The following is a 72,089-nucleotide window of genomic DNA, read 5'->3' on the forward strand; positions in this document are numbered from 1 at the left end:
GAATGAGGAAGTAGCAGATGGGGCGGAGTTGTTTATGTTGTTAGCGACTCTGGAGGCTAAAGATAAACTGGTGATTTGTGATCTAGCTGTGGTGTGTGATTTTCCTGATGTGTTTCCTGAAGAAGTGAATGAATTGCCGCCAGAGCGTGAAGTTGAGTTCTCGATTGATTTGGTACCTGGTACTAGGCCGATATCGATGGCTCCGTACCGTATGTCTGCTGTTGAGTTAACTGAATTGAAGAGTCAGTTGGAAGATCTGTTGGATAAGAAATTTATTCGTCCGAGTGTGTCACCGTGGGGTGCACCAGTGTTGTTGGTTAAGAAGAAAGAAGGTACTATGAGGTTGTGTGTGGACTACAGGCAACTGAATAAAGTGACGATCAAGAATCGGTATCCTTTGCCGAGGATTGATGATTTGATGGATCAATTGGTTGGTGCGAGTGTGTTCAGCAAGATAGATTTGAGATCTGGGTATCATCAGATACGTGTGAAAACTGAGGATATTCAGAAGACTGCTTTCAGAACAAGGTATGGACATTATGAGTATTCTGTAATGCCTTTTGGTGTGACTAATGCGCCTGGAGTATTCATGGAGTATATGAATAGGATTTTCCATCCGTACCTAGACCAGTTTGTTGTGGTGTTTATTGATGACATTTTGGTGTATTCGAAATCTGAAGAAGAGCATGCTGAGCATTTGAGAGTGGTTTTAGAAGTTCTACGAGAAAAGAAGTTATTTGCTAAACCTCTCTAAATGTGAATTTTGGTTAGAAGAGGTTAGTTTTCTTGGTCATGTGATTTCAAGAGGTGGTGTTGCTGTTGATCCTTCTAAGATTGAAGCGGTGTCTAAGTGGGAAGCTCCGAAGTCTGTTGCTGAGATTCGAAGTTTCCTTGGTTTGGCTGGTTATTATAGGAAGTTCATTGAGGGATTTTCTAAGTTGGCGTTACCATTGACGATGTTGACTAGAAAGGGACAAGCGTTTGTTTGGGACTCGAAATGTGAAGAAGGTTTCCAAGAGTTAAAGAGAAGGTTGACTACTGCTCCTATTCTGATATTACCGAGTTCGTCGGAACCATTTGAGGTTTACTGTGATGCTTCATTGTTGGGTTTGGGTGGTGTGTTGATGCAGAATAAGCAGGTTATAGCTTATGCTTCGAGACAGCTGAGGGTTCATGAGAGGAACTATCCGACGCACGATTTAGAGTTGGCAGCTGTGGTATTTGTTCTGAAGTTATGGAGACATTATTTGTACGGGTCGAGATTTGAGGTTTTCAGTGACCATAATAGTTTAAAGTATTTGTTTGATCAGAAAGAACTGAATATGAGACAGAGGAGATGGTTAGAATTTCTGAAGGATTATGACTTTGGTTTGAATTACCATCCGGGTAAAGCAAATGTAGTAGCTGATGCGCTGAGCCGGAAATCGTTACATATGTCTATGTTAATGGTTAAGGAATTGGATTTGATTGAGCAGTTTAGAGACTTGAGTTTGGTGTGTGAGAGTACTCACAATAGTGTTAAATTGGGAATGTTGAAGTTAACAAGTGGTATTCTGGATGAGATCAGAGAGGGTCAGAAATCCGATGTGTTTTTGGTTGATAAGTTGACTTTAGTGAATCAAGGCCAAGGTGGTGAATTCAGAGTTGATGAGAATGGTGTTTTGAAATTTGGTAATCGGGTGTGTATTCCGGATGTTACCGAACTTAAGAAGAGTATTCTGGAGGAAGGACATCGTAGTGGCTTGAGTATTCATCCTGGAGCTACAAAGATGTATCATGATTTGAAGAAGTTATTTTGGTGGCCGGGAATGAAAAGAGAAATTGCGAGTTTTGTTTATTCCTGTTTGACTTGTCAGAAGTCAAAGATTGAGCATCAGAAGCCGTCTGGGCTAATGCAACCGTTGGCTATTCCAGAGTGGAAGTGGGATAGTATCAGTATGGATTTTGTTTCTGGTTTGCCGAGGACAAGTAAGAATTTTGAAGCTATTTGGGTGATTGTGGATAGATTGACGAAGTCGGCTCATTTCATTCCGATCAGAATGGACTATCCGTTAGAGAGATTAGCCGAGTTGTATATTGAGAAGATTGTAAGTTTGCATGGTATTCCGTCAAGTATTGTTTCGGACAGAGATCCTAGATTTACATCGAAGTTCTGGGAAGGTTTGCAGAGGGCTTTGGGAACTAAGCTGAGATTGAGTTCTGCATATCATCCGCAGACTGATGGTCAGACTGAGAGGACGATTCAGTCATTAGAGGATCTTTTGAGAGCTTGTGTTTTGGAAAAGGGAGGTGCTTGGGATTGTTATTTACCTTTGATTGAGTTTACCTACAACAATAGTTTTCATTCGAGCATTGGTATGGCACCGTTTGAAGCTTTGTATGGTAGGAGATGTCGGACACCTTTATGTTGGTATGAGTCCGGTGAGAGTGCTGTGGTTGGACCAGAGATTGTTCAACAAACTACGGAAAAGATTAAGATGATTCAGGAGAAGATGAGAATTGCTCAGAGTCGTCAGAAGAGTTATCATGATAAGAGGAGGAAGTCACTTGAGTTCCAAGAGGGAGATCATGTGTTTCTTCGTGTTACTCCGATAATTGGTGTTGGTCGAGCTTTGAAGTCGAAGAAGTTGACACCTCGATTTATTGGTCCTTATCAGATTTTGGAAAGGATAGGGGAGGTAGCCTATCGTGTCGCTTTACCGCCGTCGCTTGCGAATTTGCATGAGGTTTTTCATGTGTCTCAGTTGAGGAGGTACATTCATGATCCGTCGCATGTAGTCCAAGTAGATGATGTACAGGTGAGAGATAACCTGACTGTTGAAACATCGCCTATGAGGATTGAGGATCGAGAGTTGAAGCAGTTGCGGGGTAAAGAGATTGCCTTGGTGAAGGTAGCTTGGGGAGAACCAGCAGGTGGCAATGTGACTTGGGAACTGGAGAGTAAGATGAAGGAGTCTTACCCAGAGTTGTTCGCTTGAGGTATGTTTTCGAGGACGAAAACTCTTTTAGTGGGGGAGAGTTGTAACACCCCGATAATAATAAAATAATTATTTAAATTGAGTTAATAATATATTTATTAATTTAATTAAATAATTGGAAATTTTATTATTATTATTGGAAAATATATATAAGTTGGAAATAAAGAAAAGAGCCATTTTTTGAGTAAAAAGGTTTTACGTGAAAAACAGAGAAGCGATTGAGAAAGAGGAGAAAGGGCAAAGAGACAGAGCAAGGGCTGAAGGTTGAAGAGAGAAAAGCTTGGAGCTCAAAGATTCGCCGAATTAACTCAGGTAAGGGGGGTTTATCGTCGATTAATGGGTATTATGGGATAATATGTGATGGGTAGTGATAAGCCGTTAATCTGACCCTAATTGGGATTGTTGATGCTGAAGAATTATGTTGGATAAATTGTATTTAGACTGTAATTGGATCTGTGTTTGGGTTAGTTGTGAAATTCCGAACGTATAGCTTCTTACGGGATCGGAATCGGAGGTCCGGAAGTCCTCCAACGGCGGAAAATGCGGAGAATTCTGCATTCTGCCTTGTGTTAGCGCAGGAACTGCTGTTTTGTCTGCGTTAACCGGTTAACCCAGGGTGTTAACCGGTTAACACTGTTTTGAATTGTGAAAATGTACTGTTTTGCCTGCGTTAACCGGTTAACCCAGGGCGTTAACCGGTTAACACTGTTGCGTTTTGCCAGAAAATGTGTTTTTGCCTGCGTTAACTGGTTAACCCAGGGCGTTAACCGGTTAACACTGTTGCAGTATGGAAAAATTGTTAATTTAATGTGGTGTACATAATTGAGAGTTGGCCTATGTTGGCATGTGATGTAATAGGGATTATATCCCGCTGTTTTGAGCAGTATAGGTATTAGTAGAGTGTGCTAATACTGTGTTTAATTGCTTTACATGATAATGATGTGTTGATACATGTGTTGATGATGGATGATGGCATGCATAATGATGTGAATGTATATATTATGCCTGTATTTGTGAATGGATTGTTGTATGACTTAAAGTGTGAGCATATGTCCATTGTGAATTGTTGTTGATGCTGCATTGCTAGATGATTAGCGTGCATAGCATAGCCTTTGGGGCTGTAGCTAATTCCCATGGTGAGGAATTAGTGAGTGAACCATTGTGGCTTTGTTGTTGATGTTTGCATGCTAGATGATTAGTGTGCATAGTCTAGCCTTCGGGGCTGTAGCTAATTCCCATGGTGAGGAATTAGTGAGTGAGTCACTAGGTCTCAAATGAGTGGGACTAGTGAGCTTAGTAGCCGTATCTGGAGGGATCGGTGAGCTTGAACTATATGTTCAAGAATAGTCGGTACCGCATGTGTGGAGTCTCATTGCATAATGTATGTATGGCGTATAATATGAATGGATGTATTCCAATATTATACGTGTGTTTGTGTTGTTATGGAGTATGATTTGAGATTATACTTGTGCTTTATATTGGTGTTGAGTATGATGTTGAGCTGATGTGCTGTTACTGATTGTATGTTGCGATTAGGGTGATTAATGTGTTAAATTACTTAACATGACATTATATTCTATAATGCTTATTATATTGATTGAGGAACTCACCCTTACAACTATTTTTCAGGTAACGAGAAATGAGTTGAGTAGAAGCGAATGCTTGGAGTCTAGTGTAGTCTCCTTAGTGGGTCGTGCTCTGATAGATGTAACATCGGGATGGGATGTTTTATGTTGTTGAATAATTTACATGTGAATGTTACATGTTTTACATGATTGAGGAGATCTCTATCCGCTGCGTTTTATGCAAATGTTTATGTTTTGAATTAATAAAAGAGCATGACCGTTATATGCTTGAATGGTGTGAAAATTATGTGTGACACCCTTGAATGGCATAATTACTCTGAATTGTTATATGTTTATTATTTTTAATTAAATATTTGGGGTATTTTAGAAGGGTGTTACAATTAGGACCTTACCCATGCTTAAAGGAGTTTAAGAGCAACTAGGCCTCATGCCTTTAGAATGCTAAACTTGTTAAAGAGCAACTAGGCCCCATGCCTTTAGAATGTTAAATCTTAAAAGTTGACTTCAATGGACCCCTAATCTAAACTCATTCTTTGTCCATTTATCTTATTTTGTTGTGAACCTTTTGATTGTTTGTTCTTGTGTGATAAAGATTCCAAACTTGAGATAGTAAGAAGGACCATTGTCATGAATAGCCAAGTTAAGAGAGACAAGCCAAATGGAGATTCTAGGAGCTTGAATATAATATTTGTTTTGATTATTTGAGTTGAATGCTAAGTCCAAAGGAAAGGAGCATCTCGAATTATCTTTATGATCTCAAGAAAGGGAACTCCAAGGGTTTTATCTCTTCTCTCATATTTGCATGTTTAGGACTAGCCCTTCTCTTCTTCTCTCCACTCTAACCCAAGCCAAACTCATTTTGTGCAAACATTGACATTGTTTTCAAATTAGAAACCTAGGCCTTATGCCTTTGATTTTTTCAAACTCTTTTCATTAATACCCATCATGAATGAACCTTAAGTCAACTTTGACCTCATTTTGTGAATAATTCTAACTTGTAAATACAACTCACTCAAGTTGTTTTTGTGGTTCCAATGGACACCTTTGTTAAAATCTTTTTTTCATAATCATTAGCCATAGGTTGAGTTATCATAGTGGTTGATGTAAACCTCACCTTATCCTTAGTGATTGGACTATAAGTCTTCCATACTTATTATAGGGTGGATCCCCTCACTAGTATGTTGAAGCTATCCTCACATGGTGGATTGTTGGTTTAGGTTAAGTTTTCTCCCTTTGATAACAAAAGACCTTAAGGCTTTTGATCAAATCAATTCACCAATATATCTTTGTGGTTTTTACCCCGAACTACGAGGTTTTGATCCTACCCTTGTGATGGTACGTAGGCAATGGGTTTATCCATTCAAACAACAAAATTGTAAATATAATGTATATTCTTTTCTCATCTCCCCATTCTTGTTTGCACAAATCTTTTCACAAATACCAACTTATAATACACACTTGCAAAAAGGGCTCCCTTAGAGTACTAAGGATGTTTTGGGTGCTTAAAACCTTCACATTGCATAACCAACCCCCTTACCCCAGATCTCTGACATTTTTATTAGTTTTTGATTTGATAAAACTTCTTACTTGGTTTTTGTTCGCTTTCTAACCTTTCCTTTGGATAAATAGAAGTGCGGTGGCAACTCGAATTGTATGTTTACTTTTGATTTAGTCAATAAATCATAAGGTAACGATTACCCCGCTACAAGGCGGTGCTTTGATTCTTACAACTATGGATGGTGAAGAGTTCACTCGCCTTGTAAATGTCGATGCAGTCAAGAAATACTTCGCCTAAAAAGAAAATAACAGCTTGCTAAGTTGAAAACCCAAAAGGGCGGCTTAGGAAAAAATAAGCGTCTTGGTGGATTGAAAACTTGAAAGGGCGATCCAGGAAAAAGTTAGAGACATAATACAGAAATTTATCTCGCTAGATTGAGTATCCCGCCTTGGGGCAATCTAGGCAAAAATTAGGGATTATGGCAAATAACTGCATTCATTTGGTCCTGATGATGGGAGAAATTTTTTGAGCAAGTCATTCATTTCTGATTCGCCATTCTCGAGCAAAACCAAGAGCACATCGGATATTGAAGTCGGGTAGGAAGAGTAGTGATCATTGTATTCAATGTAGCCCTTTTCCATGTAAATTACCATTTTCAACTTTGTAAAGATCCATGGAGTCTTGTCATTTACGGACTACCATTCTATTAAATAAAGTCGAGTTTTTTATCCAATTGTTTCTACTCTTATTTATTTCAGCTAATTAAAATTGATTTTTTGTGATGATAATATTGAAAAGAATTAATAAATTAAAATCATTTTTTAAGAATATGAAAGCAATCACTTTAAAAGCAATTGATTTCAGTAAGGAATATCAACAACAATCCAAGAATAGGTAAGTCTTGAAATGCGGAGCCTTGGTGGTCTCCCTCAAGCAGTTGGTTGGGCGATAATTCCTAAAGAACTCATCGTTTATCCCCAGTAGAGTTGAACTGGTGATCAATCCCTTTTGCAAATTTTTCCAACTGAGTTGAAGGCTCACATCCTCAGCAAATTAGCTCAAACCCCATGTAGAGTTATATCTCCTACATTCCCTGGCTGAGTCCATCTTTAGATATCGAAGATCTCTGATTCCCGACATTTTTTAGTCTTGAGAAATGTTTGATTTGGTCCCCTACGAGGTTGTCCCCCATTTGATATGGCGTTGACCTAAAATTCCCCGTAGAGTTGACAACTTGGATCCTCAGCGGATCTTATTCTCCTTTCCCCAGCTAGGGTTGAGTTATTCAGAGCCAGATTATTGGTGTTTATCCCCATCATTTTTTTCTAGTTGATGATCCTATCTTGTAGAGATTAGCTGAGTGTTACAGTGGTGATTCAAATTTGTAATATTTGTATCCTTTGTGATAAGTTTTGTCAGCATAATCATCAAACATATACATATTCATGCATAAAATACAACATCAGATATTTCATTATGCATTTGTTATTGCATTTGATTTTTATTATTCTGATTCTCTGCTATGGTGACATTATTCCCCATACAGTTTTAGTGTGTCTGTCCTCCTTCAATGGTAGAGTGTCAGCCCATTAAGCTGAAAGAATTCAACATTTCTCTTTTCCCCACTGAGTTATTTCCTCTTGGATGATTATTGTTTTAGTTTCCTCCCTAGTTAATTATTTGGATGGAACCACTCCCCTTGAGTTATATCCTCATTTGGGTCGAGTCCTTGTCTGACCGTTTATTTCTAGCTTTTACCTAGATATATACTTTTGGGTCTCTGGAGAATCTATTACCTAGTAACTGGTAATATTCTTCTCGATTTTTGAGTACATTACTTTTGCCCAATACCCGATAAAATATAATCTACTTCCTTTTCTTTCCCCAGCAGATTCATTTTCACAGGCAGTATATCCTTGATATGTTCATCCTAAACGATGACGAATATTCACCCTTCGCGGTTTTCTACCAAGTAAAAAGGTAGTTATAATCCCTATTTCATTCCCCAGAGGGTTAATCCTTGATATGTTCATCTTAACCGATGATGGATTTTCCCCTCTTTGCGGTCTTCTACCCAGTAAAAAGGTAGTTGTAATCCCTATTTCATTCCCTAAAGGGTCAATCCTTGATATGTTCATCCTAACCGATGACGGATATTCTTCCTTTTTGAGTCTATCCTTGATATGTTCACTTTAACCTGTGACGAATATTCTCTCTTTGGTATTCTATCTAGTAACGGATATATATAATTCCTATTTTTCCCCGACAGTCTATCCTTGATATGTTCATCCTAACCGATGACAGATATTCTTCCTTTTTGAGTTTATCATTGATATGATCACTATAACCGGTGACGGATATTCTCTCTTTGGTCTTCTGTCCGGTAGTTATAAACCCTATTTGATATTTTTCCTCAGCAGGCTATTCTTACCCAGTAACCGGTATCGAATGCACCTCCTGTTTCTCAGCAAGTCATCCTTGATATGTTTACCCTAATTGGTAACGAATGTCTCTCTGTCAGAATATATTATCTTCCTACCCAGTAACTAGTAATAGATAATATACTTCTGGTACTCCTGCGTTGAAGTTCATTCTTCCCCAGTTGAGTTTGGATTTGTATTTCCTTAGTGAATTCGCCAATCCCCTCTTTGGTTCGAGTATTTCAATTTTGTTCTAATTTACCCGTTTCTCCTGCATATTTTCCCTTATCCCCAATCAAGTCTTTCCATTGATTTATTTTCATGGAATTCTTCTCGTGTCTCTAGTAGTTTTTAAGTTGTAGCCTAGCCTATGCATAACACTTTTATCATCCATAGTCTCTGTATCCCCAGCGAGTGTTCCTTATCGAATGCATTTTGCTCCTGTGGACTTTCAGTCTCTCCGGATTCTTTTCCTTTGTGGCAATATGTTCCCCACAGAGAATTATTTTAACATTCATGTCATATGCATCATAAGGTCTCTTAGGGACCAAAATTTGTCTCTATGTTGTTATTTAATTCCATTATATTGAGTTGATACGAATATTTTAACTTTCACATCCTCAGTTCGATTGTCCTTAAATAGGGGCAGCTGTAAGACCCCAATTTTAATCCTAAGATCCCTCATGCTATCTTAATCATATGCATTGGCTTATGGATCATACCTTGGCATCCACCTTAGCCCTCATTCATTGGGTTCGCATTGGGAGAGATCACCAAGCACATTTTGATTGTATCATACTTTGTTTTTCATTATTTACTAACCAAAATACCAAAAATATGTCAATGTATAGTTTGTTGCTTTTGTAGGTAGTAGGTGTAATCACCCATGCTCCATCAAGCTCATATCTAGGGTTTAAGACCCTCAATGCAAAGAGATCAATCAAGATATGGTTTATATTAGCTCTATACATCATATATGGATCCCCATGGTCTTCACATATCATTTTGATCAAGAAACCATCAAGAGTTTGAATCTTGTTTGCCTTGGAAGCCCTAATTCATCTAGGTATCTTATGTGACTTCCTCGGTAAGTTTCTTCAGCATTTGATCAAATATTTCAAGGGATACTACACTATACATCATATTAAGCATATATGATCCTCCATGAGTCCCAAATATCAAGAGAATGTCATGTTTGCAAGATGGTTCATGGTGGTTGACCAGAGAAAGTCAACTAGTCAAAATTGGGGTTCCCTAGACCCTATCTCCTACAACTTTTGTCATATTTGATAACATGAAACTATATCACAATTTTAGATTTGATTTAATTATATTATATTGTTATTTGATTCAATTTATTTTATATTATTCGATATTACTTGGTATTTTCTTATTATTTATTTCAGGTATCATTATTTAAAGCACATGTGAAAAAGAAAGAAAAGGGGTGCAAAAAGAAGATTTTCTAGAAAAAGCAGCAAGCTGAAGCACCAAAGCCCAGCCCACGTTTGGAAAAAAGAAAATTTCTGTCACGACCGTCACAAGCACGTGGCGATCGCCACGTCCTAATACCTTGTGTTACGATCGTAACACATAGTGTGACGGACGTCACACATTCCACTCCTATATTTTGGCCTTTACGTGCGTAACGGAGTGGACGTGTTCCCCTAAATTTTCTCATGCACGCTTTGAACCAGACTGAAGACCCATTCTAGGAAACGGTTATTTTGGGAGGTGAATATAAATACACCTCACAAAAGCCAATGGAAGCTCTCTCTTCGCCATACAATTTTTCCAGCAATATTTTTCCAGCATTCTAAATTTCCAAGCAATTTATTTCCTTTTTTTTCTAATTTAATTTCCGAAGCATACAGTTTATTTTCTCGCGATAGTTTCTACACCGGAAATTATTGTGTAATTTTATTGGATCTAACCTTACGTTAGATCATAGTATTTTATTTCCTTGTTTTTACTTTCCTATCTGATTGAGAAATGTGAAGAACAAATCCAACCGACTTGTGGTAGAGTGTTCAAGCACCGAAGCTAGGAGATAAAATCCAGAATTCTAGTATTTTTCCAGGTTCATTCATTAATTAATTTATTGTCTTAATTTACATATGCTTTGTTCCGTTATTTATATATATTGTTTGTTTGATATGGCCGTATTTATGCATGATTATTGTTTGTGCATGTTTATCATGTCTGGCTAATTAATTTAGATCTCGGTATGTAAAGTAAGCGGAATAAAGGAATTCAAATTGAGTTGGTTTTAAATTTATTTCAAAATATAGTCACTCTTTTTCTGGTCTCAATTTACAGAGTTAATACCAAGGTTTTTGTACGAGAGTAAAAGACATAAAGAAGTTAAAATCAATAGAACGACGGTTTGAGTTTTTAACTGGACAGTGTAAATTGAACATTAACTTTAAATTAAGGCGAAAGCAATTTTTAAGGTTAATTAAATTCTAATCATTTTCAAAAATTATTTTTAAAAGTTAAATGTGAGGACGAGAGTTAAGCATTTAAGTTTAATCATATAATCTAAGTCAACAGAGCGAGAGTTAGAGACGAGGGTGTTTAAACGGTTAGTATTTTCTCAAAAGGAGTTTCTATAGATTCTATTATTTTCAAAAAGTGATTTTAGATTTAACGAAATAGTGAGAGCGTATGTTAAAATATAAAGTCATAGTCTAATTCAACAGAGCGAGAGTTTGAGGAAAAGACTTTTAATTAATAGTGTCTACTGAAAAGACTTATTTTAAAATTAAGAAAAAGACTAACGAAGATTTGATTCCCCAATTACGACAAACTACATACTGATATCCATATTATTTGATATTTTATCTAGATCCAAATTTAGTTTTACTTTTCACCCTAATCATTAAAGTATCATCCGCCTTAGCTTTACGCAGTAAACCTAGACAAACAGTAGATCGATTCATTAAGTCCCTGTGGGATCGATATCTTTTAAAACTACGCGATTCGACTGTGCACTTGCAGTTAGTACCCCGATAGACTCATAAAGTCGCGATCAAGTTTTTGGCGCCGTTGTCGGGGACTTTTATTTAGTCGATATCGTAACTCTCCTGTTACGCTGTAGAGACTAAGGCATTTTTATTTTTTCCCTTTTTCGTTGATTTGTATGCCACACACTCGCTCACAAGGCGAGTCGTACTACTTACGAATCAACGACGTTGAACGATATCTCCGATTATTACGACGAATTCGGTAGTATCGTGCTAGATACAATCTTCCTCCAATCGAAATTCCTGATCTCAAAAATCTCCTTCCTTTAACGATACCAGCGATGGCCGAACCAGCTCGTGCTCTTCGAGATTACGCCGCTCCATCGCAGGATGAGTCGCATTCGAGTATTGCTCCACCCGCAATCGAAGCGAACAACTTCGAACTTAAACCTTCGTTGTTGCAGGCAGTGCAACAGAATCAATTTTCTGGAAATCCTACCGAGGATCCAAACCTCCATTTATCCGTATTTGTCCAATACGCTGACACTGTTAAAGCTAATGGTGTCACTTCAGAGGCAATTCGACTTCGTCTCTTTCCTTTCTCGTTAAGAGATAAAGCTAGAAGATGGCTTCAATCTCTTCCTTCCAACTCAGTCACCACATGGAATGAGTTGAAGAAAGTCTTTCTTGCCCGATATTTTCCTCCAAGCAAAACAGCTATCTTGAGAGCCCAGATAAATGGATTTAAGCAAAAAGATAACGAATCTTTTTTCGAAGCATGGGAAAGATACAAGGACATGATGAGACTTTGTCCACACCATGGTTTAGAGGACTGGTTAGTAATTCACACCTTCTACAATGGTCTCTTGTACAACACCAGGTTAAAAATAGACGTCGCCGCCGGTGGTGCGCTTATGGATAAACCTTACACCGACGCTTATCAACTTATCGAGAGCATGGCCCAAAATCATTATCAGTGGGGAAGCGACTGAACAGTGGTAGAAAAACCTCAAACGAAAGGTGGCATGTACGAGATAAGTAGCCTTGATCATGTTAATGCAAAAGTGGATGCTCTTGCCCAGAAAATTGAAAGTTTCAATGTATCACCTCCAGCCACCGTGGTTGCCGTAACTCAAAATTGCGAAGTATGTGGAATTCAAGGTCACACGCCTACAAATTGCCAACTCCTAACAAGAATTCAAACAGATCAGGTGAACTATGTTCAAGGAAATCCTTACTCCCATACCTATAACTCAAACTGGAAGAACTGTCCTAATTTTTCATATAAAAGTAACAACGCTTTATACGCACCAGGTCAAGCTCCCAGACAAGCTCCAGTTGTACCACCTGGATATCAAAAGCTGACCCCATCTACACCTAACAATAATGTTCCTAGGAAGTCCAACTTGGAAATCATGATGGAGAACTTCATAGCTTCTCAACAGCAAACCAATAAAGAATTCTTAAACCAGAATGTACACACTAGCGAACAGATTAAACAACTAGCAAGTAAAGTAGATGCCCTGGCTACCCATAACAAAATGCTTGAAACGCAATTCTCGCAAGTAGCTCAATAACAAGCGCCTACTGCTGCCCCAACTGGTGCATTTCCTGGACAACCACAACCTAATCCGAAAGGCCACGCTCATGCAATTATATTACGAAGTGGTACAGAGGTAGAAGGACCATCTGACCCAAGGATTGAGAGCCAAAACTCTAAAAAGTCAACTGAGGAGGAAAGTAAACCTAAAGAAAAGGAAGAGTGTAATAAGGAAACCGTAGAAAAAAAAGAACCTTATGTACCTCCACCGCCTTACAAACCACCTATCCCTTATCCTCAAAGGCTAATTAAAACAAAAGACGCGGGCCAATTTAAAAAATTTGTTGACCTACTGAAACAATTAAACGTCACAATTCCTTTTACAGAAGCTATTACGCAAATGCCCTCATATGCTAAGTTCTTAAAAGAAATTTTATCTAATAAAAGGAAACTTGAAGATAACGAAACTGTTACACTCACTGCTGAGTGTAGCGCAATAATCCAAAATATGCCTCCTAAACTTAAAGATCCTGGTAGTTTTTCTATACCCTGTCATATAGGAAAATTTGTCATAAACAAAGCTTTATGCGATTTAGGAGCCGGTATCAGTGTCATGCCCTTGTCCATATGCAAGAAACTTGAAATGGGAGAATTAAGACCAACTAAAATGTTCGTGCAATTAGCAGATCGTTCCATTAGATATCCCGTAGGAATTCTTGAAAACGTTCCCGTGCGCATAGGTCAATTCTACATTCCCACCGATTTTATAATTATGAACATAAGAGAAGATGAAGTCACCCCCATTATATTGGGAAGACCCTTCTTAGCAACTGCCGGTGCTATCATAGATGTAAAACGAGGACGACTCACTTTCGAAGTAGGAAAAGAGAAAATTGAGTTTATTCTTTCCAAATTTTTGAAAGCACCTGCAATAGAAGACACATGTTACTTCATGGATATCATCGATGAATGCATAAAAGAAATAGAATTCGAAAATGACGATTTATCCGACTATAGTGTAGAAGACAGACTGAACCAATGTTTAGCAATAACATCAGACCCTACGCAATGCCTTAAGAAACCAACCCTCGACCTGAAAACACTTCCCAAAAATCTGAGATATGAATTCCTAGACTTAGAACTTGAACGACCAATAATAGTCAATGCAGAACTAGGAAAACTTGAAACCGAAAAACTCCTACATATCTTAAGAAAATATCCAACCGCATTAGGATACAACATCACCGATCTTAAAGGGATAAGTCCTTCTATTTGTATGCACCGCATCATGCTAGAAGAAGACTGTAAGACTTCTAGGGAACATCAGAGGAGACTAAACCCGATCATGAGTGAGGTAGTGAAGAAGGAAGTAACAAAGTTATTAGAGGCAGGTATCATATATCCTATATCCGATAGCAAATGGGTTAGTCCTGTACACGTAGTACCAAAGAAAGGAGGTATAACAGTGATCGAAAATGAAAAAGGAGAAACTATAACCAAACGAATTGAATCGGGTTGGAGAATGTGCATTGATTATACAAAGCTAAATAAAGCAACCCGAAAAGATCATTTTCCTTTACCATTCATAGACCAGATGTTAGAACGACTAGCCAAGCATTCTCATTTCTGCTATCTGGACGGTTACTCAGGTTTCTTTCAAATACCGATTCATCCTGATGACCAAGAAAAGACAATGTTCACATGTCCTTTTGGTACCTTCGCTTATCGACGAATGTCGTTTGGCTTGTGCAATGCTCCTGCAACTTTCCAAAGGTGCATGATGGCAATATTCGCCGATTTTCTCGAAAGCATCATGGAAGTCTTCATGGATGACTTTTCCGTATGCGGGAAAAGTTTCGAAGAATGTCTTGAAAACCTAGAAAGAGTTCTAGAACGATGTGTAAAAGTAAACCTAGTACTTAATTGGGAAAAATGTCACTTTATGGTACAAGAAGGAATTGTTTTAGGACACATCATATCAAATAGAGGAATTGAAGTAGACAAAGCCAAAATAGAAGTAATCGAAAACCTTCAACCTCCGAAAACTGTGAGGGAAATACGAAGCTTCTTAGGACATGTCGGTTTTTATCGACGATTCATTAAAGATTTCTCTAAAATAACTAAACCTTTAACCGAATTATTAATGAAAGACACTGAATTCATCTTCGACAATAAATGTTTAGAAGCATTTTAAACACTTAAATAAGCATTGATCTCCGCGCCCATAATGCAGAACCCGGATTGGAATGAACCTTTCGAAATAATGTGTGACGCAAGTGACTACGCCGTAGGCGCTGTTCTAGGACAACGAAAGGATAAAAAACTTCACGTCATATATTATGCGGGTAGAACTCTAGATGAAGCGAAAATGAATTACACCACGACCGAGAAAGAACTTTTAGCAGTAGTATTTGCACTGGATAAATTTCGTTCCTACTTGGTCGGAGCTAAAATAATCGTTTACACTGATCGCGCTACCATTAAGTACCTCTTAACAAAAAAGGACGCTAAACCTAGACTCCTAAGGTGGATCTTGTTGCTACAAGAATTTGATTTGGAAATCAAAGATAAAAAAGGAACAGAAAACGTAGTAGCAGATCACCTCTCTAGACTTGAAAACCTGGAACCGGAAAGAACATCGATCAACGATGATTTCTCGTACGATAAACTTATAGCTAATTTGGAAGAAAATAGAGCTGACAAACAGGTAGAAACCACCTTGGTTGTATGCGTTACACCATAGTACGCTGATTTTGTCAATTATTTAGCCGCCGGAGTGGTTCCACTTGATTTATCCTACCAACAAAAGAAACGATTCTTCCATGACATAAAACATTATTACTGGGACGACCCTTTACTTTTCAAAAGAGGCTCTGATGGTATTTTTCGTCGCTGTATACCTGAAGAAGAGGTAGAAAGTATAATCCAACATTGTCATTCCGCTCCTTATGGTGGACATGCAAGTACATCCAAAACCTGCTCTAAAATCCTACTAGCCGGTCTTTATTGGCCAAACATATGGAAGGATGTACATACCGCTGTCAAGAAATGCGATAGGTGTCAACGCACAGGAAACATATCTAGACGTGATGAAATGCCACAAAAAGGCATTTTGGAAGTAGAAATTTTCGATGTGTGGGGAATAGATTTCATGGGACCTTTTCCACCTTCTTTTGGTAACAAGTACATACTCGTAGCGGTTGACTACGTCTCAAAATGGATTGAGGCTATAGCTTCTCCAACAAACGACACACGAGTAGTAATTAAACTCTTTAAGAATATAATCTTTCCAAGATTTGGTGTCCCAAGAATAGTCGTCAGTGACGGTGGATCTCATTTCATATCTAAGATACTCGAAAAATTGTTGTTTAAGTATGGTTTAAAACATCGAGTAGCAACACCTTACCATCCTCAAACTAATGGACAAGTGGAAGTGTCTAATAGAGAAATTAAACAGATATTGGAAAAAACTGTCGCTACATCGAGGAAAGACTGGTCATCCAAATTACCCGAAGCTCTATGGGCATATCGAACCGCCTACAAAACTCTCATAGGAACAACCCCATTTAAGCTTATTTATGGTAAATCGTGTCACCTCCCAGTGGAGCTAGAACATAAGGCCTATTGGGCTATTAAAAATTTAAATTTAAACTATAAGGCCGCCGGTGAAAAGCGAATTCTAGATATAAATGAATTAGAGGAACTTAGACAAGATGCATACGAAAATGCCAAAATCTACAAGGAAAGAACGAAAAATGGCATGATAAACGTATATCAAGGAAAACTTTCAAACAAGGCGATGTAGTCCTATTGTTTAACTCTAGACTTAAGTTATTCCCAGGAAAACTACGCTCTAGGTGGTCTGGCCCTTTCAAAGTCACTAATGTCTTTTCTAGTGGGGCTGTAGAAATTAAAGGAAAATCTATTGAATCATTTATCGTAAACGGGCAGCGTCTAAAACATTATCATTATGCTAAAAACAATGAAGACTCGCAAGTCCTGCACTTAGACGTATTGTCTCCAAAATTAATAGATTAACATTTAATAGTTTTATGTCGAGCTTGCGACATTAAACAAAGCGCTTCGTGGGAGACAACCCACAAATTTTTAATTTTTCTTTGATTATTCTTTTGATTTTATTCAGTTTTCATTCTTCATTTTCTTTATATTATTAAATTTTTCTTCTTTTTTCTTCTTTCGGCATCTGGCCAAATCCTGACTAAAATTCTTGTTTTTCTTTTCTTTAGTTAACACTAACCTGATGGCACATATTGAACACATGGGTATCAATTTCCGAGGGAGAGCTCAGAGACAAAAATTTGAAGAACTTGCTGAGAGAGAGATGCACCCAAATTTTTATGCTATTGATTGTGCAATGACCGTACTTGGGCTAAGAGATAGTGTCATATATCTTCTGAGTCAAATAGGGTGGGAAACCACTCCTATTCAGAGACAATTTGTTACTTACCGGAGGCTAACTCTAGAATTCCTTAGCTCCCTGATTTATTTACCGAACCATGGAAAAGGAATAAACCGAGGTTTCATTCAATTCAGGATGTTCAATATGGAGTATCAGTATAACATTAGAGAATTTACTAACCTCTTAGGGTTCCCTACTTCTTTTGACACATTCACCATGAGCCAAGAAGACCTCTTTGAATATCGAGAGCTTGAGCATTTTTGGGGAAGTTTGACGGGAAATGACGAACCTGAGGAACATGAGTTTCTTTCTGGCAACATACATAACCCAGCTTTTCATTATTTCCACAAGATCCTAGCACACACTCTTTTTGGGAAAAGATCAAACATTACCACAGTATCACGTGATGAACTTTTCATAATATTTTGTGCTTCCCAGAATCGTCAAGTGAATGGTGCCACTTATATGTTGGCGAGTTTTGACCTCTTTATTCAAAATGACCGTGCACCGATTCAAATAGGAGGATTGATAACTATGATTGCTAATGCTATTGGATTGCGCCAACCCATGCTTGATTTGAACCCTTTTTGTGGTATTCAGCCTATGAATATACTTTTCCTTTTCAACACTATGTTTATAGGAAACCTTGGACCTGAAGAATTTGAACTATTGATTAACAACCAGGCTTTTTACCTATTCACCATGCCTAGCCCGATGACTAGTGTCCATAACCGAAATAATTAGCTCTACAACCTGGATGGAATACCTTCTCCTGTTAGATCTGTTGAAACCATCCAAGACTATGAGATTCTTGACAACCAGATTCCTAATGCTGAGTCTGATCCGCAGACACCAACTGGTTACCATGATGCTGCCTCTCCACCCCATCCTATCCCGTCCGCAGAATCGGCAGTACCTGATCTTAGACATCATATGCCCGGAACTGATTATAATACCGCTATTCAAGCTTTGATGTCAGAACAAGATGCCATTAGAGAAGAGTTAACTATGATGGGACATGAATTTTTGGAATACATGAATAGAATGACAAATCAATTTCACGAGTTGCTACACCGTGTCAACTCCTTTGCTCCTCCGACGCCAGATTCTACAAGTGGCTAGAAGAATTGCAGTTAACTAGTTTTAGTCTTAGGAAATTTATAGTTTCGTTTGACAATATTTTTAATCTTAGGATTTATTTTTCGCATGTTTTATTTTATCTTCAGTCAAATATTACATTATGTTTATTTTTATGAAGCTACTGGCATTATTGGTTAAATTAAATTTCATTTTGATTTATGCACTATCTAAAATTACCAATGATGATATATATTGTATGCTACTACTTACATGGCTTATTAGAGAAAAAAATATATATTCTATGGTGTAGTAAAGTAGCAAATATAATAAACAAAACCAAAATAATAAAAATAAAAAAAATAATAAAACAAAACACGCATGCTGTCACGAACGTTTTGACCGTTGCATGATCAGAGGCGTGACGAGCGTAACGCATGCTGTCACGGTCGCCACACCTCCATGACGCCCGTCACGCATGTTGTCACGAGCGTGACAACCTGCTTTCTCGTGAAATGTTTTTGACCGTTGTCACGACCGTTACTCCCCTTTTCCATTCACCTTTATTCTATTCATCTCACCTCTTTATCCCCATTCAACTCACCTCTCTATCCCCATTAATTTTTTCTCACCCACTCCTCTTCCCAATTTTAAAACTCTTCCTATAAATACCTTCACTACATTTCTTCCTATACCACATCATTCCATTCAATAAAAAAAAATTCATCCTCTTTTCCTTTCTCCTTTTTTCTACCTACCACTCAAAATGGCGGAGAACCAACATCAAATGCAATTTGGAAATATTATTTTCTGATCTGAAGATAGTAACTATCAACGGGAGCAGTTTGTTCGTTTCCAGCAACGCGGTGTCACATCTACCAGGTACCCAGATTTCAATTGCTTACAAGAATTAGGATTACATCAAGGTGTGCATTGGCTGCTTAGGCTATCCGATTTAACTTTTCTGTGCACACAAAATCACCCAACATACCCATCACTCACCTTGGAGTTTTTAAGCTCTTATTCATACACCACTCCAACCGGTGAGGACGAGTACTTAACCGGTGTCGCAAAATTCCGTATGTTCAACACTGAGTACGCACTATCTCAAGAACAGTTGAGTGTCATGCTACATTTTCCTGAAGGAGACGACGTCTATCCAAGAATCCCTCCAAACTCAGATTGGAACACGGTCGCATTCGAACTTTTTAGAAAAATATCCGGTGTGGTAACCACTAATTGGGATGCATTACTTGCTTCACACATACACAACCCCACTATCCGGTATTTTATCCTTATTTTGCAAAACACCATCTTTGGAAGATCCAACAACAGCAAAGTTAACGCGAAAGAATTATTCTTCCTACACTGCATCTTTTCAGCAGATACAGAGGTAAACGCCGCCTCTTTCTTACTTCACCATATCCGTACCCTTTGTGCTCGAGGCAATCAACCTTTTGTGATTGGAGGATTAATAACCACCATCGCACTCGGTTTAAATTTAGGGGACCGACTTCAGAATTTGCAATCTTTTCCACCCCTGTTTATGGATATCAGCTATTGTCGCTCCTGCCGCTTAATCAAAAATAGGGTAGGCGGGAATTATTATCTTATGGTGAATAACCAAGAAATCGCAAGCGTCGTTATGCCCAACATTGCACTCACCGATGTTACTAACCCCAACAGATTCATCTACGATTTGAATGCTCCCGAACCTACCATGCCTACACAAGCAAACCCGTCCCCAGACGAGTTTGACGAAATGGAGCAAGGTGATCAAGGTCCTGAACAACATTATGTCCCACATAATCCTTCCGATACTGTAGCTGGTCCATCCTCCCTACGTCGTTGAAGAAGAAGGCCTGCAACAAATGATGACATCATGGATGCTATTGAACATCAAGCCCAACGGCTTGATGCCATGCATGCGCAGAATAACGAAGTAATGCAATTGATGCGCCATATGCAACAACAACAACAAAAAAGGAATGCAATAACTGACCAGAGGTTCACTGACTTGCTTAACAGGTTTGATGACTTGGCAGTACGTGAACGATCACCAGGTCCGAGAACAAGAGGACGCTGGCAGAATTGAGTTTGGGTTCCATCTTTTTCCTTTTTTTCGCTTTTTTTGAAACATTGGGGACAATGTTTCATTTAAGTGTAGGGGGGAAAACTTTGTTTCAGTTATGTTTATTTCCCTTTCAATATTTCCCTTTCGAGTATGTTATTTCCCTTTCAATAATAAAAAAAAAATTTAAGTCAAGTCCCTAGTGTGAAAATTTTTATTATCTATTCTCCTCAATTTTCTTGAGCCATAACAAAATTCAACACACTCAATAAGTATAAAGGTTGCCTATTTTATAAAACTTGAGTGAAATTAAGACAAAATTATTACCGCCCCAACACTCTAAAGACCTCAGCATGTTAGATCAGCTTAAGTACCTACATACAGTTTATTTTCTCGCGATAGTTTCTACACCGGAAATTATTGTGTAATTTTACTGGATCTAACCTTACGTTAGATCATAGTATTTTATTTTCTTGTTTTTACTTTCCTATCTGATTGAGAATTGTGAAGAACAAATCCAACCGACTTGTGGTGGAGTGTTCGAGCATCGAAGCTAGGAGATAAAATCCAGAATTCTAGTATTTTTCCAGGTTCATTCATTAATTAATTTATTGTTTTAATTTACATATGCTTTGTTCCGCTATTTATATATATTGTTTGTTTGATATGGCCGTATTTATGCATGATTATTATTTGTGCATGTTTATCATGTCTGGCTAATTAATTTAGATATCGGTATGTAAAGTAAGCGGAATAAAGGAATTCAAATTGAGTTGGTTTTAAATTTATTTCAAAATATAGTCACTCTTTTTCTGGTCTCAATTTACAAAGTTAATACCAAGGTTTTTGTACGAGAGTAAAAGACATAAAGAAGTTAAAATCAATAGAACGACGGTTTGAGTTTTTAACTAGACAGTGTAAATTGAACATTAACTTTAAATCAGGGCGAAAGCAATTTTTAAGGTTAATTAAATTCTAATCATTTTCAAAAATTATTTTTAAAAGCTAAATGTGAGGACGAGAGTTAAGCATTTAAGTTTAATCATATAATCTAAGTCAACAGAGCGAGAGTTTGAGACGAGGGTGTTTAAACGGTTAGTATTTTCTCAAAAGGAGTTTCTATAGATTCTATTATTTTCAAAAAGTGATTTTAGATTTAACGAAATAGTGAGAGTGTATGTTAAAATATAAAGTCATAGTCTAATTCAACAGAGCGAGAGTTTGAGGAAAAGACTTTTAATAAATAGTGTCTACTGAAAAGACTTATTTTAAAATTAAGAAAAAGACTAACGAAGATTTGATTCCCCAATTACGACGAACTACATACTGATATCCATATTATTTGATATTTTATCTAGATCCAAATTTAGTTTTACTTTTCCCCCTAATCATTAAAGTATCATCCGCCTTAGCTTTACGCAGTAACCCTAGACAAACGGTAGATCGATTCATTAAGTCCCTGTGGGATCGATATCTTTTAAAACTACGCGATTAGACTGTGCACTTGCAGTTAATACCCCGATAAACTCATAAAGTCGCGATCAATATTAAAATTATTCCAAGAGAAACTTTACTCCTTATGACATTCCAAACAACTTTAATGTTGAAGTCAATAGCTATTTTTGCATGGAAAGTCATTTTTATGGTGAAAGATTATAGGTCATTTTGTCTGAACCCTAGTTAGGAGGTCAACTCCCAAGGATCATAACTTGCTCAATTTTTATGAGATGAAATCCATTCAAGTTCCATGATTAAATTATAGATGTCCTCTCCAACCTTTATGTTTAGAAGAAGTTCAAATTCAACTTGAAAATGCATGTGCCAAGAGGATACATTATAGGTCATTTTGGGCCATTACCATTGAGCAAGTGATTTTCCTCAACTTCTAAAATGCATAAATCCTTCATGCCAAATCCAAATGATGTTTAATTTGTGACCAGAGGATACAAGTTTGATGAATGAACATTTTCCATTTGAATTCCATAGCAAAAGTTATTCAAGGTGGAAGAAGTGAACATTTGGCTTGGTAATTAGAAAATGTTCAAATATGTTTGATTTTCCAAACTTCCACCTCAAAACTCATAATGATCTAAGCTTAAAATGGAAAGCTGTTCAACATGAAAGTTGCTCCCCTTGATCTCTTCTTTCCAAAAAGTCCAAGATCACCTTTTTTGGCTAAATAATGAAGGACTTGCGCATGGGTTCTTTTCAAGGGACCAATTGGATGAATTTCACCTTCACATCTCAAATTCAAATGCACGGCCACATGACATGATTTCAGCATGATACTCAAGCATTTTTGGACCTGATAGCATAACTTGATGGGCCTATCACACACCCATGCAAGCATGCAAGGTGAATTTCTAAATTTAGCAAATTTTAGAAGTGTGTGGAAATGAATGACATTGCCTATAAATACAACCTCATGGCTCAGAAATGAGGACCTCATGCCCAAGCTTTAAACCTGCAATCCAAACCCTCACCATTAAAGGATAATCTTGAAGGTTTTCATTTGAAAATCTAGCTTCAAATCTTATTCTGTTTTGAGATTGAAACTCCAAGAGTCCAAGCCGATCTTTGATCTTAATCACCTCCTACAAGCTTCTGAAGCCAAGCCAAGCACAATTGGGATCAAGATCAAGCAATGTTGGAGCTCCTTCGAAGGTAATTTTTCAGAATTTTCATCTCTTCAGTTCTCCCCATATCATGTTGTCTGTGCTTATGTTGTTTGCTCTCTATCGATTTGGACTTTATTTTTATTTTTAAATACATTAATAAAGGAAAAATCCCTAAACATTATTTCTCTTGATCCATGGACTTTAGGTTACTATCCTTGACATTTTATGAAGTTATGGACTTAGAACTAGGACCTTGACCCTTGATTTGGAAGTTTATAATTTGAGACCTTGTAATTCATCTGGTACCTTTGACTTTGGACTTCTTTTTGAAGACTTTGCTTGGTTATCCTGGTTTTATCTGATACATGGATTATTCTTTGCTTATTTGTCTTGCTTGAGGCTTAATCCAAATGAGGGAATTCTTGCTTGATTTATGACATAAATCTTGCTATCTCTTGGTTAGATCCTTCCTTCATAGCTTTTACTTTATGTGCTAAGATAGTCTTTTCTTCTCATCCCATTTCTTTAATTTTCAAAATCTTTTTTTTTTCAAAACTTCTTGTTTTCAAACCTGAACTATTTTTTAAATAAACCTTGACTTTTGTCAAGTGATTTTCAAAACTTTTTCTTAATAAATGCTAACACATTTTAAGCATATTCAAACCCAATTTCAAAATACAAAAAAATACATAACTCATTCGAACTATTTTGTGCCCTTTGTGCACTTTTTCTTTTAAAAAATTTCTCAAGGTTTAGACATGAGTCATTTCCATAGTTGAGATATAATTCTCCTATCCCCAGAATATTGATGATAATTCTTTTTCCATCTAAGAGAGCTAGTGGCATACTTGTTGATCTTTATCCAAGTTGGAGCCCTTCTATGTGGTGATGCAAAGTTCTCATGCTTATGGGTGACTAGTTGAGTATTCTCCTTAAAATGACAAAATGCATTTTCATTAAAAAGAATCAAAACAAACATCTTTTTTACTTTTACCATGAACTACGAGGTTTTGATCCTCCATTGCACTTTGTTGGTACGTAGGCATGAGACTCAGAAAGTTTTGGCAAACATAAAATTATGAAAAACATTTCTCTTCTAATCTCCTCAATCATTTGCAAACAATACCATTTTTAAGCAAACATGTACAAATTTTCAAAGAGGTTCCTATAGAGTACTATAGATGTTTAAGGTGTTAATACCTTCCTTTTACATAACTAACCCCCAGACCCCTATCTCTTTTTATTAGTTTTGTTTTAAAACTGCTTTGGGTTTCGTTCGTACTTTTTCCTTTTCCTTTGGAAATAATAAAAGTGCGATTATTCGCAACGTGCAAACAATCTCTAGCCTTCCTATCGAGGTTTACTTGCAGGATCGACTATAAAGTCCTAGACTAATATGTGTTTAATATATGGTGTGTTTGTTGGTGAAGTGTTTGGATCAATAGAGCAATAAGTAAAAATGTTTGCAAGAAAAAGTGAAGTAAAAGTAAAAGGGTAAAAGCAAGATAAAGACGTAAATGAACAAAACAAATGAAATGACTTGATAAGTTCAATGGTTTGAAAATAATTATGGAAGCAGATGTACATTTTGCAGGAAGTTAACTCATTTCTCTTAGACGCTTGATTCTTCAAGTGTTTTCCTATTGCAATGTTACAAATGCCACCCCCTAGAAATGAAAATTACATCTACTTAAATAGTAATAAAAAATAACTGTTATGAGGTTGTGATCCATTCATGATGTGCCACGTAACAGAGCCTGTCAACCCACATCTCTAGTAACTTCCCATGTTCTGCTTCCAACGATATGTGTCCATCATGACACGTTTCGCTTCGACTTCGACAAGATCACCCCCTTTGTCGACTTCACTTCGACCTGGCCTAGGTTCCTCCTGACTGTTGAACCGCTTTTGACTGCATCTCTGTTGTGCTAATTTCTCCCTTCGGTGTGGCAAAATTTTCCAGCTAACAAATTACCCCCCCTAAAAGGTCAGTTTCGACCGAGAGACATTTCGATCGAGAAACTTGGCGTTTTAACTTTCCAAATTTCAGCTGGATGTCTAATTGTTAATGATGCTCTGCACAATGATTATTCTTTTCTGCGCCACGATTTCCCAGAAAAATTCCATCTTTAGAAGCTACCTCCTAGGTCGTGGGCTTTCAACTAACGCTACTAACTTTCCCACTACCACTGAGTCGGGCAGCTGTCGTCAATCGACTGACCTTTGGCTACCATTTTGTTTGCCTATAAATACCACGTTTTCATGTTCAACATTTTTCTTTCTACTTCTTCATCTGTGCATTTTTTCTGCAATTCTTCAAAGCGATATTACTCTCCTCATTTTTCTCCTTCTTTCACTGCAATGGCTTCCTCTACTAACACCAAGGACGTAACAACCTTCAACATTGGCAATAACCCTATCGCATTTCAACTTACTAAAGCAGAAAGTATGAAACCTATTCCTCAACCCACATCCACTGATGAGGCTATGGTAAAAATCTGGAAACGCCAAATGCTCATCCATTTGTCGTTGCTGACAAACTCATTGCCTTCCATGAGCCTTATCTAGACACAAAAACACAACCCAAAAATGTTCAATCCCATTTTCCTGGTTTCACTCCTGCTCTCTCTCCAACTTTTGAAAAGGACGATATTATTGATGTAAAGTTCATGGACCCAAAGGCTAGAGTTTTCAGGTCGATGCCTACTCCTGGAAATAAGAAGTATGTGGCTTAGCTTAACAAAGTTCAATGCAAACGCCAAGACCAATGGAGACGTGTTGGTATTTTCGATGTTATCCAGATCTCGAGGCACGTCCATCGAATTAACCAATGCATGTTTCTTGCTTCGATCTATTTCTGGGAGGGTTCGACCAATACCTTCCAACTTCCCTGTGGTATGCTGACGCCAACTCTTTTCAACATGGCGGCTATTACAAGTTTATCACCTCTGGGCGAAACTTTTGACCCTACGCTTTTGACAGAAGCCACATTTTCGTTCAGTCGCGCCAACCTTTAAAATTACATTGAATACCACCATGATCAAAATTCTATGAAAGTATCTGATGAATAGCATATTGCTTTTATAACCCTTTGGCTTTCGTACTATGTATTCTGCCCCGGCTCTTTACAAATAGCCAAGAGTTACATAAGCTTGGCGATCCAAATCCATGAAGGTCGACAGGTTTCTTTAGGTAAGCTTTTGCTAGCTTCCTTGTACCATTGTCTAGGGCTTGTGACCTTAAAATTAAAATATCTACATTCTACTAAAAAGGCCCTAAACTTGTCTGGCATGTAATACCCTAATTTTGACCCTAAGATCCCTCATGCTATCTCAATCATATGCATTGGCTTAGGGATCACACATTGGCATCCTCCTTACCCATAATTCATTGGGTTCGCATTGGGAAAGATCACCAAACACATATTGATTGTGTCATAATTTATTTTTAATTATTTACTAACCAAAATACCAAAAATATATCAATGTATAGTTTGTTGCTTTTGTAGGTAGTGTGTGTAATCACCCATGCTCCATCAAGCTTATATCTAGGGTTTAAGACCCTCAATGTAAAGATATCAATCAAGAGATGGTTTACATTAGCTCTAGACATCATATATGTATCCCCATGTGTAACACCCCAAAATTTGCCCTCCTCATTCATGCATTCATTTAGCATTTCATATTGCATTTCATCATGTCAATCAGAATTAGATCCAAGAAACTTTAAAAAAAACAAAAAAAAACCAAAAAAAAAAAAAAAAAAAAAAATAATATTTTTTTACAAAAATAAATAAATAAATAAAAATAATAATAAAAAATAAATAAAATATAATAGAAAAACTTGGACTTGGACCTCTCTCATTTGAGCCCACAAAGCCATGAAAATCAGGTTATAAAAGAGGGAGATCAGACAGAAAAAGGAAGAGAAGCAAAATACTCTGAGGTTTCCTTGGAACAAAACCCTTGACAAAACCTGGAGAGAAACCTGACAGAGAACTCAGAGCAACCCCCAGGCAGCTCTGAAAAATTCAATCTGACTCACACACTTTCATCTCACGCAAACCCTAACATTGCCTTGCAAACCCAGCCGTGCCATTTGATTTCAACCGATCTCTCCAATCAGGTTTGCCCTTATTCCCATTACCTTTATGCTCTTAATTTGGATCATCTGAATGTATGAGGTATGATGGATGAATTTCATTAGGTTTTTCGCCCATGGGTTTAATATGTATATGAATGTATAAACAATGCCTTGAATGTTTAACCGTTTAATTTTTGAGTGTATGCCACAGGGTTTGAGGTTTCTGAAACCATACTGTTATCCATGAAAAAAATGCTTATCGTGTTTCACTAACCCTTTTGTTGAGTTTTTGTGAGGGCTCACAGACTCTTGCAGAGATGGTTTGCGTGGTTTTCCCACTTTATTTGTGGGATACCCCCTGGAGGTTCATTCCGATTACCTGTACTGACTCACCTTTCTTTGATGGCATTAGCTTGGGAGATCCCTGGGTTTCTTACTCCTTTAATTGCTGTTACTTCGGATCTTTATCCGTGTGGTACTTTTACCTCTTTTCCGCATTTTATCGCTTTCTTAGCTGGAAGACCTCGATAGGAGGCATTTGTTTTCTTTTGTTTATTTACTTCTGAGCCCCTTGTTGGCACATTTACTTTATACATGTTTGTTTTGTATGTGTTCGTATCCCTGCAGGTAGCGCGGTTCCTTCGTCAAGGACTGCCTTTTTGCCCTTGAGCATCCCAAACCCTAAAACCCAAAGCAACACGTTAACTCCTTCTACTACAGGCGAGTAAGTCTCCAAAGGTCGAGCATCCGGTAGATTGCGTAGTGACGTCGTTCGTCCAAAACCCAATCCATAACCCCATAGTTAGCCGAACTACGTTTTGCTCTGATTCTTAGGCCAGATGAGATACGTAGGCATAAGACGCGATGTCTTAGCGAGCACAATTACCCTTAACCCCTAGGTAGCCGAGCTACGAAGACTCTGATTCTCATATTTAGATGAGATACGTATGCAGTGGATGCGACATCCGCGCGAGTCATTTTCATTTAACCCCCTTTTTTTTAGTAAATAACACATTAGATAAACCCACACCCTTTAGACAAGAACTACAAAAGTGGATCCCGTAGAGTACTACGGATGCGTAGGGGTGCTAATACCTTCCCTTCACATAACCGACTCCCGAACCCAAGATTTGGTTGCGAGACCCCGTCTTGTCCTTTCCTTTTTCAGGTTTACTTCGAGCGTTTCCTTTCCCTCCTTTGGGATGAATAACGCACGGTGGCGACTCTTCTGTCATTTTCTTTCGCCGGTTGTTTTTTCGCGCACTGTATTTTTCAGGTTGCGACACCATGGTCTTCACATATCATTTTAATCAAGAAACCATCAAGAGTTTGAAGTTTGTTTGCCTTTGAAGCCCTAATTCATCTAGGTATCTTATGTGACTTCCTCAGTAAGTTTCTTCATCATTTGATCAAATACATCAAGGTATACTTCATTTTACATCATATTAAGCATATGTGATCCTTCATGAGTCCCAAGAATCAATAGAATGTCAAGTTTGCAAGATGGTTCATGGTGGTCGACCAGAGAAAGTCAACTGGTCAAAATTGGGGTTCCCTAGACCCTATCTCCTACAATTTTTGTCATATAAAAATGATTCTAAGAGCAACGTTACTCCTTATGACATTACAAACAACTTTTATCTTGAATTGAATAGTTATTTTTTCTTGGAAAGTCATTTTTTATGGTGAAAGATTATAGGTCATTTTGTCTGAACCCTAGTTAGGAGGTCAACTTCCAAGGATCATAACTTGCTCAATTTTTATGAGATTAAAGACATTCAAGTTCCATGACAAAATTCAAGATGTTCTCTCCAACTTTGAATTTCATAATAAATTCAAATTAAACTTGAAAATGCATGTGCCAAGAGGAAACATTGTAGGTCATTTTGGGCCATTACCATTGAGCAAGTGGTTTTCCTCAACTTCTAAAATGCATAACTCCTTCATGCCAAATTCAAATGAGGTTAAATTTGTGATCACATTTAAGAGGTTTGAAATAGCTACAACTTTGATGAAAGAATGTTTTCCATTTGAAGTCCATAGCAAGCGTTATTCAAGGTGGAAGAAGTGAACATTTGGCTTGGTACTTAGAAAACTTTCAAATATGTTTGATTTTCCAAACTTCAACCTCAAAATTAGTCATGATCCAAGCTTTAAATGGAAACATGTTCAACATGAAAGTTGTTCCCCTTGATCTCACCTTTCCAAAAAGTTCAAGATCACCTCATTTGGCTAAAGAATGAAGGACTTGCGCATGGTTTTCAAGAGAGCAATTGGATGAATTTCACTTTCACATCTCAAATTCAAATGCATGGCCATAGACATGATTTCAGCATGATACCCGAGCATTTTTGGACCTGATAGCATCACTTGATGGGCATACCACACGCCCATGCAAGCATGCCAGGTGAATTACTAAGTTTAGCAAATTTTGGAAGTGTGTGGAAATGAATGACATTGCCTATAAATACAACCCTCATGGCTCAGAATTGAGGACCTCATGCCTAAGCTTTGAACCTGCAATCCAAACCCTCACCATTAAAGGATAATCTTGAAGGTTTTCATTTGAAAATCGAGCTTCAAATCTCATTATGTTTTGAGATTGAAACTCCAAGAGTCCAAGTCTCTCTTTGATCTTAATCACCTCCTACAAGCTTCTGAAGCCAAGCCAAGCACAATTGGATTCAAGATCAAGCAAGGTTGAAGCTCCTTCGAAGGTAATTTTTCAGAATTTTCATCTCTTCGATTCTCCCTAATTCTTCACTATTCTTTGTGATTTTTTGTTGGTTGAAGTCCTACCAATGTAGGCAACAAGATTGAGTTGCTTTGAGGTCAAATCGAAGCAACTCAGTTCATGATCCTCAAAATTCAAATCCCTGTATCTTTTTATATACTTGGAATTAAAGAAAATTGAGGTCAAATTCGAGCTCCTGGGTATTTTCTCTTTGAAATAGTGTCCTTGTTTTCCATTTTTCATGAAGTTGAGGTTGGACCAGTCTGGTGGTTATCACTAGAGAAGATGACCGGAGCTAAGGCTTCGGTGGTGCGTTGGCAAGTCCCAAGTCATCTGATCTGGTCGAAACATTTTAATCTTGGCCCTTGGTTGAGATTACCACGAGTGTGGTGCTTTGACTCAGGTCTTTTGTGGATAGCGCGCGCGTGGCCATCAGATCTCCCACCTCAATTAATGAGGGAGATCTGATGGCCCTTGTTTTTTTGTATTTTCTAATTTTTCATTTAATTGCTTTATTTTGATTAATTCATAATAATTTCATTTTTAATCCAAAAAATATGGGACTTTCACCAAAAATCATTAAATAATTTTCTCTTTCATTTCCGGAATTAAAATTGTTTTTTTGATTAATTTTGATAGTTTTTCATGAATTAAATGTTTTTGTGCATATTTTTAATTGTTTAAAAATCTTCTGACTTTTCAGAAATCATGAAATTTTTTGTCTGAGGTCCTTTTACCTTGTTTGACATAGGATAAATCTTTTGGCCATTTATTTGGTGTTTTGAAGAGATTTTAGATTTTGACCAAATTAAATTGAATTTTAATGTATTTTTAAATTGATTTTTAATTGATTAATTGTGTAAAAATTATGTTGACTCATTTTTATGGTCTTGTGATGTTTGACTATTTGTTTGAGCCTTGGTCAAGGTTGATTTGACTTTTGTTGGATTAAAATCATTGGATTTAGGGGATTGATGAAGTGTATATTTCATCTCCGAAAATGAGTGAATAATTTTAATTTGATAAAATTCCTCCCATGACCAATTTGTGTTTCTCTCATTCCCATCCCCCTTCATATTCATCCCTATTCTTACCCATTCCTTTCATTGACCAATGAAATCTCAAAAATCCTAAGGCTAATTGGTTCATCAATGACCTTGTGTCAGATAAACCAATACAAGTATGGATGAGATAGGTCCATCCCTTTTGGTCTTTTCTTTTAGTGTATGGTATGTTTTAGGAGTTTGATTCATCATACTATATCTCTAACATGCATTAACACCTAAATTTTTATTCCTCGGCCTCAAATAGTTATGACTTCTACATAAGTCCAATTACGATTGCTTAACATAAAGCTAACTTTGACCCTAAAGGCATATCATTCTAGTAAGTGAGATTGTAAGTCTCCCATATTTAATGGTATTGTGTGGAAACTTGGCCTTTTTTCCTTCCAATGGAATATGTCTTGGTTCAAGGATTCATGCTTGTGAATAGATGGTTGAGTGTTCTCCAAAGAATGAATTAATCAATAAAAAAGGAAAAAACATCACTAACATTCAATTAACCTTGACTAAAATTTGACTAACTCTTATTAATATTGCTTTACTTTCAAGTAATCTACTTTATGCAATTTAATTTTTAGTCATTTATCATTCATTGCCATTTACACTTCATTTAACTCGTTTATGTTTATGTCATTTTCACTTTGCTCATTTGAGCCATATATTGTGATTGTATATATTTGTTTTTGCATTTTGATTTTATTTGTGGCCTTAGGAACTTAAAACACTTAATAACCAACAAAAACCCTAAAAAAATGTTTGGTGGACTGTTGATCTTGATCTGAACTTTTGGACTTAGAACTATGCAACATTCCCTATGCAAAAAGGACTTGGCCAATGCCAACATTCTGAGATCAAGTTATTGTGAACTGAGCCTTCATCTGATGCAAATCTTGGGATTCATTTGAACTCATCAGCCATATTGTCTTGATGTAAACTGTTATTTGATCTTGTGTTTAATGCTTTATTCTGAGTTAATCAAGGAGTATTTCATCTGATACATGGGAAAACAAAGAAGACAGCTAGCTATGGATTTGCTTTCTTGGATGTGGCTATCTTTAGTTGATATTTTGATCTTCATGATGTCTGATATTACTAATTGCCTTCTTGATAATTGCATGATTCAAAGTCCAAAGGGAAAATGGGTTTTCTATATGACATTCTTGTCTGTTGGATTGTATCCCATTGGTCAGATCTTTTCAACTCTTAACTTTTAATTTTATGCTTCGGATAAGTCTCTTCATCTCCTCCCAATTCTTAAATTTAAAATCTCTCCCCCTTTTCAAAAACTTTCTTTGCTTGTGATTTCAAACTTAGACCTTATTTCAAGTAGAAACTTTGGCCTTATGCCATTGAAATTTCAAACTCCTTTTTCTTAAATCAAACTTGTAAATAAACCTAATCATATTAACTTAAAATTTCAAAAGACAAAGAGAAATAACAACTTCATTCAAATTTTTGGCCTCCTGTTCCTTTCTTATTAACTTTTGATTAAAATCAATCCACCCACTTTGAAATTGTTACCACGAACTATGAGGTTTTGGTCCCTCATTTTTATGTTGGTACGTAGGCACAAGCCCGAAGGTGTTGTCAAACACAAAAATATAATCAATGAATTCTTTTCTCATCCTCACACTCTATTTTTCTCAAACATCATTTTATACCAAAAACACATACACACATAAAAAAGGGCTCCCTAGGAGTACCTATGGTACTTTGGGTGCTAACACCTTCCCTCTGTGTAACCAACCCCATTACCTGTAATCTCTGGCATTTTATTAGTTTTGATTTGAAAACTTCTTATCTTTGGGTTTTGTTCGTACTTTTCCCTTTTCCTTTGGAAGCAATAAAAGTGCGGTGGTGACTCTGGTTTTATTGACATTAAGCTTATCCATAGCTTGATGGTCGTGAATTTACCTCTACATGGCCCTATGTGGCTGCTGCAACATTGGTTAAACGCCACCTTCGTGTACCAGTTGGGTTATCCGATGTTGGAGTGCATAATGCGTTTGAACTAGGACCGACCAGTCGAAAGTGCAAGACTCGCCTTAATGATATGTCAGAAAGCTCCCAACAAACACCTCTTTATGAAGTATCTCAGTATGTTTATTGAGGCCAATTCCTTTGTTCCAAGTATGGCCCCATTTGTGGATCGAAGCTTTGACCCAAAATGGTTTGAAAATCCTTTCCCTGGTGATTCTCCTCAAGCTACAGCACAATTGAGTGTTATGTGGAGGGAATTTTTGACTCCTACATTGGAGGGCATTTTTCTTCAAGACATGATCGACGCTTTCTCCAATCTCACTGGAGAAACGCCTACTCTACCGCCGACTACTGACGCCCCTGACGCAACAATCCAAATTATCAATGTTGACGAGGCCCAAACAAAGAAGGTAACCATTATTCCTTTGCCTTTTCCTTCTTTGAGAAGCAAAACTAACAACTTCTTTTTCTCTGTTTCTATCTTCTAGGGTCGAAAGAGGGTTCCAGTTGTTGCGCCAGCCCCAAGCAAACCTTCAAAAATAAAAAAGGCGTCCTCGACTCTAAAACCAAAGGTACCTCGTGTCTTAACGTTTCATGAGGTTTTAAAATTCAATCACCCTCTAACGTATCTTGTGACTTAGGTTCTTGAAGAGGTGCCTTCGGTTAATAGTGAAGACTCTGATGGCAACACGCATTCACATATCTTTCCTACATCAAAGGCGCCACCAGTTACTTCGCCTACTCCGGCCCGGAAAAAAAAGTTCCGGCCAAAAAACCTTCCTCAAGAATTTCTTCTTCGGCCGCAGAGACCTTAGTTCCTGGTGACCTTACTGAAGCCTTTGCGCCCCAGGTTAAAGAAAGACATACTCCATCTTCCCCATAACACATAGCTCCCTAGGTATTTGACTCCCTAGGTTCTTCTCCGATATGGATCTTGGCTTCTTTGTTATAGGGACATGTGGCTGATTCAACTCTTGCTGAGCCCATAGTCGATGTGAGGGTCTAAAGTCAACCAACTGAGAATGCTACTCTCTTGAGTCCTCAAAGGCAAGATGAGTTTTGGAGCATGTCGCCTGGGGCTCAACAAAATCTTAACACTCAGCAAACTCAGGCCCGTTCGACCGCTGCTGGCGAAGGAACTTCTTTTAGCACTCTTACTCCAGAAGAGATTTTGGCCATGAAGCAACAAAATTCGGCAGAGGCCTTAAGAAAGCTGTAGCAACTTCGTCAAATATCGATTGAGGCTTAGCTTTCCTCTTTGACTTTCGTGCCTGCTCCAGGAATGGATGCCACTGCCACTCTCAAACTTCAATAGTTAAAAAATTATATGTTTGAGCGCGAGATTCTAATTGTCGTCGAAGAAGAAGAACCAATGGCGCGCGACATCCTCAAGCTGCTCGACGAACTTGCCCTACACGAGTTTCCTACTCCGGTTACCAGATACTTGATTGAGTTTGAAGCTTTCTTCACCCAACTGGTCAAGGATCTTGCTCTTCTTCGAAATGTTGATTTTAAAATTAAAATGAAGATCAACGAGATGAGACTAGAGTCGGATTTTAGTCAAGTTTGTGAGAAAAAACTCAATGACTTTGAGGCCAAGAAACAAGAACATCTCAAAAAATAGCAAATCTTCGATCAACAAATCTCAGATTATCAAGCTCAAATAGTTGAACTTACTAAGAAGATTGTTTAGGTTGAAGCGCAAAAAGCCTCCTTGGATACGGATGAATCTCTTCCTACTCAAGATGTCGTCAACCAGGAGGTTCTTAAAGGGATTTCACACGGCGAAAAGGCCCTTAAAATTAAAGCAAAGACTAACCAACTGTGGGAGAAGAAAAGCCTCCTTGACATCAGAATTGGTCATGAAAGACCCTTTTCGAAGACTTTAACTCTAGGTTTCCTGCTTGATGTATTTCTTTTGTCGAGGCAATTGTAGCGCTGGCTGACCATTTTGTATGTCATCTTGGCTTTAACAATCAATGATCATTTTCACTATATTATAATTTGAATCTCTTGTAGCATAGGTTTATATTTTTTCAAATATTTCCCATTTACCCTTAAGATTCTTTAATCAATACCCATCTCCTGAATTTTGTAGGCATTATTCATAAATGTTTAGATTATTTGAAATGGTCCTTCCCACTTTGGTGACTATTTTCCTAAAGTTTGATCTCTTCAATCCATAGGTAAAATTACCTTCCAAACGTAATCATTTATTGCATAGGTTTTCATCTTAATCCTTTTATTGTATACTTTGGCCACACGCGCCTTTTGTCGTATCAACACGTCTATTGCAGCCAACCTTTCTTCGTCTAAATTAGTCAATTCGTCGAACATCAATCTCCAATATTGTTTCGAAGGGATGTCATTTTGCCATAGCACCCTAACTGATTGTAAAAAAATCTTTGTTGGCAACACATCATTGTGCCTAAATGTTAAACGGAAAGGCGTCAAATTCGTTGTCTCTTTTAGGGATGTTCGACAAGCCCATAAAATTTGGTCTAATGTCTTGTGCCAATTCTTAGGTTTCTTGGCAACGTGTTTTTTGTTTAAACCAATTATCACTTTGTTGGCTGTCTCGACTTGGCCATTTGCTTGGGCGTAGTAAGGTATGCAAGTAACCAACTTGAACCCTATTTCAGTGGCAAACTCTTGCATCTTTTGACCCACAAAAACTGAGCCTTGATCTGTATTAATGGTTTCAGGAATCCCAAACCTAAACGCAATGTGTTTTGGAATGAATTTGAGCACAACCTCTTAATCCACTTTTACCAAAGGGATAACTTCTATCCATTTTGTAAAGTAGTCTATTTTGACTGGGATAAACTTTTGTTGTTTCGACAAGGTTGGTCGAACCTCACTGATGACATCTAATGCCCATCCTCGAAAGGGCCAAGGCTTGATAATTGCATGCAACTAGCTTGCTAGTACATGTTAGATGCTTGCATGCATCTGACATTTTTAGCATCCTTTGGCGAAATCAATACAGTCTTTTAACATACTTGGCCAGTAAACACCTTGTCAAAATAATAGCCATTTCATTTTATGGCCTGCTTATTGTACCCCACAAGTTCCACTGTGTACTTCAGACATTTCTAAGTAGGCTTCTCTATCTCCAAGGCACTTAAGCAATACTCTTTCTGGAGTTTTCTTCAACAACTCATTTCCCAGGCGTACATAGCTTAAAGCTCTATACTTAACTTTCCTGTTAGTCTTTCTGACTGGATTTTCTAAGTACTCTATGATTGGTTTTCTCCAATCTGACTGTGACAAATTGTCAATGTCAAAAACTTTGTGTCTTGCGAAAATTTCGAAATTTTCAAGAAATTGAAATTTATTGCTGAAGACCTCCCCCCCCCCCCCCCTAGTTTTTGGGATTACCGTATTGGGTGACGGCGAGACGTTTGACACCATCTTTTCCTTTACCTCAATAAAATCCTTGAGCTTTTCTTTTGATACCTTGTACCCAGTGGAAATTTGTGCTAACTCATTGGCTTCTTGATTCCTCATTCTAGGCGCATGCATGGTGCTGATAACTTCGAAGCACTCTAATAGTTGCGTCGCCATTACGAAATACATCAATAGATTTTCTTTAACGCACTTGTACTCTCGTGTGGTTTGTCTGATCACTAGCTCCAAATATGGCTCCAATTTTGGTCTTTTCAGCTTTCAAGCGTTCGATGTATCGAACCTTATAAGCTAATTGCGCCATATCCCTTAGATACTGTGTATCTAACTTCTTTCTGATAGAACAGTCTACACCGCCTACGCCTATTTTGACTAATTCATGCTCAGGGACTTGAGTAAAGCATTTAGCCTTCAAAAGTCTAAACCTATTGAGGTACTGATCGACTGACTCAACGGTCTATCGTTTGACGCTGACCAGTTCTTTTAGACTTATTTTCAATTATCCCATGCAAAACTGTTCATGGAACAACCTCTCTAGCTGCGTCCATATTTGGACGGATTGTGGAGGTAACATTGTAAACCACGTGAACGTATTTTTTATAAGAGAACTTGGAAAGTATTTAAACTTCAAATCCTCATTGTTTGCTATGTCGCCAACTTCGGTTTGATATTTGGCAACATGTTCGACGGTACACTCTCCGGTGTCTCTGTCGCAACCTGAAAAAGGAAATGCGAAAAAAAACAACCGGCGAAAAGAAAAGACAGAAGAGTTGCCACCGTGCGTTATTTATCCCAAAGGAGGGAAAGGAAACGCTCTAAGTAAACCTGGAAAAAGGAAAGGAAAAGACAATGTCTCGCAACAAAATCTTGGGTTCGGGAGTCGATTATGCGAAGGGAAGGTATTAGCACCCCTACGCATCCGTAGTACTCTACGGGATCCACTCTTGTTGTTCTTGTCTAAAGGGTGTGGGTTTATTTAATGTACTATTTACTAAAAGAGGGGTCAAAAGAAAATGACTCGCACGGATGTCGCATCCACTGCATACGTATCTCATCTGAATATGAGAATCAGAGTCTTCATAGCTCGGCTACCTATGGGTTAAGGATAAGTGTACTCGCTAAGACATCGCGTCTTATGCCTACGTATCTCATCTGGAATGAGAATCAGAGCAAGCCGTAGTTCGGCTAACTACGGGTTAAGGGTTGTGTTTGGGCGAACGACGTTACTACGCAATCTACCGGATGCTCGACCTTTGGAGACTTACTCGCCTGTAGTAGAAGGAGTAAACGTGTTCTTAGGAGAAGAAAAAACAATGAGTTGTTGGTGTTTTAGGAATGCTCATGCAAAAAAGAAGTCCTAGACGAAGGAACCGTGCTACCTTAATTGTCATGCAAACGAGAGACTATCTGAAGCCTAGCAATCCTATGGGGAGACGATCACACCATACAAAACAAACATGCATAAAGTAAACATGCCAACCAGGGGCTCAAACACACATGGGTAGGGCTTTAGTCAAGAGGGGTCATATCAACCTCGACAAACAAGCCATGGAATAGGTAATCAAATGGGCTCTTAACCACTGACATTGACCGTCAGGGTGAGCAGATCAAAAGGGTAATGAGGATAAGACCTCATAGCTCTTATCCCTGGACAGGGTGAGCTCATGACAAGGCGTGGGGGTTCAGAAAGATGGAACCCTCTCCACTGAACGACCGGACAAAAGATCTTGGGCTTTTGTTCTGAAGCATTAACACGTAGTGTGATCTTAAAGAACGACGCACTGAATAATGGGGGATTGACTACTAATCCCTTTTATCCGCCAATTGCCTCTTCATGGAGGTCTTTAGCATTTGTGCCTCTTCTGGGAGGTCTTTGGGCACAAAAGTAAACAAACAAAAGAAAACATTGCCTCCTATTGAGGTCTTCCAGCTAAGAAAACTGTAAAATGCGGGAAAAATAAAGGGATCAAGAGATCTACCGCATGGATAAAGATCAAAAGTAACAGTAACTCAAGAAATAAGAAACCCAGAGATCTCTCAAGCTGGCACCATCAAAGAAAGCAAGTCAATACAGGTAATCGGAATAAACCTCCAGATGGTATCCCACAAATAAAGTGGAATACCGAGCAAGCTGTCTCTTCAAAAGTCATGTGAGCCCTCACAAAAACTCAACAAACAGGTTAGAGTAACAGGATGGAATCAGGAGAAAACAATGCCATGACAAACACAAAACAGATTAGAGCAAACAGAAAAGCAACAGTTGTCGCGATCGCTGCTGCTTCGCTTAGCGAAGGCTTAGCGAAGGCTTGGCGAAGCCTCGCTACAGGCTCACCTAGCGATGGTGCTAGCAAACGCCTGCGGGTTTTGGGTTCTTCATGGATAACAGTACGATCTCAGAAACCCCAAACCCTATGGCACGCATTTTAGAAATTAAACGATTAAACATTCAAGGCATTGTTTTACATATTCATGCATATCTACCCGTGGGCAAAACCTCATGATAATACCTCGTACATTCAGAGTATTCAAATTAACAGCATAAAGTAAGGGGAATAGGGCAAACCTGATTGGAGAGATCGAATGAAATTGAATTGCCCGGTTGGGTTTGCAGAGCAATCTTAGGGTTTGTATGAGGCAGAATAGGTTCTTTGCAGATGAGTTCCTTTCAGTCCCTGGAGGTTGCTCTGAATCCTGTCAGCTCTGTTCTTTCTCTCTCTGATAGTAGGAATCGAATCCGCTTTGGCTCAGTGAAATTCTGAATTTATAACCTGATTTCCGTGGCTTTGTGGGCTCAAATGAGGGAAACTCAAGCCCATGACCTTCTGTTATTTTCTGAAAACGCGTGAGCTTCGCCTAGCGAAGGATTTGCTCGCCTAGCAAGCATGACAGTTCAGTTCGCTTAGCGAACCATGTTGCTCGCCTAGCGAGCACGACAGCTCAGGAACAAATTTTTGCTCCTTCAAGATTAGCGTTTTGAATGATAAATAGACCCCATTTGAACCTGTTGGAAGTAACTCAAGTCTTTCCCTTGTGTTGACTGATCACCCGGATAGAACCCACAAAGTGTCTTGGATGATATTCTAGCTTCTTGGATCTGATTCTGATTCTGATTTTCTTGTTAGTGTTTCTGACTGGATTTTCTAAGTACTCTATGATTGGTTTTCTCCAATCTGACTACGACAAATTGTCAATGGAAAATACTTCGTGTCTTGCAAAAATTTCGAAATTTTCAAGAAATTGAAATTTATTGCTGAAGACCTCTCCCCCCTAGTTTTTGGGATTACCGTATTGAGTGATGGCGAGACGTTCGACACCATCTTTTCCTTTACCTCAATAAAATCCTTGAGCTTTTCTTTTGATACCTTGTACCCAGTGGCAATTTGTGCTAACTCATTGGCTTCTTGATTCCTCATTCTAGGCGCATGCATGGTGCTGATAACTTCGAAGCATTCTAATAGTTGCGTCGCCATTACGAAATACATCAATAGATTTTCTTTAACGCACTTGTACTCTCGTGTGGTTTGTCTGATCACTAACTCCAAATATGGCTCCAATTTTGGTCTTTTCAGCTTTCAAGCGTTCGATGTATCAAACCTTATAAGCTAATTGCGCCATATCCCTTAGATACTGTGTATCTAACTTCTTTCTGATAGAACAGTCTACACCGCCTGCACCTATTTTGACTAATTCATGCTCAGGGACTTGAGTAAAGAATTTAGCCTTCAAAAGTCTAAACTTATTGAGGTACTGATCGACTGACTCAACGGTCTATCGTTTGACGCTGACTAGTTCTTTTAGACTTATTTTCAATTGTCCCATGCAAAACTGTTCATGGAACAACCTCTCTAGCTGCGTCCATATTTGGATGGATTGTGGGGGTAACATTGTAAACCACGTGAACGTATTTTTTATAAGAGAACTTGGAAAGTATTTAAACTTCAAATCCTCATTGTTTGCTATGTCGCCAACTTCGGTTTGATATTTGGCAACATGTTCGACGGTACACTCTCCGGTGTCTCTGTCACAACCTGAAAAAGGAAATGCGAAAAAAAACAACCGGTGAAAAGAAAAGACAGAAGAGTCGCCACCGTGCGTTATTTATCCCAAAGGAGGGAAAGGAAACGCTCGAAGTAAACATGGAAAAAGGAAAGGAAAAGACAAGGTCTCGCAACCAAATCTTGGGTTCGGGAGTCGATTATACGAAGGGAAGGAAAGGAAAAGACAAGGTCTCGCATTCGTAGTACTCTACGGGATCCACTCTTGTTGTTCTTGTCTAAAGGGTGTGGGTTTATCTAATGTACTATTTACTAAAAGAGGGGTCAAAAGAAAATGACTCGCACGGATGTCGCATCCACTGCATACGTATCTCATCTGAATATGAGAATCAGAGTCTTAATAGCTCGGCTACCTATGGGTTAAGGATAAGTGTGCTCGCTAAGACATCGTGTCTTATGCCTACGTATCTCATTTGGAATGAGAATCAGAGCAAGCCGTAGTTCGGCTAACTACGGGTTAAGGGTTGTGTTTGGGCGAACGACGTTACTACGCAATCTACCGGATGCTCGACCTTTGGAGACTTACTCGCCTGTAGTAGAAGGAGTAAACGTGTTCTTAGGAGAAGAAAAAACAATGAGTTGTTGGTGTTTTAGGAATGCTCATGCAAAAAGGAAGTCCTAGACGAAGGAACCGTGCTACCTTAAATGTCATTCAAACGAGAGACTATCTGAAGCCTAGCAATCCTATGGGGAAACGATCACACCATACAAAACAAACATGCATAAAGTAAACATGCCAACCAGGGGCTCAAACACACATGGGTAGGGCTTTAGTCAAGAGTGAAGGTGAGAAAAACAAGAAAGGGGGGTTTGAATTGTTTTGGAAAATAAGCGCTTTTTCAGAATAAGAACACGCAGGATTTTATACTGGTTCCTTATAACACAAAGTTACTCCAGTCCACCCGGCCAAGGTGATTTTGCCTTCAAAAAGGGCTTAATCCACTAATCTTGAAAGATTAATACAACCAACATCTGTCGCATTACGCGAAAAACCGGCGGCAAAAAGAAAACAACAGAGCCTCCACCGTGCGTTATTTATCCCAAAAGAGGGAAAGGAAACGCTCGAAGTAAACCTGGAAAAGACATGGTCTCGAGACTAGAGATTGATGGAATCGTGAGTCGGTTATGCGAAGGGAAGGTATTAGCACCCCTACGCATCCATCGTACTCGACGGGATCCACGCTCAGAAAGACAGGATAAGGTTGCTAAAAACTGCTCAAACACTGCACACACGCTGGAAACAAACACATAAAGACGGAAGAAACGGGACTCGGCAGGATATCGCATCCTGGGCCTACGTAGTCTGTCAAGCACAGACATCAGAGTCGACGTAGTTCGGGACAGGGGAAACGTTCTCGCTAGGATGTCGCATCCTATGCATACGTATCTTCTATGACTGGAGAAGAATCAGAGCACTCGTAGCTCGGCTAACGTACGCCAAACAAAACCACACAGGAAACCGACTGCCAATCGCTGGACTTACGTCAGACTCCAACACAAACAGGCAAACATAGAAACCGAATGCCAATCGCTGGACTTACATCAGACTCCGAACCAACAAACACACATAGGAAACCAACTGCCAATCGCTGGACTTACGTCAGACTCCAACAAGCAAACAAGACACAGGAAACTAACTGCCAATCGCTGGACTTATGTCAGACTCCAAACACACACAAAGGGGTTGAAAAAGAAAAAGGGCGCCCGGAGAGATCAGCTCATCTCCTGCCTACGTACCTCATCTGGTATAAGGATCAGGGAGACGTAGTTCCCCTACACAGGGAAAAAGGACTAGCCTAACCAGATACAAAGGGAGACACAAACTACTAGGGAGACTACGACTCGAGCCTAGAAGTTGTCATGCATATGATCCCATTGTTAAGGTTTCTATCTAACTTGCACAGGAAGCAAGCTATCCTAAACAGCACAGGCAAAGTCATACAAGCACAAAAAGCAAGCACACACACTATATGCAAACAATTGGGCTCATACAAGGTTAGGCTGTGAAACACAAGCCAACTGGAATCGGGTGTAGTTAGCTCTTAACCCTAACATTGAGAGTTAGGGTGAAGCAGATGAAATGGGAAGTGAGGGTAAGACCTCACAGCTCTTATCCTTGGCCTGGGAGAGCTTCAGACAAATGAAAGTGTGGGAGTTCAGAAAGTAGGAACTCTTCTCCACATATGACTGGCTCAACAAAGATCTTGGGCTATTATCCACAATGCATCAACACAAGGTGTGTGAGCAAAGTGAATGACACACTGAATAGCAGGAGATGGATTGCACATCTCTTTTATCTGCCAATTGCCTCATAAGAGGACTTTTCCTGCTTGGCACAAAAGTAAACAAACACAAGCATGGCCTCTTAAGGAGGGCTTCAGACAGGTGCCTGTCCACATAACAGGACAGGTCTTCCAGACTACATGAAGTCAGAGAGTTATACCTCAGTGGTTAAGCAACCAAGCAAAGCAAAAGCAAGTTCAAAAGAACTCAAAGCAACTTAGGTACCTGAAAAAATCTAAACCAATCAGACAGACAACAGTCAATCACATAATCAGACAGATAAGGCATTAGGCAACAATGTGCAAGCCCCAAACCAATAGGCACAACACAAATGACTTGGCATCAACCTACAAAACCACATAAGGTTAGTCAACATCAATCAACTAATCAATCCAAATGAGTGAACCACTTCAACCATGGTAATGTGCTTCTTAACCTGAAATCCACAATCCAAACAGTGAGTCCAAACCACTAGGTCAAAGCCTAGGGTCAAAAGAGGGTCAAAAGAGGGTCAAACATTCAAAACAGAACATGAAATTTAACATGAATCAACTTCATCCAATCAAGAACACAACTCAAAAGGTCCCATATCAATATCATTAACCAAAAGCATTTCATGAACCAAACATGGCAAGGTATGCAAATTGTGACCACATTGTGACATCAGAAGAAATAAATGCACATTAAATCAAAAATGATTCAAATAATCTTGTCAAAATTCATGAGTAAACAGGACATACAACATGATCATCACACAAAAAATTAGAGGCATTGGACATCATTAGGTATGGCAATCACATAGCATAAGTCAAGACAAGCACAACAAGCACATGTGTGACACAAATTGTCACACCAAGTTAGCATAGGCATAAAACAGGGATGGATCATGGTAAAAGCCTCAAACCAAATCCAAAACAACACTCAACATGTCTAGAAATAGTGTGCAAAAATTCAGAAGCATTGGATAAGAAACAAACATTTTATGATCAAATGAAGTTCAAGGAAATTTTAAAGCTCACTTGTGACCAACCAGAATGAAAAATCTCAATTAAATCAGAAATCAATCAAATAATTCCAACAAAATTCATGCTCATTCACAACATCCATAATATGCATCATACAAAAAATCAGGACAATTGGAGCTCATTTGACATGGCAAACACATCATTCAAGTTGAACATCACAAGGTGTGACACAATTTGTCACACCTAACTTAGCATAATCATAAAACAGTCATGGTAATTGATAAAAATACCAAATCAACACCAAAATGTCAAGCAATGTGTCTAGTTATAGCATGCAAAATTTCATAAGCATTGGACAAGAATCAAGCATTTCACAAAGGATATAGCATGGCAAGGTCAAGCAAGCATACATGTTCAAACTCCTTAGACAAAATAATTTCCAGGCCAGGCACAATTTGCATTTTGTATAACCATAAAAAATTAGATAGAATGAGGATCATGATGCAAAAAATTGGGATGAATTTGGATTAGTTTTCAATTTTTAATGAATTTTGGAAGTGTGGAAAAAATTTAAAAAATGAAGTGGACAATGCATGAACAAATGAAGAAATGAGAAAATGCAAGGCTATGTGAAACGCTCCCAACCGGATTCGAACCCTGGCAACATTCAAATCTACACGCGCGCCAAACAAAACGACTGCGTTTCACCAAGCCAAACCCTAAGCGCGCGCTCAATGCATTCAAAAAATCCGCAGGAAACATGCATGCGTTCCGCAGGTAATGCTATGCGTTTCGCAGGTAATTCCATAGGTAAATCCCCAGCAAAACTGGAAAATGCATGAACATGATGAACACGATGAAGATCTTCATCCAATTTTCCAGAATTTCCTCAAACGTTCCAGAAATGAAAAACGTGCACATCAATCAACTCATCATTCATCATATAACAAGAATCCATGCATCATTCATGCAAAAACATCAAGATGAACACGAATCGAATGAATCAAATATTCACATAAAAACTTAAATCACATGGATCTAACTCAATTCAGCATGAAATCACTCCATTTTTGTTCCAGAATTACCACCAATAAAGGATCTACACATTTAGCATAATGATTTACAAAATTAAAGAGGTCAAAAATGTAACCTCTTGATGAGCAGATTTGAAATCCCTTGCTTCCAAGCTTTGCCACGCCTCAAATCTCTTCCAATATGCTTCTTGAGGTGAATGATGATGAATGCAAGGTTCAAGGATACACCAAACCAGCTCAAGCTTCAACTTCCATGGATGCTTCACACCTTGAACATGAACAAGAATGCAACAATTTCCTCTGTTTCCACGTGCAAATGTGCTCAATTATAGCTCAGGATGATGAATGAATCAAGGAAAAGTGCTAGTGTTTGAAGGATTTTGCAAAAAAAAGTGAGAGATAATTTTTGAGATTTTTGTGATTCTAGATCTAGAATTGGTAATTGTGATGCAATCAGTTATGATTAAGGCTATATAGTCCATGCTAATCATGTTTAGGCAATGGTTTAAGCAAATGCAAATGAGATTAGGGACTTTGTGGTGTGAATGCAAAAAATCAATTTTATACTCCATGCACCCTCATGCACGTGAACAGTGCATGTGCAAGGCCAAAATCCACTTAAAATATGTTCATGCAAGCTTTGGAAGTGATATTGTATGCATATATTCAACCAAAATGAGTTTATGAAATTTCTTCCCAAAATCTTCATGAATGAGCCAATGCCATGCAAATGAGATTTCATGCCAAATGATTGTATGCTTGGAAAATACATGTTACAAGGATCAATGTGCAAAAAGAACCACTCAAATAGGAGTTTTTGTTTGAAAGTTATGCTCATTTGAAGTCTAAACCACACTTTGCCATGTTTGAACCATATCTCCTTAACCACACATGAGAAATCCATGATCTTGGACTTTTTGGAAATGGGAGAGAATGATCTTCAACTTTCATGTTGGACAAAATTTCATTTGAAGCTTTCTTTATGATGTAATCTTGAGTTGAAGTTGGTCCAAAACCTTTCCATTTTTGGAAAATTCAAATTACAGGTCACTTGCTATTTTGGGAAAGTTTTGATCTGACTTCAAATCCTTCAATGTTGATGTTTGAAATGTCATATGAGACTTGTTTGAACATGAATGAGGCATCTCTAACCATTTCCCACCTCCAAATCCACAATTGAATTGACAGTTGACTTCTGTTGACTTTTTAGGGTTTCAGATGATTTGCACATGGACTGATGAGTCTGAGCTTTCAACACTTGGCCAAATCACTTCAAAATGATCCTTGGGTCACATGAACTCATTGTACCAACCCTAGGGCTTTTATCTCATAGAAAATGCACTTGTTACCTTACACAGTTGAATCTCCTGACCAGTCTTGCCTGATGACTTGATGGACTATGCAATGAACAATGCAATGTTAATGACCTAAAATGAAAATGTATATACAAATGGGAGGTGCAAATTTGAGGTGCTACAGCTGCCCCTATTCAATCAGCTGGGAACCTGAACGGATGAGAGCAACGGCTGTCAGACCTTCAGGGTAAACAGGGATTGAATACCAAAGAACCGTAGAAATTTGCACTCTACGGGGAATGATACAGGATATTTGCAACAGTAACCAGACAAGACGTTTACCGACGACTCTACTGGGGATTTTGATTTTTATCAAAGAAAAGATACAACCAGACATCGACGGACGAATGGGAAAAACTCAACGTTTATCGAAACCAACGAAGAGGTGACCAGACATCAACGGATGACTGGGAAAACTCGACCAGACGTCAACGGACGAAGGGGAGAAGCTCGACGTTTATCGACACCAACGGAGAGGTGAACACTTCCCTGGGGAAGGAAAACAAATATTTGCAACCGGAAACCAGATAGGACGTTTACCGACGACTCTACTGGGGATTTCTAGCTGGGGAACTACCAGACATTTACCGATGACTGGGATGAGACTCGATGTTTACCGACATCGAAAGATGATGTTTACCGACATCAAACAAAAGACGACCAGACATTTACCGATGACTGGGATGAGACTTGATGTTTACCGACATCGAAAGATGATGTTTACCGACATCGAAAGATGATGTTTACCGACATCAAACAAAGACGACCAGACATTTACCGATGACTGGGGAATAGGACGTGCAACCAGACGTCAACGGACGACCAGGCAAAAACTCAACGTTTATCGACACCAACGGAGAGGTGAACAGACATCAACAGATGACCTGTGGGGAAGAGATACAACTAGACATCAACGGACGAATAGGAAAAACTCAACGTTTATCGAAACCAACGGAGAGGTGACTTCTGGGGAAGGGTACAACTATACGTCAATGGACGAATAGAAAAAACTCAACGTTTATCGACACCAACGGAGAGGTGACCAGACATCAACGGATGACCTGGGGAAAGGATATATGTTGCGTACATCAAAAGATGATGTTTACCGACATCAATAAAGGGACGACCAGACATTTACCGATGACTGGAGTAGGACTCGATGTTTACCGACACCGAAACAATGGTGTTTACCAACACTTAAAAAGAACACACGCGGGTGCAAACATGACACTTACCAGTATCACAAGAACGACATCTTCAACATGTCAAGGCAAGGTTAAACACTTGCTGGGGATCTCACTGGGGAGAATGAAGCTTTCCTTCCACGGACGGGTGAGGAAATAAACCTCTCTGGGATACCAATCCTGAATGCTGTCAGGAGCAACTGTAGCAAATGTGTCGTACAGGTGTTGAACAACTATCCGCTTCTGCCGGGGATATGGTCTGATTAGGTTTAACACATGAATGCATATGTTTGAATTTTTCTATGGCGTAATGCTCCATATTGAATGGAAATGCCACGCGTTTTGAGGATGCAATGATCACTACATGCAAAATGCAAATGATGAACTCCTGTCGGGGAGCCAACTGATTAGATACTCCAACTCTGTGGGGATACTCTGTCTGAGAAATGCTCTGCGAGGAGTAGCACCGACTTCTCACTCATGCCGGGGAATTGCACTGCTGCTAGGGGGAAAGATCCCAATGGGGATAACCTTCACTGTATCCAATCCACTCGAGGACTCCGCTAGGGAAGCAACCAATGTCGATTTAATGGGGACGACCCATCCACAAATGGATAACCACTGCTGGAAATAATTTTCACCGAACCTGATCCACTCGGGGAACCTGCTGGGGAAAGCCATCAAAACAAACCTCTGCTCGGGAGATCTGCTAGGGGAAAACCTTCACAACCCTGATGGGGATAAGCATACACAACCCTGTTGGGGAAAGGCCTACACCACTCTGCTGAGGAAATAATATACCAGGCCACGCTGGGGATAGACAGCCACAAACCCTTAGACCTGCTGGGGAAGAAAACTCCACAGACGTCTCTGCAGGGGATAAAAATAGTTCTGATAGCCTTCAGACTTGCTTGGGGATATCAGCCTCACTCCTGCTGAGGAATTCCTGATCACTTTGCTGGGGAGACAAGTCCTGAACCTGTTTCAACTGCCGGGGAAGATCTCCATCCCACACCACTGGACAGTGCTGACAACATCTCTGAACAAACCGTGGCTTATCTGCTTCAGCCGGGAATCTCAAGGTGATGACCTGCAAAACAGCACGACAAACATGTACCAGGGAATTACATAGACAAGATACGCTCAAGTGTCCTCAACATTCAAAATGATTTTCAAATGTTTTATCTTCCTGCACATTATTGTCTAGCCTTCATGTTTTTATATGCAATGTTTTATCAAAAATTCGGACGTTTTTGCAAACAAAATAGTAAAAATAAAAACAAGAGAGTTATTTATCTGAATAACGACTTTTATTGATTGAAATGGGCCTGAAAAGGCGAATACATCGGGAAGCAATTCCTAGAAAGAGGTAATTGCGCACAAAAAGAAAAATCTATCCTAATGGCAATGTGAACACGGCATCCACTATTTCCCAATTCTGTTATAACTCACAGATCATCAATTTCCTCCCAAATTCCTTGCTTTCTGAGAAGAATGATTGGACCGATCACATCTTTCAAGATGGCAGACGCTGAAGCGCAATGAAGTACAGATAACTCAGACTGTAGTCTTTGCTTTAATCCCTCTTTTGCCTGGATCGCCCTTTCGGGTTTTCAATCCACCAGGATACCCATTTTTGCCTAAGTCGCCCTTGCGGGTTTTCGACTTACCGGGTGTACAAATTCTTTTCATTCTTTACCCCTAACTTTTGCCCGAACCTCTTCTCTCTTTTTTTTGGTTTGCCGGGATGCCCTTTTTTTGCCTGGACTCTTTTATTCTTTTTGTCCAGCGGGTCAATTTATGTGAAGTATTTTTTGACTACATCTGAGTTAACAGGGGACGGAAAATCTTCACCATCCATAGTTGTAAGCATCAAGGCTCCACCGGAGAAAACCTTCTTCACAACATATGGACCTTCATAATTAGGAGTCCATTTTCCCCTGTTATCTGTACCGGGAGGAAGGATCCTCTTCAAAACTAGATCACCGATCTGATAGCTTCGAGGACGCACTTTCTGATCAAAGGCTCTCTTCATCCTTCTCTGATACAACTGCCCATGGCAAACAGCTGCTAACCGTTTTTCTTCGATAAGGCTCAACTCATTAAACCTTGTTCGAATCCACTCGACTTCGTCTAACTTGACATCAAGCAAAACTCTCAGAGAAGGGATCTCCACTTCAACTGGTAGGACTGCTTCCATACCATACACAAGGGAGTACGGGGTTGCCCCGGTCGACGTACGTACTGAGGTACGGTACCCATGCAAAGCGAAAGGCAGCATCTCATGCCAATCTTTGTACGTCACGACCATCTTCTGCACAATCTTCTTAATATTCTTTTTTGCCGCCTCTACAGCACCATTCATCTTCGGTCTGTAAGGAGAAGAATTGTGATGTTCAATCTTGAAATCTCTGCAAAGCTCTTTCATCATCTTGTTATTGAGATTCGAACCATTGTCAGTGATGATTCTCTCAGGAACTCCATAACGACAGATGATTTCCTTCTTAATGAACCGGGCAACCACTTGTTTGGTAACATTAGCATAGGAAGCTGCCTCCACCCACTTGGTGAAGTAGTCAATTGCAACCAGGATGAAGCGATGTTCATTGGAAGAAGTAGGCTCAATCTTCCCGATCATATCAATGCCCCACATCGCGAATGGCCAAGGTGAATTCATGACATTCAGAGGGCTTGGTGGTAGATGCACCTTATCAGCATAGATTTGACACTTATGGCATTTCCGAGCGTATTTGAAACAATCGGATTCCATAGTCATCCAGTAATAACCGGCTCTCAACAATTTCTTGGACATTGCATGACCATCAGCATGGGTACCAAAAGATCCTTCGTGCACTTCTTGCATCAACATGTCTGCTTCGTGTCTATCCACGCATCTGAGCAGAACCATGTCGAAGTTCCTCTTGTACAACACGTCATCCTGATTCAAATAAAAGCTTCCAGCTAGCCTTCTCAGGGTTTTCTTATCATTCTTTGACGCACCTTCAGGATACTCCTGACTCTTGAGGAAATTCTTGATATCATAGTACCACGGCTTATCATCCACAACAGACTCGGCTGCAAACACATACGCAGGCCTCTCGAGTCGATTCACCGCAACATGTGGCACATGATTCCACCAATGAACTTTGATCATAGAAGACAAAGTAGCAAAGGCATCAGCCATCTGATTCTCATCCCGGGGGACATGGTACAGCTTCACTTTCTTGAAGAACGTCAGTATTCTTCTGGTGTAATCTCTGTAAGGAATCAAATGCGGCTGATTGGTATTCCAATCTCCATTGACCTGATTAATCACTAGAGCGGAATCTCCATAAATGTCTAGAGTTTTGATCCTCAGATCAATGGCTTCTTCAATCCCCATGATACAAGCCTCATACTCAGCCTCGTTGTTGGTGACATCAAAAGTCAATCTGGCAGAAAAAGGTATATGAGCACCTTTAGGATTAATAAGCACTGCCCCAACACTGTTGCCATTCACATTCACAGCCCCATCAAACATCATTGTCCACTTGTCATCAGGATCCGGTCCTTCCTCGACAAGAGGCTCTTCGCAGTCTTTCATCTTCAAATACATGATGTCTTCATCAGGGAATTCAAACATCATCGGCTGATAATCCTCAATCGATTGCTCGGCGAGGTAGTCTGACAGAATACTACCTTTGATGGCCTTCTGCGACGTGTACTGAATATCATACTTAGTTAGAATCATCTCCCAACGAGCAACACGTCCGGTGAGAGCCGGCTTCTCAAAGATGTACTTCACTGGATCCATCTTAGAAATCAATAAGGTAGTATGGTTCAACATATACTGCCTCAGTCGGCGAGTAGCCCAGGCCAAAGCACAGCAAGTTTTCTCAAGCTATGAATATTTGATTTCACAATCGGTAAACTTTTTGCTAAGGTAGTATATGGCATGCTCTTTTCGACCAGACTCGTCATGCTGTCCCAACACACACCCCATCGAGTTCTCGGTCACTGACAGGTACATTATCAGAGGCCTCCCAGGAACTGGAGGTATAAGGATTGGAGGTTTCTGTAAATACTCTTTTATCTTGTCAAAAGCTTTCTAACAATCATCATTCCACCTGATTGCTTGATTCTTTCTTAGCAATTTGAAAATCGGTTCACACGTGGCAGTTAGGTGAGATACAAACCGTGCAATGTAGTTCAATCTCCCTAAAAACCCACGAACCTGCTTTTCTGTTTTCGGTTCAGGCATTTCTCGAATAGCTTTGACTTTTGCTGGATCAACCTCAATCCCTTTCTCACTGACAATGAAACCTAACAGCTTATCGGATCTCACCACAAACGTACACTTGTTTGGATTCAGCCTCAGTTTGAATTTTCTCAATCTGTCAAACAACTTCTGCAAATTGACCAGGTGCTCCTCTTCTGTCTGCGACTTCGCAATCATATCATCCACATATTCTTCAATCTCTTTGTGCATCATGTCATGAAAGAGAGTCGTCATAGCCCTCTGATAGGTAGCACCGGCATTCTTCAGCCCAAATGGCATCACCTTATAGCAGAACGTGCCCCAAGGTGTAATGAATGTCGTCTTTTCCATGTCTTCTGGCGCCATCTTAATCTGATTATAGCCAGAGAAACCGTCCATGAAAGAGAAAACCGAGGATTGAGCCGTATTATCAACCAATACATCAATGTGAGGTAATGGGAAGTCATCTTTCGGACTTGCTCTATTCAAATCCCGGTAATCGACACACATTCTGACTTTGCCATCCTTCTTCGGCACGGGAACGATGTTGGCCACCCACGGGGGATAAGTCGTAACTGACAGAAAACCCGCATCCAACTGCTTCTGAACCTCTTCCTTGATCTTAACAACCATATCAGGACTCGTTCTCCGAAGACTGAAGGACAATCTTCCCTGAGAGGTAGTCTATGCACCACAATATCGGTATCCAACCCAGGCATATCTTGATATGACCAGGCGAATATCTCCACATATTCTCTCAGCATCTCAATCAACCTTCTCTTGACATCTTCTTTCAAAGCAGCCCCGATCTTAATATCTTTTCTGGCGTCCTCAGTACCAAGATTAATCACTTCCAACTCCTCCTGATGAGGTTGGATGACCCTTTCCTCTTGCTTCAACAATCTGACCAATTCTTTGGGGAGTTCACAGTCTTCCTCACTCTCCTCTTCAGCTTGGTAGATGGGATTATTGAAATCATACTGAGCCATAACAGAACTGTTCATAGTGGAGTCCGTAAGATCACTTCTGCATGTTTAATGCTTTATTTTAGAAAAAAGAGTTCAAGAAAGTCACAAAAAACAAAAACATTGCCATTTTTATTTTTTTGAAAAATGAAAACAAAAATAGAAAGACAGGGATCACAAAATTGTTTGCAAAACGTCCTTTATTAATGATATCATTGTAAAAACATGATGAGGCCCTACAATGAACCACTACGCCTTGGGCAAAACGTAGGGTTTTGTGCAAAATGAAAAACAAAAGAAAATTACTCTATTTGAAGAGTAACTTGGACCACTTCTTCTGCTGTCCAGTTGTTGATCGTCTCCCCTGGTGCACACGGGCGAACCCAGTTGTCTAGATCACAATCACTATCACCGTCTTCACTACTGGCTGCAAAGACATCACCGTGATTCATCAGCCCAGCGCTGGTAAAGGTACTCGGACCTGTTTGCACGCCCTGCTCCGCCTGTAGAGGTTGATAACCAATTCCAAATTTATCTTCTTTGACAGGCAAATCTACCATCTTGCCCCAGCCTTCAGCATTACCAGAGTTGACAACCTCCACTGCCTGCTTGTACGATGCAATTGAGGCACCTGGCTTCTTTTGCTCAGCAAAGCCACCCTCTCAAGAGCAACGGTCTCGAATGCCTGACATAGAGTTTCATGGATCTCGCCATCCACCTCCACATACTTGAAAGAGGATAGGTGACTCACCAGAATGTCTTCTTCACCACACACAGTCACAATCTGACCGTTCCAGACATACTTCAACTTCTGGTGGAGAGTTGACAGAACTGCCCCAGCTGCATGAATCCAGGGATGCCCCAATAAGCAACTATATGCTGGCTGGATGTCCATCACATAGAAGACAATATTGAACACCTCCGGGCCAATCTTCACCGGCAATGTGACTTCACCAAAAACAGACCGTTTGGATCCATAAAATGCACGAACAATCAGATCGCTCGGAGTGAGGACAACCCCTTCAACATCAATCTTACCCAGAATCTTCTTAGGCAGCACATTCAAAGATGAGCCAGTGTTTACCAACACATGAGACAACATTGCACCCTTACACTCCATAGTGATATGCAGGGCCTTGTTATGGTTGCGGCCTTCAGGCGTCAAGTCCAGATCTGTGAACCCCACACCATGCCTAGTACTCACATTGGCAATCACACCCTCCAACTGGTTGACAGAGATCTCTTGAGACACGTAAGCCAGATTCAGCATCTTCAACAAGGCATTACGGTGCGCCTCAGAGCATAGCAGCAATGAGAGGATAGAAATCTTGGACGGAGTCTGATTCAACTGATCTACAATCTTGTAGTCACTCTTCTTGATAATCTTCATGAACTCCTCCGCGTCTTTCTCAAATGAGCCCTCAGGCGCCTCCTTCTGAGCGGGTTCTTTATCAACCACGGCCTGTTTACCCTTAGCCTTGGCGAGAGCCTCAACATTGTTATCCCTCAACGGTTGTGGTGCAAACAGACGACCACTTCTGGTAAAACCTCCTGGTCCCCCAACATTATCCACAACTGGACCAACAACCACAGGAGTCCTACTAGGCACACCAATAGTCACAGGAGACTGATTCACTGGCCTAACCTGACTCTCAGCCCTTCTGTTGCTGCGATAAGCATTGTCATACTTCCATGGCACAACCCTACTATTTTCAACAGCCCTTCTGCCCGAAGCAACGATTGTAGTTGGAGCACTGACGGTTACAGGAGCAGAAATGGTAACAGGGGTACCACTAGCTATAGGCGCATTAACAGTCCTCTGGCCACGTCCCTCAGACGGTTTAAAATAAATGGTGACAGTTGACACCACTCCACGGTCTCTAACAGCCCGAGCAAACTGTAAACAGCCCTCATCGATCAGATTCTGAATACCAGCCCTCAACTGTTCACAACCATTTTCTGACTCTGCACAGCCTATACAGCCCTCACAAAAGCCCGGGAATATGCCCCCATTCAATAGACGGTCCTTCACAACAATCAACGGAGTCTGGATCTCCTCAACACTGACCACCAAGTCTTCAATCTCTCCCCCTTCAACATTGTTCACTCTGTGTGCACCATGCGGAGGCATAGGATTGTTTACAACATTCGGCACAGGAGCAAAATTGATAGTTTTAGCGTCAATTAGGTCCTGGACCTTATGATGAAAAGCCCGGCAGTTCTCAATATGGTGTCCTGGAGCACCAGAATGGAAATCACAACGTACGTTGGCATCATACCCAGGTGGTATCTTCGTCAACGGAGCCATTGTACGCAACTCCATAAACCCCAATCGGAGCAGTTCAGGCAACAACTCAGCATAGGTCATCGGCAACGGGTCAAAACGTCGATCAGGCATCCTCTGTCTCGGCTGATATGGACGTTGCTGTTGTTGTTGTTGTTGTTGTTGTTGTGGCGGTTGTTGAACTCTCTATTGTTGCTGTTGACGAGGTTGAGGTGCTGGAATGGTTACAGCAGCAACCTGGCGGTATTGCCCTCTGTTGGCACTTCTTCTATGTTGCACAGCGTTGGTTTCCCCCTCTCTCCTGCGAGGTGCCCCAGCAAATGGTTTCTTGGAAGATGAGGAACCAGCATCCTGAATCTTCCCAGCTTTGATCAGACTCTCTGTCCTTTCCCCACAAATAACAACGTCTGAGAAACTACCGAATGGGCAACTTCCCATCCGGTCCATGAATACACCTTGTAAGGTACCAATGAACATATCAGTCAACTCCCTCTCCAGCATAGGGGGTTGTACTCTTGCGGCCAATTCACGCCACCTCTGGGCGTACTCCTTGAAACTCTCACCAAATTTCTGACAAAGACTCTGCAATTGAGTCCGGCTCGGCGCCATGTCCATGTTATGTTTATACTGCCTCAAGAAGGCCTCACCCAAGTCACTCCAATTACGAATAGAATCTCTCTTCAGTTCCATGTACCAATCCAAGGAAGCCCCAGACCAGCTATCCTGGAAGAAGTACATCCACATCTTTTTGTCATCTGTATAAGCAGAGATTTTTCTGTAATACGCCTGCACATGGGTGCGAGGGCAAGAAGTACCATTATATTTGTCAAATGAGGGTGCTTTGAATTTGTAAGGGATCCCCAAACCTTCCACCAACCCCATATTTGTAACATCAAACCCTAGAGAGTTCTGACATTCCATAGCTCTGATTTTTTCAGCAAGGGCATCAACTTTCCTATCTCTTTCCTCAACTTTTACACCCTCATCATCCTCACTGAGCAGTGTGAACATGTCCTCCTGCCTGTCTACCAATGGAGCAGGATGACGAATCGGAGCCCGGGTAGCTCTGGCATTAACAGTCTCTGCAGCAAGAGGTTGTCCGTTGATTCTGATACCCCTCAATTCATCCCCTACAGCGTAGTCAGTGACGGGAGCAGCAGCAGCAACATTCTCATGAACGGGTACGCCCACTGGTGAAGCCCGGTTGGACGGCGGAATCACGGCTTCCTGTCTCTGGGCTAAGGCACGCAACTCCTCTTGCCCCTGAACAACCCCTTGCATCATTGTCATAAATTGGGCCATGTTAGCCCTCATCTCAGCCAATTCTACTTGAACCTGGTCCATGTTCCTCTGTTGATTTAGTCTGGTTGAGTAACGGTGCGGTCGTTGATCAGCTATCCTGCCTGAACATAGGAACTAGAGTGAGAAGTCTCGAGCAAGAACACCTGTTATGCAAAATGATATGTGTATGATGCTAATGATGCGTATGATGCACATGATATGTTCATTTCTCAGGCATTCAAGAGCCTAATTCATCTTCCAAGAAATGGCAACCTGCAATACACAACAAGGAAGCAACATACACAAGATAATGAGCACAAGGTGAAACACCAACAACCTCATCTATAGATAAGAGCAACAAAGATCGTACAACAAAGATCCAAACGATCAGAGTACAACAAAGAATCCCATCCAACAAGCCTGGAGGTGATTCTCAACATAAACAACAGAGATACAAGCTAAGACAAATGGCTTCCAGGAATGAGAGTCTTCAGATAGTGACATTGGTCTATCAACAGGTCACACTCTGAACATTCTGGCAAAGGAGTGAGCTTCTCCTTCAATTGTCTTCTGAGCTCCACAACTTCTCCTCCAAGTTGGCTCTCCGATGCACGTCTCAAGTCTACTTCCTTCTTCAGTTGGATGTCTTTGTCTCTGAGTTGCTTCTCCAAGTCTCTTATCTTCTTCTGATAACTGCCCTCAGCTCTCTGCAACCTCAAGCAATCCCGGTGTTCTGCATTCAACAAGGCCTCCATCTCTTCATAAGATCTTTTCTTACTCTTCACTCTAGCAACATCTTCACCCTGCACGTCCTTGAGTTGATGAGCCAAGTTCAACTTATCAGCTTTGGTTTTGTAAAGCTCCATCTGGGTATCTTGCTCCTTCTCCTTCAACCGACGATTCTCCATCAGGGCTTGCTTGTACTGCTCAGCAGGTACACTCTCATCAAGGATCAAAGGTGGTTGTTCTTGCAACGGCTTCATCCTATCATAGGGCAACAACAAAGTCCCAACTCTCTTCTTGACCCAATCAGTGTAGGCAGGCATAGCAACAACAAACTTCTTCCCTAGGACAGCTCCATCCTTGACACCAATGGTCTTCCAAGCTCTTCCTATCTGCTCCAATCTAGCAGGATCACTCCGCTTCTCAAAATACACACTTTCAGCTATCTCGGCATCAAGTGGTCTTCCATTCATCACGAACCCCAACTGGCGAAGAGAAAGAACCGGATTGTAATTGATGCAACCCTTAATCCCTACAAGTGGCACATTACGAAACTCTCCACAGCTCATAATGACATTACGCACATCCATCCGGTAAGATTGCCATCTGATATCATAAGAGGTAAGAGACATAACCCTCTGAGTCCACTTATGAGCGCTCTGGGCATCCACAAAAGGTCCACTGACTGGCAGGAGAGACAAGAACCATCTGAGCAAAAGTGGGAGACAGCACCTGATAGCTCCACCCTTACCATGCCTACTGTGAATAGCATAGTAAGTGTCAGCTAACAGAGTAGGAACTGGATTTCCTCCAATGAAGATAATGACTGCAGCATAGTCCACAAAGTTGGGCATACTCGGGAACAAGACAATCCCATAGATCACGATGGCCAACTGAGCATGAAAAGCCTCCCAATTTCCCTTCTTTGCTTCTTCTCTAGCAATCCTCAACAGGAACTTCAAAGGAAACCCTACAACATCCCCACTGGACTTCCAATTATCACTCACTTCTTTGACACCCAGATGAAGAACTCTGGCAACAACCCTGAAATCAACCTCCTTTGGAACATCCAAGAAAGGAACCTGATACCGGATCAGGACATTCAGTAGAATGGAGTACTCTTCAAGAGTAGGAGCTAACTAATAGTCCTGAAAAGTGAAGCAACGAAGCTCTGGGTCATAGAACTGTAGAAGAGTCTGCAACGGCACTGGATCTACCACCATCCTCAACAGTGTCAACAAATCCCTATACTGGTCCACAAACACCTTCTGGTTACCACCGGTCACAAGGTTGCTCAACTCTATCAAAGACGTCAAAGGCTCACGGTGAAAACTGTAGGAACAAGTCTTCCGCTTCAACTCTGGACCAGTTGCCATCTCTCGCAGTGAATAGACCCCTGAATGAACCTGAGAAATGATATGCATGAGGAGATTAGCTTTTTCCTTTTTTCTTTCTTTTTTCTTTTTTCTTTTTTTTCATTGCATTATTTTTTTTTGAAAATAAACATGCTATGATGCAAATGATGCAGACAAGACTGGCTGGCTGTGTATCTCGGAGCACAGGATCAAAGCTTCGGCTTGCATTCGGAACCACAAATTCATCTGAGACCCAAAGTCATCTGAGACCCATATCTGAAGAACCAAGTCACCAACAGGACCACAAGTCACCAACAAGTCACCGACTGTACCTGTAATAATGATCATTCCCTCCCCACTCACGGGTGTCATCTAGGCCAGGGTAAGGTTAAGAGAAACGCAGCATAAATAACCCTTTCATAGAATATCATCATATACACACCCGAAGTATGTAACGACGATACCCATCAGAGTCTGAACTGCTCGTGATATCAAGTTCCGCTAAGTGGCGCAATACCACCCGCTTCCCAAGAATCACTCTATTCCTAGGTGTCCTAGATTTCACTCATAGCCTGGGTATTGGGCCTTTTACCTCATGTAACTCCCACCCCACAGAGAGACAAACACAACACAGCCAGATGAATTTATGATGATGAATGAAGACATAAATGCAAACATAAATGCAAACAATAAATAAATGAATGCAATAAATAAAACAGCGAAAGCAACCAAACCCTATCCTAGAGAGCGTCAGGACTGACTCGCTTAGGGAAGATGGACCAGCAAGAGGTCAACTTCTCTATATCCCCAGCAGAGTCGCCAGCTGTCGCATTACGCGAAAAACCGGCGGCAAAACGAAAACAACAGAGCCGCCACCGTGCGTTATTTATCCCAAAAGAGGGAAAGGAAACGCTCGAAGTAAACCTGGAAAAGACATGGTCTCGCGACCAGAGATTGATGGGATCGGGAGTCGGTTATGCGAAGGGAAGGTATTAGCACCCCTACGCATCCGTCGTACTCGACGGGATCCACGCTCAGAAAGACAGGATAAGGTTGCTAAAAACTGCTCAAACACTGCACACACGCTGGAAACAAACACATAAAGACGGAAGAAACGGGACTCGGCAGGATATCGCATCCTGGGCCTACGTAGTCTGTCAAGCACAGACATCAGAGTCGATGTAGTTCGGGACAGGGGAAACGTTCTCGCTAGGATGTCGCATCCTATGCATACGTATCTTCTATGACTGGAGAAGAATCAGAGCACTCGTAGCTCGGCTAACGTACGCCAAACAAAACCACACAGGAAACCGACTGCCAATCGCTGGACTTACGTCAGACTCCAACACAAACTGGCAAACATAGAAACCGAATGCCAATCGCTGGACTTACATCAGACTCTGAACCAACAAACACACACAGGAAACCAACTGCCAATCGCTGGACTTACGTCAGACTCCAACAAGCAAACAAGACACAGGAAACTAACTGCCAATCACTGGACTTATGTCAGACTCCAAACACACACAAAGGGGTTGAAAAAGAAAAAGGGCGCCCGGAGAGATCAGCTCATCTCCTGCCTACGTACCTCATCTGGTATGAGGATCAGGGCGACGTAGTTCCCCTACACAGGGAAAAAGGACTAGCCTAACCAGATACAAAGGGAGACACAAACTACTAGGGAGACTACGACTCGAGCCTAGAAGTTGTCATGCATACGATCTCATTGTTAAGGTTTCTATCTAACTTGCACAGGAAGCAAGCTATCCTAAACAGCACAGGCAAAGTCATACAAGCACAAAAAGCAAGCACACACACTATATGCAAACAATTGGGCTCATACAAGGTTAGGCTGTGAAACACAAGCCAACTGGAATCGGGTGTAGTTAGCTCTTAACCCTAACATTGAGAGTTAGGGTGAAGCAGATGAAATGGGAAGTGAGGGTAAGACCTCACAGCTCTTATCCCTGGCCTGGGAGAGCTTCAGACAAATGAAAGTGTGGGAGTTCAGAAAGTAGGAACTCTTCTCCACATATGACTGGCTCAACAAAGATCTTGGGCTATTATCCACAATGCATCAACACAAGGTGTGTGAGCAAAGTGAATGACACACTGAATAGCAGGAGATGGATTGCACATCTCTTTTATCTGCCAATTGCCTCATAAGAGGACTTTTCCTGCTTGGCACAAAAGTAAACAAACGCAAGCATGGCCTCTTAAGGAGGGCTTCAGACAGGTGCCTGTCCACATAACAGGACAGGTCTTCCAGACTACATGAAGTCAGAGAGTTATACCTCAGTGGTTAAGCAACCAAGCAAAGCAAAAGCAAGTTCAAAAGAACTCAAAGCAACCTAGGTACCTGAAAAAATCTAAACCAATCAGTTTACAATTCAAACAATCAGACAGACAACAGTCAATCACATAAACAGACAGATAAGGCATTAGGCAACAATGTGCAAGCCACAAACCAATAGGCACAACACAAATGACTTGGCATCAACCTACAAAACCACATAAGGTTAGTCAACATCAATCAACTAATCAATCCAAATGAGTGAACCACTTCAACCATGGTAATGTGCTTCTTAACCTGAAATCCACAATCCAAACAGTGAGTCCAAACCACTAGGTCAAAGCCTAGGGTCAAAAGAGGGTCAAACATTCAAAACAGAACATGAATCAACTTCATCCGATCAAGAACACAACTCAAAAGGTCCCATATCAATATCATTAACCAAAAGCATTTCATGAACCAAACATGGCAAGGTATGCAAATTGTGATCACATTGTGACATCAGAAGAAATAAATGCACATTAAATCAAAAATGATTCAAATAATCTTGTCAAAATTCATGAGTAAACAGGACATACAACATGATCATCACACAAAAAATTAGAGGCATTGGACATCATTAGGTATGGCAATCACATAGCATAAGTCAAGACAAGCACAACAAGCACATGTGTGACACAAATTGTCACACCAAGTTAGCATAGGCATAAAACAGGGATGGATCATGGTAAAAGCCTCAAACCAAATCCAAAACAACACTCAACATGTCTAGAAATAGTGTGCAAAAATTCAGAAGCATTGGATAAGAAACAAACATTTTATGATCAAATGAAGTTCAAGGAAATTTTAAAGCTCACTTGTGACCAACCAGAATGAAAAATCTCAATTAAATCAGAAATCAATCAAATAATTCCAACAAAATTCATGCTCATTCACAACATCCATAATATTCATCATACAAAAAATCAGGACAATTGGAGCTCATTTGACATGGCAAACACATCATTCAAGTTGAACATCACAAGGTGTGCCACAAATTGTCACACCTAACTTAGCATAATCATAAAACAGTCATGGTAATTGATAAAAATACCAAATCAACACCAAAATGTCAAGCAATGTGTCTAGTTATAGCATGCAAAATTTCATAAGCATTGGACAAGAATCAAGCATTTCACAAAGGATATAGCAGGGCAAGGTCAAGCAAGCATACATGTTCAAACTCCTTAGACAAAATAATTTCCAGGCCAGGCACAATTTGCATTTTTATAACCATAAAAAATTAGATAGAATGAGGATCATGATGCAAAAAATTGGGATGAATTTGGTTTAGTTTTCAATTTTTAATGAATTTTGGAAGTGTGGAAAAAATTTAAAAAATGAAGTGGACAATGCATGAACAAATGAAGAAATGAGAAAATGCAAGGCTATGTGAAACGCTCCCAACCGGATTCGAACCCTGGCAACATTCAAATCTACACGCGCGCCAAACAAAACGATTGCGTTTCACCAGGCCAAACCCTAAGCGCGCGCTCAATGCATTCAAAAAATCCGCAGGAAACATGCATGCGTTCCGCAGGTAATGCTATGCGTTTCGCAGGTAAATCCCCAGCAAAACTGGAAAATGCATGAACATGATGAACACGATGAAGATCTTCATCCAATTTTCCAGAATTTCCTCAAACGTTCCAGAAATGAAAAACGTGCACATCAATCAACTCATCATTCATCATACAACAAGAATCCATGCATCATTCATGCAAAAACATCAAGATGAACACGAATCGAATGAATCAAATATTCACATCAAAACTTAAATCACATGGATCTAACTCAATTCAGCATGAATTCACTCCATTTTTGTTCTAGAATTACCACCAATAAAGGATCTACACATTTAGCATAATGATTTACAAAATTAAATAGGTCGAAAATGTAACCTCTTGATGAGCAGATTTGAAATCCCTTGCTTCCAAGCTTTGCCACGCCTCAAATCTCTTCCAATATGCTTCTTGAGGTGAATGATGATGAATGCAAGGTTCAAGGATACACCAAACCAGCTCAAGCTTCAACTTCCATGGATGCTTCACACCTTGAACATGAACAAGAATGCAACAATTTCCTCTGTTTCCACGTGCAAATGTGCTCAATTATAGCTCAGGATGATGAATGAATCAAGGAAAAGTGCTAGTGTTTGAAGGATTTTGCAAAAAAAAGTGAGAGAGAATTTTTGAGATTTTTGTGATTCTAGATCTAGAATTGGTAATTGTGATGCAATCAGTTATGATTAAGGCTATATAGTCCATGCTAATCATGTTTAGGCAATGGTTTAAGCAAATGCAAATGAGATTAGGGACTTTGTGGTGTGAATGCAAAAAATCAATTTTATACTCCATGCACCCTCATGCACGTGAACAGTGCATGTGCAAGGCCAAAATCCACATAAAATGTGTTCATGCAAGCTTTGGAAGTGATATTGTATGCATATATTCAACCAAAATGAGTTTATGAAATTTCTTCCCAAAATCTTCATGAATGAGCCAATGCCATGCAAATGAGATTTCATGCCAAATGATTGTATGCTTGGAAAATACATGTTACAAGGATCAATGTGCAAAAAGAACCACTCAAATTGGAGTTTTTGTTTGAAAGTTATGCTCATTTGAAGTCTAAACCACACTTTGCCATGTTTGAACCATATCTCCTTAACCACACATGAGAAATCCATGATCTTGGACTTTTTGGAAATGGGAGAGAATGATCTTCAACTTTCATGTTGGACAAAATTTCATTTGAAGCTTTCTTTATGATGTAATCTTGAGTTGAAGTTGGTCCAAAACCTTTCCATTTTTGGAAAATTCAAATTACAGGTCACTTGCTATTTTGGGAAAGTTTTGATCTGACTTCAAATCCTTCAATGTTGATGTTTGAAATGTCATATGAGACTTGTTTGAACATGAATGAGGCAACTCTAACCATTTCCCACCTCCAAATCCACAATTGAATTGACAGTTGACTTCTGTTGACTTTTTAGGGTTTCAGATGATTTGCACATGGACTGATGAGTCTGAGCTTTCAACACTTGGCCAAATCACTTCAAAATGATCCTTGGGTCACATGAACTCATTGTACCAACCCTAGGGCTTTGATCTCATAGAAAATGCACTTGTTACCTTGCACAGTTGAATCTCCTGACTAGTCTTGCCTGATGACTTGATGGACTATGCAATGAACAATGCAATGTTAATGACCTAAAATGAAAATGTATATACAAATGGGAGGTGCAAATTTGAGGTGCTACAACGTCTAAGAGAAAGATCTATTAGTCCTCCCAAGTATACTGACTACGCAGAGTCACTTGAGGAACAAAATCAATAAAGCAGAAGAGAATTGTAATCTAAAGGTGCTTCTAATATAAAGCAAATATTACAGCAAATAGAGCAAGCAAAGGATTTCATGTTTAAGTAACAGCTCGTGAAATACTAAGAGAGAGAGAGAGAGAGAGAGTTTTTTCTGTGCGTTCAGGTGTGTCTCTCAATGAAGTTCGCCGTCCTTTATATAGAGGTGAAGGGACCATTGTAGTGATGGCAGATATTTTGTCTTTGATGAGAGTTTAATGCCATAACTTCTGTGTTTCTTGCCAAAACAAGTTTGTCTCCCTAAATAACTTCTTTCCAAATATAATTTCTTTCCATTTGAAGTTGTAGTTTCTGTTACTCTTTCTGGATAAGGAAATTCTTCGTCAGAATCTTCGTTACTCTGTTAATCTGAGATCTTTGTGATGTGACATCAGAGCTTCTGATAGTCCTTGTCTTTTAGATCCTCAGCGTGATTTTAGAGGAAGTTTAAAGCTTCTGATGTTCTGCTATGCTGTTTTGCTCAGAGTCAGAACTTCTAGAGCGCGCTTCTTCTTCAGATGCTTCTGATCTTCTGATACTTTGTATATGATTCGATTTTGTATCTGATAAAGCGATCAGATTCTTTTGTACTTGTTCAGAGTCCTGCACACTTAGAGAAATTTCTTTAGAGTGCCATTTTTGGTTTCATCCTTTGTTATCATCAAAATCCTGGAATCTATTGTAGAACAATTTTTGTTCTTACAATCTCCCCCTTTTTGATGATGACAAAACAAACTAAATTAATAGATGAAACATACAGATATAAATGTTTTATCAGATCGGATAGAAGTGAGCTCCCCCTGAGATAAGCTAGGGAGTTCAGAAGTTCTTACCAGAGCTTCCAAGCAATGAAGTTTCTAGGTGCCTTTCTGCAACTTTCTAAGTCAAGGAGTGTTAGATAGATTTTTATTGAAGAGTATGTTTGCAGAGTACTGAAGGAATTAGATAATTTTTCATCAGAGCTGTTTTGATTTCTCCCCCTTTTTGTCAGAATCAAAAAGACTTAGTAAACAATTAATAATCAGGAAGAAAATATATATATATATATATATATATATATATATATATATATATATATATATATATATATATATATATATATATATATATATATATATCCAGATAAGAGCAAAAACATCAGAGACAAAACATAAAGCAACAAGCAAAAAATCCTAGGTGCCTAAGGGTTCGGAGGAGGAGGAGGCATTCTCTGAAGCAGTTGGGTCAGTTGATTCTGGATGTTGGCGTTGACTGTGTCCTGTTGATCCAATCTGGCTCGGACTTCCTTTTGCTCTTTCTGGAGCTCCTTGTCATACCCCGATTTTTGATCCTGAATTTTTATGTTCGTTGGGCATGCTTGACCTAATTTTGCTTTGTTTTTATATGAGGATTGGTTTTGATTCAAAGTCATGGTGTTGTGATTGTGGATACATCTATGGTCTGGGTCATCTGAACAACCAAGTTTCTTGTGTTTCTAACCACTTGCCAGTCATGTTATTGGTTCATGGATACTATAACCTTATGGTCTTATTTCATGGTTTTGTTCATACACATTATCAGTCAAGTTATTTTCTTCTCAAGAGTCGAATATTCAAGCCAATTGTGAAAACAATCTCCAATGATTTTTTCAAACCATTCCAATCCATTTCATCCATTTTAAACCAGTACATGTGATTCCATACAAGAAAAATAAAAAAAATTGACACTTTTGGACCAACTGTTGACTTTGGTCAACAGTTGACTTTTTGGTCAACTTTGACCAAAGTCAACCCAATCCCGAAAACCCTAAAATAAACCCATGTCCATATCCAAATTACACCAAAGGTACTGTTACATGTGGTAAAACAACACTTCCACAACTAGATCTACCAATGCAACTTCTCAATCTCAATCTCAATCTTCATTTCCCAACAACACAAGTGCACACAAAAATTCATCACAAGATGCAGTTACTATTCCAGCCACAAACAACACTCAAATTGTAAAAATAGAACCATCTAGGGGCACAAATCAAACCACAATGCTACTGTTCAAGGAGTTGCTCCAGTTACTCCTCACCAGAATTTGAGTTCTAATTCTTCGTTGAAAGGTGTTGATTTGAACAATTACACAGCTTCACTTGCTAAGAAAAAGAACAGTGAGAAAAACAATTCAATTGTATTCGAAATGGAAGACCGGATAAGGATTATCAGCAATACAAAATTTTGTTCCTGCTATAACATTTCTAATGGCAGTAATATTAAGAATAGAGCAAGTGAGACTGAATAGAAAAATGGATTGGCCAAAGTGGCAGTAACAATATTCTGTGTAATTGGTGCAACTGTGATTACATTATACAAGGATCCAATTTTGTAGAAAAGGACGTGCTGAAAATCCTTTGAAGTCAGAAAGGATGATGATAAATGAAGAAAAGAATCCAATTTCTAAGAATAACAACGTTTACAAGGGAAATCCAACTGTCAACTACATGAGTGAATTGCATCTTTTGGATACATTCCCGACTAGTAACATAAGTGCTAATATTGGTATGCAATATAATTGGGATCAACCTCGAGAGAACACGCTTCCTTCTTCATCAGGTACAACGGGACTTTCGCTAAATAACCTTGTAGACAAGACCCCGTCTGATCTTCTTGACATTGGCCAAAACACAAGTTATAGCAGAAACATCAATTTTCCAGCCAGAAATATCAATTTAAATTCTCCAATCTCAAAATATGCAGAAAACTCCTGTGACAAAAGTTCTGTCAGAGATGATATGTTCAATTTCTCCTTTGATCCACATTCTCTTAAACCTGCACAACAACATGACTATCAACAGCCAATGCAGCAAACAACAGAGTCATACCTGCATAAGCGATGGCAATGCTAACACGCTTAAACCACACATCAACACTTTCATTCACATTGCTATCTAAATCTCTCAATTCAACAACACTTACTGCCTTGTCTTGTGTTGTGTTATGTCCCTCCCAAACCCACCAAAAACAACCTGGACCTATTACTCGTCTTTTTAGTTGTACCGATGAAGAGAAGAAGAATTATAAAAGGATGCATTTGGCTCCAACTTTTGAGGTTCCTTCTATGAGTAGACATCCCAAAACTGGTGATTGGTACCCTGCAATAAACAAACCTGCCGGGGTCATACACTGTTTTAAATATAATAAAGATGCAATAAATGTTGATTGGGTTCTCATTCTAGACACAGACATGATTATCCGAGGCCAAATTCACGTGCCAATATATGTCACTAACGCAGAAATTGCAGTTCTTGGCAGTGATCTTGGAAGTGATGAAACCCAGAAAACGCTAGATTTGGCTGGAACTGTTGTTGTTTCACTCTCAGCTAACCATCTTCAAAAGTTGCGTTTTTCTTTTCAGTTGACAACCACCTACCACTGACCTGCCATCATTCAAGGAACCTGCATCCAGCCAACATCTAACCTAACTAATATCATGCTCAGACTAACACCAGATGTAAATGGCTTACCACATCCTCTAGCCAAAACCAAACATATCCTGCAGTATGTGAGAGACACCAACTCAACATATATTCATGAACCTCCATACTTCAAAGGCATGACCATGGATCCTCCTGGACCTCATGGTGTGAAAGATGCTTATTGCCTGCTGAATTTTGGTGACAGTATAACAACTGATCACATTTCTCCTGCTGGAAACATTAACAGGGACAGTCCTGCTCACGGTACACCACATCACCTAGCCAAAGCCTCCAACCTGCCATCAGACAACAAACTGCAGCATACAATAACATCCCAAGCTACAATGCAGTCCAGTACAACAACCTGCAATTCCAAGCTTGCACAAGCAAACCAGTTTAGAACCAGGAACAAGGTGTGCTGCAGAATTGAGCAACAAAGAGTGCAAGTTTTCTTACCGACTCCAAGGCTTTCTGGAGAGTAAGAATTGAAGCAGCATTTGCATTGGCGAATTCGGCATCCGAGGAAACTGATTTTTCTGGTCTACTCCATTTGGTGAAATTTTTACAAGAATCGAAGATTTGATTCTGACATTGCACCTCCAAAGCCATTGAACCTCAACCAAACCAACTGAGTTTTCTAAAAAAATTCACTGCAGTAAAAAGTGGAGAGTTACTCAAAGCAGTAAAATTCAAAATCCAGAAATTCCCAAATGGGAATTAAAACAAAAACAGAGAGGAATGCTCAGATGCTCAGATTACCTGTCTCAAATCCATACATCGAAGGGGTCAATCCAGTTTCTGAACATCAAAAGTGCTTTGCAGAGTTACTCTTCTGGATTACCAAAGGCACCTTTGAAACCCTAATTCACAGAAGGATAAAAGGGGAGAAATCAGTAAGAGAGGAGGCGATTTTGAAGAGCACAACAGAGAAAACTGGAGGCGGAATTAAAAACTTCAGAGCAAACAAAAAACCCTAATCCTAAAATAAGAGAAAAGCCATAATCAAAGAAAGAGACGAAGGAGAAGCTAGAACCTCTACCTTTCCGCAGAAAAACACGAAGGATTCATTGGAGCGCCGCCGGAGGTTTTATACGAATCGAAGTGAGTTACCGAAATAGCTAACATTCTGAATGGGAATCCAAAGTCGCTCCTCACATCTCCGTCGACTTCGTTGCAACCGGTTAGTGTTGGCTTTCGATTTTTGCTTAACTCTGTGGTGTCCATTCATAGCCACATAATTTTGAGAGAATGTGGAAAGTTTCTACACCTAGATGAGGATCTCGTTCTGATTTCTCTTGCAGGAGAAGAACCGAGTATTTAAATTTCAATATTTGATTTTCCCAAGTTTTCCATTGATTTGAGCCTTTAAGATTTTCCTTTGGATCTTGATATCTGTGTTGTGTTTCCCTTCATCCGTTGGCTTTTGGGTTTTCCCATTGAATCCCACCGTTTTCCCATTAGGCACCGCCCACCAGCCATTAATGAGAATTTTATTCTCCTCTGCTCATCATCAAAAATTCACGTGGCTGGAGTGTTGCTACACATCTCTAGTGCCACCTCACTGGGGGCCAAACCGGAGCGGGTTCCCTGCAACCCGAACCCCGACAGTCTAAGGGACTGTTGAATATTGGGTTTTGTCTTAGCCCAAACTCCAACGGCCCATTTTCACCTTTTTTTTAGTTAGTTTTTCGTTAATGATTTTTGGCCATATCTTTGGATTGCTACTAGTCTAGCAGGTGACCATTCGTGGCCGGGTGGGGATAGAGTTAGTTTACCTCTCCATAGGTAGTGGGTTCGATACCCACGTGTAGCTTTGTTTTCTTTTGGTTTTTTATTTCTTTTAGTATTTTATTTTCTTTTAGCATTTTTTTTCCTTTTAATATTTTTTTTATGTTTATGTTATGATTGATTTGTTTTCTTTTAATTTCATCATTCATTCAAAACCATTTAAAACCATAAAAATCATATTTTTCTCGATTTAATATCGAGCCCATTTTTACACCCTCGTAAGTCGATTGCTTTTTAGGCATCGCCATCAACCTCACATAGCTTACTCTTGGGCTTTCTTACAATGAGCCGGTTCCTTTGCACTTACACTCATACATTGTTTAATGCTTTATTATTTCATTCTTTGATTATTTGATTCGATTATATATTTGTTTATACCTTACTTGTTTGATTAACTGTGGCCTACTTGTATGGTGTATGAGGCATATATTTATATTGTTTTGATTGCCATGAACAACCCCCATTCATAACAAATGTACCCCTCCCCCATGAAATGTATAAAGTTTACTCTTTCATTCTTTATTCACCTGTTAATACAAGAATTAAGATGAACATTCGATAACCATTTCAAAACAAGATCAAAACCTCGATCCAACGTCGAGTAATCATTTTTCAAAACCTAACAGAACCAGCACGTATTCATCCACCCTTTTGTAAGTCGATTGCTTTATGCATCGCCATCAACCTTGTAAGCCGATTGCTTTATGCATCGCCATCAACCTTGTAAGTCGATTGCTTCATGCATCGCCATCTACCCTTATCCCTAACACTTCTCCTTGCTCCATTCGTCGATTCTTGTTCCGATTAGGTAGCACCCATTAGATAGAACCCTTTGTATGATAACATAGGTAGGATTCCCATATTCTTTTGTATGATAACATAGGTAGAATTCCCATATTCTTTGCATGCTAACATTAGGTAGATATTCCCATTTGTAAATCCTAAACACTTAAGCACATATTGCATGACAACTTTAGGGCAGAGCTTCCCCACTTCTAGACCTTTCTGAGCGTCTCTGATCTCGTGGCATGTGGTCCGTTCTATTGCAAAGAGGTAACTGCCTAAGACTCGATTCAGTGAGCTGCGACACCTACTGCTAGGATGTGAACACATTGCCCACTCTCTTTTAACACAACTGGTGTCCTCCTTTTCTAAGTCTATATTCAGATGGCAACCCCTATGAAGGGGAACTACATCGCCCTGATCCTTGTTCCAGACAAGGTATGTAGGCAGGTGGTCGTGCGAGACCACTCCGGGCACCTTTCTTTTTTCTTTTTTCTTTTTGTGTGTGCTTGACAGTTATAGGCTCGAGTTCCCGACTCCCTATTAACTTGTTTGGTTGTTGTGTGCTTGGAAGCCGATGTAAGTCCATCAAGTGGCATTCGGGTTCCAGTGTGGTTTTGTTGGGTTCGGATGCTGATGTAAGTCCAGTGATTGGCAGTCGGGCTCCATGTTTGCCCCTTTGTGTGTGTTTGGTTCGGATGCTGATGTAAGTCCAGTGATTGGCAGTCGGGCTCCATGTTTGCCACCTTTTTGTGTGTAGGTGCCATGTTCAGATGGCAATCCCTATGTGGCCGAACTACGGCAACTCTGATTCTCATGTTCAGATGAGATACGTAGGCACAAGATGCGATGTCTTGCCGAGTTTGACTAACGACTAACAACTAATCCTTGTTTGCTTTCGCCCTTGTTGCGATCCTTTCTCTCGCCCTCGTTGCGATCGAGACATTCCCTTTCTCTTGCCCTAGTTGCAATCGAGACCTTTGTTCCCGTAGTTAGTTTGAACTACGTTTTGCTCTGATTCTCATTCCCGATGAGATATGTAGGCATAAGACGCGATGTCTTAGCGAGCACACATCCCTTTCACCCATAGGTAGCCGAGCTACGAAGACTCTGATTCTCATTCCAGATGAGATACGTATGCAGTGGATGCGACATCCGTGCGAGTCATTTTCTTTGACCCTTTCTTTTAGTAAATAGTACATTAGATAAACACACACCCTTTAGACAAGAACAACAAGAGTGGATCCCGTAGAGTACTACGGATGCGTAGGGGTGCTAATACCTTCCCTTCGCATAATCGACTCCCGAACCCAAGATTTGGTTGCGAGACCTTGTCTTTTCCTTTCCTTTTCTCCAGGTTTACTTCGAGCGTTTCCTTTCCCTCCTTTGGGATAAATAACGCACGGTGGCGACTCTTCTGTCATTTCTTTTCTCACCGGTTGTTTTTTCGCACCTCTGTATTTTTCGGGTTGCGACAGCTGGCGACTCTGCTGGGGATGGTGGTTTCCCTAAGCGAGTCCCTCCTAGCTTTTGTAGGTTTCTTGTTTGTTGGGTGTTTATTCTTTTGTACAGTTATTTATTTTCCGCATTTACCTGCTTTATCTTATTGCATTCATGTACATATGTTTGTTGTATCTGTGGGTTCCGTGGGTTGTTTGTTTGTTGAGGGGGGATGTTCTATGAGAGATAAGCCCACTACCCAGGCTTGAGCATACACATAAGTGTTAGAGTGGATAGTCATGAGGCTTGCGTGGCATGTTGCTACGTTAAGTCGTTCATGAGACCCACATTCCAGACGAGGTTTCTGTTGGATATATTTTGTCCTATGGGTGTTCCATAATGACAGATATTCCTTTAGAAATCGTCGACTCTGGTGACCATTTCCCGAGAACTCAGTCGAGGCCTCTCCTCCAAGACGTGATTATGTTAGCTCTGGTGGGCGCATTCTCGCTGCTCAATCCGAGGACCCCGAGACTGGGAACTTGCTTTAGGATGTCCTGTTGAGAGGAGTCAGTGGAGGTCTTTTATCCCGAAATAATGCCAAACCTTCAGTGGTAAACGTATTATTCTCGACTGAAGGGCTGAAGCTGACAAACTTCTGTTCTTAGAACCTACCTGTGAGGGGAGGGTTTGATCTCTACAGATACGGTTTCTGCCAGTGGTGCTATGATGGTGACTTTGGTTCAGCCAGATTTATGGACGTTTATTTCTGGGACGCCGG

The 72,089-nt window shown here is 39.8% G+C and overlaps 2 protein-coding genes and 1 non-coding gene across 3 annotated transcripts; all 3 read right to left on the bottom strand.

The window, feature by feature from the left end:
• Positions 1-12,167: 12,167 nt before the first annotated feature.
• LOC127090292 (small nucleolar RNA R71) lies at positions 12,168-12,274 on the bottom strand. Its single transcript, XR_007791816.1, has one exon. It is a non-coding gene; the product is annotated as a small nucleolar RNA R71 (small nucleolar RNA).
• Positions 12,275-35,102: 22,828 nt separating this feature from the next.
• On the bottom strand, positions 35,103-35,693 carry LOC127081260 (uncharacterized). Its single transcript, XM_051021531.1, has 2 exons — positions 35,232-35,693; positions 35,103-35,120 (listed from the first exon to the last, which is right to left on the bottom strand). Exons 1-2 carry the CDS (start codon positions 35,691-35,693, stop codon positions 35,103-35,105), a joined length of 480 nt encoding a protein of 159 aa, XP_050877488.1.
• Positions 35,694-36,089: 396 nt separating this feature from the next.
• LOC127081261 (uncharacterized) lies at positions 36,090-36,602 on the bottom strand. Its single transcript, XM_051021532.1, has 2 exons — positions 36,417-36,602; positions 36,090-36,299 (listed from the first exon to the last, which is right to left on the bottom strand). Exons 1-2 carry the CDS (start codon positions 36,600-36,602, stop codon positions 36,090-36,092), a joined length of 396 nt encoding a protein of 131 aa, XP_050877489.1.
• Between the last annotated feature and the right edge of the window lie 35,487 nt (positions 36,603-72,089).

The sequence above is a fragment of the Lathyrus oleraceus genome, chromosome 5 (assembly GCF_024323335.1).
Source record: "Lathyrus oleraceus cultivar Zhongwan6 chromosome 5, CAAS_Psat_ZW6_1.0, whole genome shotgun sequence".
Classification (NCBI taxonomy): Eukaryota; Viridiplantae; Streptophyta; class Magnoliopsida; order Fabales; family Fabaceae; genus Lathyrus; species Lathyrus oleraceus.

Excerpts from the sequence above, each read along its gene's own strand:
- LOC127081260 (XM_051021531.1), bottom strand. The coding sequence starts at position 35,693 with ATGCAAGAGTTTGCCACTGAAATAGGGTTCAAGTTGGTTACTTGCATA.
- LOC127081261 (XM_051021532.1), bottom strand. The coding sequence starts at position 36,602 with ATGGCGACGCAACTATTAGAGTGCTTCGAAGTTATCAGCACCATGCAT. Across the intron at positions 36,300-36,416 it reads TCTCGCCGTCACCCAATACG|TCAGATTGGAGAAAACCAAT; the intron begins GTAATCCCAAAA and ends AATTTGTCACAG.